Source organism: Acomys russatus, chromosome 29, assembly GCF_903995435.1.
Source record: "Acomys russatus chromosome 29, mAcoRus1.1, whole genome shotgun sequence".
In the NCBI taxonomy this organism is placed as follows: Eukaryota; Metazoa; Chordata; class Mammalia; order Rodentia; family Muridae; genus Acomys; species Acomys russatus.
In genome coordinates this window covers 33,537,846-33,602,823 of record NC_067165.1, presented here as the reverse complement: position 1 = coordinate 33,602,823, position 64,978 = coordinate 33,537,846, and the positions used below count along the sequence as shown (strand labels likewise).

Sequence of the window (64,978 nt, the reverse complement as noted above, 5' to 3'; positions counted from 1 at the left end):
CCACCACCATACCACCACCACCACCACACCACCCCACCACCACCACTCGCACCTCCCTTTCTACTCCTGCTGTGAAAAGTCACACAGCCAAGTACCCAATCCTGTTCTAAAAAATCTCAGGGCCAAAATGCCCCAGCTCATTGAATGTTTTTGGCTTCTGTTAACCTGCTTGCTTGCTTTACTTCCCCTTGCAACTGCCAATCAAGACGTAGTTTTTCTGTGTACACTGCCTTTAAAAGCTCCCTGTGCCAGGTGTGGTGGCCCATGCCTTTAATCCCAGCACTCGGGAAGCAGAGGCAGGAGGATCTCAGTGAGTTCGAGGCCAGCCTGGTCTAGGACAACCAAGGCTACACAGAGAAACCCTGTCTTGAAAAAACAAAACAAAACAAACAAAACAAAACAAAAAAGAAAAAAAGAAAGAAAGAAAAGAAAAAAAAGCTCCCTATATAATGCATTTGAGGCTCCTCTGTGAGAAGTGTTTCTCTCTGGGACAGGGCAGCTAGCTTAAGGCAGGTTCTCAGTTTGGATGTTGGTTGTGCTGAGTGGTCTTTGGTGCTCTACCCTGCAACAGTGTCCCCCCTCCACACACACACACAGTTGGAGTTACAGGTAGTTCTGAACCACCTGACATGGGTGCTGGGGATCTAATTTAGGTCTCCGAGTTAGAAATAAGCTCAAGCCGGGCGTGGTGGCACACGCCTATAATCCCAGCACTCGGGAGGCAGAGGCAGGCAGATCGCTGTGAGTTCGAGGCCAGCCTGGTCTACAAAGTGAGTCCAGGATGGTCAAGGCTACACAGAGAAACCCTGTCTCGAAAAACCAAAAAAAAAAAAAAAAAGAAAGAAAAAGAAAGAAGCTCAGGGCCAGGCATGCTAGTCCATGCCTTTTATGCTAGTGCTGGAGGTGGCCAGCAGAGGCAGGTGGATTTCTGAGTCCAGGGCCATCCAAGGCTACATAGTGAGGATTTATCTCAACAACAAAAACGTTTTGGTTCATAAAGACATCAACACTCCAACTGAAGTGTCTCCAAAAAGCGAAAATTTTCTCTTGATCAAGAGTGAGCATTTTAAGCTGGGTGGTGGTTGTGGTGATGGCGGTGGCAGCAGCGGTGGCGGTGCATGCCTTTAATGCCAGGATTTGGGAGGCAGAGGCAGGTGGATCTCTGTGAGTTCGAGGCCAGCCTGGTCTACAAAGCGAGTTCCAGAACAGCCAAGGCTACACAGAGAAATTCTGCCTTGAAAAACCAAACAAAATCAAACAACAACAAAAAGATTTGAATTCCTTGTTGCAAACACCAGTTTTATGATTCTGGATAGAGAAGACTCATATTTATTACTTCTTTTGCTCTGGGAGAAGAGAGTGTGCTCCTAGATGCTGACCTGTTTCTCCAGGCCCTATGAACTTTTTTTTTTTTTTTTTTAATAAATGAAGATGCTCTTTTCCCTCTTCCTCTCTCTTCTTCTCATTCTTCCTGTCTCTGTCTCTGTCTCTCCCTGGGGTACCTCTCCCCACTTTCCTTCTCTCCTCATGTTCATTTAATAAACCTCATATAACATTAAAAAGAAAAGAAAAAAAAAAAGAAAATGAAGATAGCCTTGAATTTCTGATCCTTCTGCCTCCACTCTCCATACACCCAGTTTATGCACTGTTGGGAATCAAACCCAAGGCATGGTGCATACTAGGCAAACACTGTACCAACTGAACTCCACTCCTGACCTCAGCCTCACTTTTGAGAGAGGCTGTGGAGGAGCTGTCAGGTTGCCAGTCCACGGACATCTCTTTAAATGGCGGGGAGTGGCCTATCGAGCCTGGGCCAGGCTGTGATTCAAAGTCAAGCACTCACCCACTGTTTGTTTCTGGAACCTTTCCTGACCACCTCCTTGTTTTTCCACCCTGCTGCTCCTTGTGAAGAGATTTCTTGGTTCTCAACTCTCTTTGTTTTGGCTGCAGACACAGTCTCACTCCTCCGCCCATCCCTTTGCTGGACTGTTGGGCGTGACTCACTTTTTTGGATCTCAGCAGCCATGGAGTTCCAAGCCATTTGGGTCTCTGTCCTTGAATTTACCTCCATATACACACTGTTCCCCTGGAGAGTAGCCTATCTGTGGGATCCACTGATGCAACTTACTTCTTACAGGGCCATAAGGGTGATTGTGCTGGCCTGTAGCTTTATGATGGTAGAGTAAAGCTGTTGTTGCTTCCTTAAAAAACAACACAAAAACAAAAACTCAGTTCCAAAGGGTTAGGATTAGAACTGTACAATTTTGAGCACTTTTCTATTGGGTGGAACCTGGGTTCAAAATATAGAAACACAAAAAATATCATCCCAAGATAAACAGGACAGGAAATGAAAACAAAAGCCATAACTGGTGGCATATGCCCATAAGCCCAGGATTTATGAGGCAGACAGAGGCAGGAAGATTAAGAGTTCAAGCTGGGTGTGGTGGCGCATGCCTTTAATCCTAGCACGTGGGAGGCAGAGGCAGGTGGAATTGCTGTGAGTTCAAGGCCAGCCTGGTCTACAACATGAGTCCAGGACAGTCAAGGCTACACAGAGAAACCTAGTCTCAAAAAACCAAAACAAAAAAACAAAAAACAAACAAACAAAAAAACCCCAAAAACCAAAAACCAAGAGTTCAAGGTCATCTGCTCCTAGTGGTTCATGCCTTTAATTCTAGCACTCTGGAAGGCAGAGGGTAGTGGATCCTTGTGAATTCAAGGCCACCCTACAAAACAAGTCCAGGACAGCCAAGGCTACATTACGCAGAGAAACCATGTCATTAAAAACAACAAAGAGTTCAAGGTCAAGGTTGCCTAGGATACACAGCAGCTGAGTCTGAGGTTAGCCTGGGTTACTTGAGACTTCGTTTTCAAAAGGCCACAGCAAGCAACAGCAGCACAGCCCTGTAATTCCTGCATGCAGAGGCTGACGTAGGAAACACACGTGAATTTTAGGCTAGCCTGTGATACTGGGCTATATAGAGAGATCCTAGCTCCACAACAAAAACAAAACACAGAATGGGAGAAGGCAGAGAAACAGAATAGAAATAAGGGTGCTGTCTAGGGGACTAGGAGAGAGTAACCCCTACCCAGTGCACAGGGAAAACAGGTAGAACCGTGGCAAAGTTCCCAGGTTCTCCTTTTGGTGACATGGGGTGTGTTTATCACAAACATGCAGGTCAAGTCCTCTGTCACTGAGTTACAACCCTAGCTGTGCACAAGGCTATTTGTGCAGAGGCAGTCACTTGGATGCTCTCAAGAAACATCACGCTAAACCAGGTGTGCGGCGCATGCCTTTAATCCCAGCACTCCGGAGGCAGAGGCAGGCAGATTGCTGTGAGTTCATGGCCAGTTTGAAAAACCAAGAAATGGGGCTGGAGAGATGACTCAGTGGTTAAGACCACTGTCTGTTCTTCCAGAGGTCCTGAGTTCAACTCCCAGCAACCACATGGTGGCTCACCAACCATCTATAATGAGATCTGCTGCTCTCGTCTGGTGTGCAGGCAGAACATTGTATATGTAATAGATAAATAAATAAATAATAAATAAATAAAAGAAAAACTAAGAAAGAAAGAAAGATCAGGCTAGACTTTAACCTAGGTCTTGAAGACAGAGTTCATTGTATACGGGTCTTTGTTTTTACTTTATTTTTTCATATTTTACAGTCTCTAAGTGTCTATTCCCAGGATTTAGCATGGAACTTGCTCTTACAGAGGGCCCAAGTCTTACTCCCAGCACCCACATGGTTGGTCACAACCAACTATAAATTCAGGTCCATGGAATCTGATGCCCTCTTCTGGCGTCAGTGGGCACTGCACACAGGTAGTGCACATATGAGCAGGTAAACACTCATATACATAAAATAAAAATAAACCATCGGGTGTGGTGGCACACGCCTTTAATCCCAGCACTTGGGAGGCAGAGGCAGGCGGATCTCTGTGAGTTCGAGGACAGCCTGGTCTACAAAGTGAGTCTAGGACAGCCAAGGCTACACAGAGAAACCCTGTCTCGAAAAACCAAAAACCAAACCAAAACAAAAAATAAACAAACAAACCAAACACCACATTTATTGCCTTTCTGAGTAGGGCTTCCATTCTGTGTGTGTGTGTGGTGGGGAGAGGCTTTGTAGACCCAGAGGCTGAGAAAGAGAACACCCAGAAACCTCTGCCCTGCTATTTAGCATTTCATAGCTTCAAATAGGTACATTGGCTTATATGTGTGGAGGCAGTGTTTGTTATTGCTGTTTTGCAGAGGTGGGGATGGAGCCTTGGCCCCGTGCATAGCTAGGTAACTGCTTCGCCACTGATCTATATACCCCTATCCCAAGGCACATTTTTACATTCACAAAGCTCACCCTTCATTAGCCCCTTTGTGGGTTTTCGTTATTTTAACAAGAATTTGGTTCCCATGAGGTCAAGACATGATAATTACATTCAGCCTTTTGCAATTATTGGTGAGGAACCAGGTAACAGCACTGACATTTAATATTTAATTGGTTTTGATCAGCATTAATTAGTCACAGATGTGTACCAGATTCCCATTTAATTAAATACTCTTGGGAACATATTGCGGGCTCCGGGGTTGTAACCACATCAAAAAGTAGGGGTCCAACTTTAAAAGTTGGGTCCCAGAGATGCAGGCAACCATGGAGGGGAGAGTCCAGATGTCTAGAATTCCCTTTGCCTCAAAAGCAGACCTCCTGCCTCCAGGTCCCCGGACTGCAAATCTCAGTGTTTCTTCTGGGAGTTTCCAGACGCCCCTCCCCCCTTTTCCCTGTCTCCTTCCTTCCCTCCCTCCCTTTCTCTCTCTCAGTCTCACTCATCATCACCATCATCATCTGTTACCGCTTCTACCATCTCCGCTGAAGCTCACCCTGTAGACCAGGCTGGCCTCGAACTCCAAGATCCGCCTGTGTTTTCTGCTGAAGCATTCTCCAGCTGAAGCAAACACAGGTGATTATTTCTCCCATGCAAAGCAAACCCACTATGGACCCTCCTCCTTCTCCCAAGGTGCTCTCACTTCTCTTTGTGACCTGTTAGAGAAAAACTCACAATGACGTCATGTGGGGCTGGGCAGATTTAAGCGTGGTGTCTGTGATCCTCAAGTTCAATCCCCAGAACTATTAACAGGGTGTGGCGGTGCAAGCATACAAGCCCACCAGTATGGATGAGGCACAAACAGAAGGGTTCAAGGTCATCCTCAGCCACAATAGCAAGTTTGAAACCAGCCTGATCTACAGGAGACTGCTTCAAAAATAATAAGGGCTGGAGAGACGGCTCAGAGGTTAAGAGCACTGGCTGCTCTTCCAAAGGTCCTCAGTTCAATTCCCAGCAACCACATGGTGGCTCACAACCATCTGTAATGAGATCTGGTGCCCTCTTCTGGTGTGCAGCCAGGATACTGTATACAAAATAAATAAGTAAAACTTTAAAAAATAATACTAAGTGAAAGAGATGGTCTGCACCAGCTATCCAGATCAGGTTTCCTGCATCCCAGTCTGCCTTAAGCTCACTCCCTTCAGCATTTGGTTCTTGTTGCTCTGCATGGCGTCCTTACCAGTGTCACCTCCTTGATACTAATCCCAGTGATCAATCTACTATGCTTTTACTAACCTGGCTCATTATATCTGCTTTTTCCCCCCATTTTGTAGAGATAGCAGCACACTATGCACTCCACGCTGTCCTTAAACTCCTGAACCTTCTGCCTTAGTCTCCTCAGAATGCTAAGATCAAAGCATGTCCTCCTTTAATAGATGTGGAGTCTGCATTGTGCTGTCGCAAACGCTATTCATTTTATATGAGGGACTTGAATATTCCTGCGTGTTGGTACCTTGGAGGGTACTTTACCCACTGAACATTTCCCAACCCCTATTCCTTTTCTTTCTCTCTCTTCTTTCTTCTTCCTTCCTTCCTTCTTCCCTCCCCTCCTTTCTTTTTTTTCTTTCTTATTTGTACTCCATCTGTGTGAGGAAGTCAAAGGACAACCTTGGATGTCCGTCCTCCCCTGTCTCTCCATTCACATCATTTTAAGAGAGCATCCTTTATTGTCTACTGCTGGGTACACTAGGCCAGCTGCCCTGTGAGCATCTGGGGATTCTCCTGTCTCCATCTCCCACGTCCCATGCCGCAAAAGGACCAGGATTATAAAAGCGGGGTGCCACACCTGGCTTTACATGGGGTCTGGGGTTCTTCATGTTTGAGCAACAAGCACTTACACACTAAGCCGGCCCCCCAGCCCTGGACCTCCTCTTTCTTAGGAGGCAGAGGTTCTGTGGTCCCGCCCTGTGTCTCTGGAGCCCCTCTTGTGAGAATGAGAGCCCAGCTATGGTTTCCTGCCCATGTGTGGCTGGCTGTAGGGCCACCTTGTGTTTGCTTTCCCCGGGTGCCTGCCTCGTTTCCTTTCCCCCTCCCTCTTCTCTAATGGAGCGTGGGTTGGAGCTTTGCCTCAGGCTGTGATTTCTATGGAGCCCAGGCTAAGTCAACATTCCAGTGGTTGCATAGAGCAAGCAGGGAGAGGTCACCGCTGGAGATCAAAATGGAGAGCTTAGAAAGCATAGTCACCCCTTAGGATCCTTGGGAATGAGTCCCAGAACCCCTCAGCTGGGAGACTCATAGAAATGTAAAGTCCCTAATATAAACTGCTTTAGGGGAGCATGTTCATTCACAGCCTCTTGTTATTTAATATAATAAAAAAAAAGTATGTGAATTTTTAAATTTTTATTATTTATTTTTTTATTTATTCACTTTATTTATTTTTGGCTTTTTTTTTTTTTTTTTTTTTTTTTTTTTGGTTTTTCGAGACAGGGTTTCTCTATGTAGCCTTGGCTGTCCTGGACTCGCTTTGTAGACCAGGCTGGCCTCGAACTCACAGTGATCCGCCTGCCTCTGCCTCCCGAGTGCTGGGATTAAAGGCGTGCACCACCACCTGGCCCTATTTTTTTTATTGTATGTGTGCATACACAGATGCCACAGCACTTATGTGGAGAACAAAGGACAACTTTTGGGAATCAGGGTTTGTGCTTTACCATTAGGGTCCTAGGAATTGAGCTCTGGTCATCAGGCTTGGTGCCAAGCACCTTTATCCCCTTAGCCGTCTTGTTGGCCCATACAATGTAAACATTTATGCTGTGTTATGTATAAGTTATTAAAACTGTGTTAGAAAAGTAAGGTATACATGTTGAGTCTAAGCACAGATTTTTTTTGATAAATTTGGTGCTGGGCATCAAACCCAGGGCCTTATTCTGTGTGTGTGTGTGTCTGCAATGGAATGTTTATTTAGGTCCAAAGAGACAACTTTTGGGATCTACTTCTCTCCTCCTACCATGGGGTCACAGGATCAAACTCATGTTGTTAGCATTGGCAGCAAGTTATTTTTTTGTTTTGTTTTTGTTTTTCTTGAGACAGGGTTTCCTCTGTGTAGTGTCTGTGTAATCCCTGCACTCAAGGAAGCAGAGGCAGATGAGTCTCTGTGGGTTCAAGGTCAGCCTGGTCTACAAAGTAAGTCCAGGACAGCCAAGGCTACACAGAGAAATCCTGTCTCCGAAAAAATAAAATAAAATAAAATAAAAAAGAGCTCCAAGGCAGGTGGTGGCGCACACCTTTAATCCCAGCACTCGGGAGGCAGAGGCAGGCGAATCTCTGAATTCGAGGCCAGCCTGGTCTACAGAGTTGCAGAGTGATTCCAAGGCAGCCAAGGTTACACACAGAGAAACCCTGTCTTGAAAAACTAAAAAAACAAAACAAAACAAACAACAACAACAACAAAACCACCACCACCACCACCAAAAAACAAAATAAAATAAAAAAGAGCTCAGAAGGCTACTCCCCCAGGATCTTTGAGTTTACCTCCTCTCTCCGATGTTCTGTGTTGCTTGCTTCCTCTGCCCTTCTGAAACTTAACTTGTGGCTCCCGGCTCGTCAGCCTGAGAAGGCGCTGTGGAGGAAGAAGGGACTCAGGATGGGAAAGTGAGTATTGCTAAGGTTCCTCCCCAGGGTATGATGGCTAGTTTTGTTTTGTTTTTTGTTTGTTTTGTTTTTCGAGACAGGGTTTCTCTGTGTAGCCTTGCCTGTCCTGGACTTGCTTTGTAGACCAAGCTGGCCTCGAACTCACAGTGATCTGCCTGCCTCAGTCTCCCAAGTGCTGGGATTAAAAGTGTGCGCCATCACATGCGGCTTCCTATTTAAAGGACATAGAAGGAAGCTCACTCTGTCTGCTTTGCTTTCTTTTTCTCTCTGGCAGGTCCATTCCCTCACTGGCATTAGAGCCTAATTCTTTAGGATTCTGGCACATACTGGAGACCAGCTGAGACATCCAGCTTTGTGGACTGACCCACCACAGGATTCTTGGACCTTCTGTTGGTAGGCAGCCATTTTAGGACTACCATTCTAATGAATCCTCTTTCTCTCTCTGTCTAGATTCATCCTGTGAGTTCTGTTCCTAGAGAACCCTGGCTAATATACACGGGGAGACACAGCAACCCTCCCTTCCCCCTCTCCTTAAGGTCCCAACAACAAAACAAGGCACTTTTTGGCCAAAGCTCGCTCTGGGAAACCAATGCGTTCACTAGCTTTTGACTTTAATGTGGCTCTGAGGGTCAGAAATGGAATTTTAAAGGCAATCCCAGAGAGAGAAGCAAAGGAAGGCTAGAGTTGTTTTTTTGGAGCTGTTGGATTAGGCCAGACTCCCTCAACCTGAGGTCTTCAGAACCAAGGTCAAGGTCAAAGTGAGTACAGGCACCACTGCCCTCTGCTGGAGAGATTGGCATCCTGCCCAAGGCCTGTATTTGGCTCAGGACCAAGATGTTTTTAACTTTCCTGGGACTTTTGGTTCCTTTGAGAATGTGAAGGAAGCTGGCTATGGCAATAGCACCTGGAAAGCGCCTGATCTCGGCTGATCTCAGAAGCTAAGCAGGATGGGAGAATGTGAAGAAAGCGAGGACTTAAAGAAAACTTGGATATGCAAACCCAAATGTTAAGTTGGTTTTGTTTTTTGATTTTCAAGACAGGGTTTTTCTGTGCAGCCCTGGCTGTCCTGGACTCACTTTGGAAAGCAGGCTGGCCTCGAACTCATATCGATCTGCCTGCCTCTGCTGAGATTAAAGGTGCTAAGTTTTGTACAAGGGCTGGCCTCCATGGTTGAGTGCTTCCTAGATTCTTTTTTCTTTTAATAATTTATTTATGTACATTGGTGTTCTGCTTGCATATATGTCTGTGAGGGTGTCAGATTCCTGGAACAAGAGCTATAGACAGTTCTGAGCTGCCATGTGGGTGCTAGGAACCGAACCTGGGTCCTCTGCAAGAGAAGTCAGTGCTCCCAACCACTGAGCCATCTCTCCAGCCCCAACTACCTAGATTCCTGAGGCTTTAGGTTCTGCCCCAAGAACGCAAGAGGTGGGGAGTGATTTGCCTAGAGTTTCAGTGATTGACAGACAGACCCTCTAGCACCCATTAATGTCCCAACTGACCATGTGACTTCACTTCAGAAGCTTACAGTCTGGTGGCCTAATACCAGCACTCAGGAGTCAGAGGGAGGAGAATCAAGAGTTCAAAAGTCATTCTCTGTCATATAGTCTAGGTTACAGGAGATTCTGCCTGGAAAAAAACAAAACTAACCGACCAACCAAGACTTGGGTGCCAGGAGAAATTAAGAAACAGTCACCCAAGCCGGGCAGTGGTGGCACACACTCTTAATCTCAGCACTTGGGAGGCAGAGGCAGGTGGATCGCTTTGAGATGGAGGCCAGCCTGGTCTACAAAGTCTAGGACAGCCAAGGCTGTCTTGAACCCTGTCTTGAAAAGCAAACCAAAAAAGAAAAAGAAAAAAACAAAACAAAACAAAACAAAACAAACAAATCCCCAGCACTTGGGAGGCAGAGGCAGGTGGATATCTGTGAGTTCGAGGCCAGCCTGGACTACAGAATGAGTTCCAGGATAACTAGAACTGTTACACAGAGAAACCCTGTCTTGAAAAACAAACAAACAAAAAAATCAAAACAAAACAAAAAACCCAAGGAAACAAAAAGGTTTGTGTTTAACAAATACATGTTGTATATTATATGTTGATTCTCTTGCCCCTCCTTTGAAATGTTTTTGGAGGGTAGTCTCATGGTCTCTAACTCACTATGTAATGAGGCTGAACTTGAATTTGATCCTTTTGGCCTTTCCTCCCACAAGCTAAGATTAAGATGCACCATCATAACACTTTAAAAAAAAGATTAATTTATTTATTATGTATACAGTGCTCTGCCTCCTTGTACCCCTGAAAGCCAGAAGAGGGCAGATCACATTATAGATGGTTGTGAGCCACTATGTGGTTGCTGGGAATTGAACTCAGGACCTCTGGAAGAGCAGCCAGTGCTCTTAACTGCTGAGCCATCTTTCCAGCTCCAGCTTAAATTTTCTTTTTAATTAACTAGCTTTTGGCAATGCTGAAGGTGGAACGCAGGATCTCCTACATGCTAAATAAGCACTTTATCAATTTAACTACAACTTCAGCCCTCCACATTGCTGTTTTGCTAAATTAGACTCACGTGTGTGTGCCACGACACACTCTTGGAGATCAGAGGACAACGTGCTGGGGCCAGCTCTCTCTGAGGTCCTGGGGATCATGCCCAGGTTGTCAGGCACGGTGACCTTTAGCTGCTGAGCTGTCTTTTAAGCCTTCCAGGGTGCACGTGTAGAGATCAGGAAACAACTTTCAGGAGTCCAATTCTTGAATGAAATGATGGCATGACTGCTCCAAGGTATGGTTGAGAGGAAAGGCTTTAACTGCAGATTGAGGGGGAGTACAGCCAAAGGCATCTGGATGTCCAGCACAGAGAGAGAAAGAGAGAGAGAGAGAGAGAGAGAGAGAGAGAGAGAGAGAGAGAGAGAGAGAGAGAGAGAGAGACAGAGAGAGACAGAGAGAGAGACAGAGAGAGAGAGAGAGAGAGAGAGAGACAGAGACAGAGAGAGAGAGAGAGAGAGAACTGAACTGAACATGGCCAGTAGACTTAACCAGGCCATGTGAGAAGAGAGGGGTGAGAGAGAAGGGCAAGAGAGACCAGAGACCAGAGAGAGAGAGAGAGAGAGAGAGACAGACAGACAGACAGACAAGAGAGGAGCCAAGAGAGTGTATGCTGAAATGGCAGGGTTATATAGGAATATGAAGCTGGGAAAGGCAAGGCAAGCCCGCGGGCTGGAGAGGTTCAGGGTAGGGGATAGATGAGAAGAGCTGCGAGGAGCCACCTGTACTGAGAGAGCCTGAAGGCTTGCAGCTGCTCTGCTATGCTAGGAGGCATCACGGCCGTTTGTCCTTTCTTTTGGACCTGACAACTCTTTCACTCTTTCCACTGTGGATCTTTTTGAGGGGGGGGGGGTTCTTTTTTTTTTTTTTTCCGAGACAGGGTTTCTCTGTGTAACAGCCCTGGCTGTCCTGGACTCGCTTTGTAGACCAGGCTGGCCTTGAACTCAGAGATCTCCCTGCCTCAGCCTCCTGAGTGCTGGGATTAAAGGCATGTGCCACCACACCTGGCTTTTTTTTTTTTTTTTTTTTTTTTTTTTTTTTTGGTTTTTCAAGACAGGGTTTCCCTGTATAGCCTTGGCTGTCCTGGACTCGCTTTGTAGACCAGGCTGGCCTTGAACTCACGGCAATCCACCTGCCTCTGCCTCCTAAGTGCTGGGATTAGAGGTGTGTGCCACCACCACCGACCTCCACTGTGGATCTTGTGTTAAACTCTTGTCAGTATGTCTGCCTGTGTGGCAGCCCTTCTTTAAAAAAAAAAATATTAAACTTCTTATGGGGGCTGGAGATATGGCTCCACAGTTAAGAGCGCTGGCTGTTCTTCCAGATGACCCAGGTTCAATTCCCAGCACCCACATGGCAGCTCACAACTGTAACTCCAAGGGATCCAACACCATCACACAGACATACATGCAGGCAAAACACAGATGCACATAAAATAAATCTTTAAAAAAAATTTATTGTGTGTATATGTGTGTGTGGGGGGGTGCAGGGTGCCATGGTGTGTGGATGTAGGTCAGAGGACAATTTTCTGGAGTTCTCTAGTCCTGCCATGTGAGTCCCAGTGACCTGCTTCACGTAGTCAGGCTTGGTGGCCAGTGACTTGACCCACTGAACCATCATGCTGATTCTTGTTAGTTTTTGGTTTTTGAGACAAGATTTTTTTTTTTTTTTTTGAGACAGGGTTTCTTTTGTGTAGCCCTGGCTGTCCTGGAACTTGCTGTGTAGGCCAGGCTGGCCTCGAACTCACAGAGACCCACCTGACTCTGACTCCCAGTGCTGTGATTAAAGGCGGGCACCACCAACACCTGGTGAGACAAGATCTTTATTTATTTTTGGTTCTTTGAGGGAGGGTTTCTCTGTGTGGACTCACTTTATAGACCAGGCTGGCCTCAAACTCACAGAGATCAGCCTGCCTCTGTCTCCCGAGTCCTGTGATTAAAGGTGTGTGCCACCTGGCCTGACTGAGACAAGATTTTTCTATGTAGCCCTGGCTGGCCTGGCATTCACTATGTAGACCAGGCTGGCCTCGAACTCAGAGAGATCAACCACACTTTCCCTTTTTAAAGACTATTTCTCAGTGTGTGGAGTCACCTTCCTTTAATCCCAGCACTCTCAGGTCAGAGGCTGGTGAATCTCTTGAGTGTTCAGGACCAGCCTGTCTAGAGAGCTAGTTCTAGGCCCGCCAGGGCTACCCTGTGAAAGCCTGTATGGAAAGAAACAAAACAGAACAGAAACTTAAAACGCTTCTCCATTTGTACTGGATTTTGCTCTCTAGGAACTTTCAAATTTCAGGTTTTTCTTTTTCTTCATCCTACCAAGAAATATATATCAAGCTGACACTGTGGACCAGATCATGCTCTTGGGCTGTGTAGAGAACCTTGTACTGGGAAAGGAATGGTGGCCAGAGAAGAAAAGGTCCAGGTAGAAATGTGTAGGCTGGAATCTGAGACCAGACAGCCTGGCTCCAGAATCTTGGCTAGGCCATCTGCCTCCAAATGCTTTTGTCCTTTGCTCTCTACAACACACTCACACGGTTCTGGAATCCAGTAGAAAAAGACCTCTGGCCGGCGGTGGTGGCTGGTGGCGCACACCTTTAATCCCAGCACTCGGGAGGCAGAGGCAGGCAGATTGCTGTGAGTTCGAGGCCAGCCTGGTCTACAAAGCGAGTCCAGGGCAGCCAAGGCTAACACAGAGAAACCCTGTTTCGAAACAAAAACAACAACAACAACAACAAACAAACAAACAAAAATAAAAGAAAGAAAAGAAAAAGACCTGGACTCACTTTGTAGACCAGCTGGCCTTGAACTCACAGAGATTTGCCTGCCTCTGCCTCCCGAGTGCTGGGATTAAAGGCGTGCGCCACCACCACCCTGCGACGTCTGTTCTTTGCAAATCTCAACAGAGTTTTGTCAACATCACACACACACACACACACACACACACACACACACACACAAATTTGAAATGAAGGTTCTGGTCTCAACCAGCACTGAGGGTGCTACATGCAACTGTGTGAGGTGCATGGTGGCATATTTGACATATAGATTTCTGTGTATCCTTGGCTATCCTGGACTCACTTTGTAGACCAGGCTGGCCTCAAACTCACAGCGATCCGCCTGCCTCTGCCTCCCTGAGTGTTGAGATTAAACGAGTGTGCCACCACGCCAGGCTGATATATAGACTTCAGTGAAATTAATTTTCCTTCTTTCTACACAGACCTTATAGTTTCCCTAGGATAGGAACCTTTTTTTTCCTCTTTCTAACTAATGAAACCGTTCATTTAGAGATTCATTTCTCATCCATATAAATCACAAACATTTCAGAGAAGATTCTACTAAGAAGTGATGCTGGGAGAGCAAAGTGTGGGGATAAACAGCTTTTTCAAGCCTTTAAGGCCCTTTAAGTTCTACTGGCAAAAGACATGTATAGCTGGGTACCAGACAGCATTCTAAGTGTAGGCAAACTATAAGGAGACAGGGTTTCAGAGATCCACCTGCCTGAGTGCTGGCATCAAAGCCTGGCTCTGGCCTTTTTTTTTTTTTTTTTTTTAAAGATTTATTTATTATTTATACAGTATTCTGCCTGCATGTGTGTCTGCATGTCAGATCACATTATAGATGGTTGTGAGCCACCATGTGGTTGCTGGGAATAGAACTCAGGACCTTTGGAAGAGCAGTCGGTGCTCTTAACCTTCGAGCCATCTCTCCAGCCCTGTATTCTTGATCATATATCCAGGAGGGTGTTTGAAGCTTGCCAAGGCAGTTAGTGAACTTTTTTTTTTTCTGGTTTTTATTCTAACTCCCTTGGCTGGGGTCTGACCTCATAGCCTTTTGTGATTGGCTAGCTATAAATGACTGGGGAAGGGGCTGGCCCCTTTAGTGCTGAGAATGCGTAGGGATTAGTGTTAACAAGCTTTTATTAGGTTGTGGGTGGCAGTGGTTAAAACATTTGCTTCAAGGTTTTGGAAGTCAGGAGGGAATTTTCAAAATGGAATTCCTTGTGCAAATATACATCGTTTGATAGAAAAGACTAGTAGTTAACTTTTCTTAAACACTCATGTGAATGAGGAAGACATTTCATGGGAGAGATACCTAACACCAGTGGTTCTAGCTACCTAGAGTAAAAAGAGCTTAGATGGAGGTGCGAGGACCAATATTAATATTCTAAAGGGGGGGGGCTAAGGTGAGGCCTGAAGCAAACCCAGAAATAGGGAAGAGTGGGGTCACGCAGTTATGAATAGAGAACGAGACTGTCTGATGACTCAGCTAGTAAAAGCACTTGCTTCCAAGACTGGGGGTGGAGCCGGGCGTGGTGGCGCACGCCTTTAATCCCAGCACTCGGGAGGCAGGCAGGCAGATCGCTGTGAGTTCGAGGCCAGCCTGGTCTACAAAGTGAGTCCAAGACAGCCAAGGCTACACAGAGAAACCCTGTCTCGAAAAACCAAAAAAAAAAAAAAAAAAGAAGACTACCAAGACTGGGGGTGATGTGAGTTCAGTCGCTGGGTCCCACATGGTGGAGGAGAAGCCACTCTCACCAGCTGTCCTCTGACTGCTGCTATTATGGGACGCGGTCACATCTACAAGCGCTACAAAGTGAGTCTAGGACAGCCATGACTATACAGAGAAACCCTGTCTTGAAAACAAACAAAAAAAACCCAACCAACCTACCAAAAAAAATACCCAAATATGAAAAGTACAGGAGTGTAAGGGCCTTCTGGACTCTGGAAAGTGTCGCGTCCGTCTTCGCTACCCTTCTGTGTAGCTCCAAGGTCAGGGTCACCTACGGCTTCCAGGCAACCTGTCACCTTGACGACAGCGCGAAGGAAACCGGAACAGAAGGTAGAAGCAAGTGATCTCGCGATATCTGGAGCTCTGGCTCCAGCCGGAAGCCTACGGCGGCGGCCGGCTCTCGCGAGACTTGCCATCAGTCAGAGCGCGGGGGCCGGCCGTGAGGAAAGCTGGAGTTGCGGGTGGGGAACATGTCGGAGTCCGATCTAGGCAGAAAGTGGGACCGGTGCATGGCCGACGCGGTGGTGAAGCTAGGTGAGCGGTTCTCTCTCTGGTAGGCCCTGGCTGGAGCCGAACGGCCCGAGCGCGGACGGAAAGCCGCAGGGGTCAAGCCGCGGCCTGCTGCAGCCCGGCGGGGCGCACTGTGCGGCGAGGGCGCCGACAGGTGACTGTCAACCCGGGCGTTGGGGACAGGCGGCGGGGCGGGGGTGGGGGTCTCCGGGGTGGATGGAGCATGCAGGCCCAGGGGAGCAGCGGCGCTCTGGGAGACGCACGCCGGGCAACTCTGCCACTCCGTGCCACATGTCCCCCTGGTCGGGGCGAGCAGCCTGCCGGAGCCACACTGCTTCACAGCTGGGAGGAAGCTGCCTTCGAAAGAAGGTCACAGCAGCCGCGGTGGGAATTGCTGTCATGCTCAACCTCATTTATCTGAACCCGACTCGGGTCTGAAATTGGAGATGGTGGGGATACTCCAGAGGAAGAATTAATTGCCCGGGACAATAAGATCGTGGCCACTGCTGGCCTCCTTGTTACCCCAGGTTGTCTTTCAACGCGCTTTCTGTGACGACATACTTTATGAGGTCAAGGAGGATCGAGGGAATCCCATTTAGTGATCTTGATACAGACGGTAGGCGCGCGGCTCAACACACTGTCTCAGAAATGTTTTGGCACGTTGTTGAGTTGGAGTCGGATGAAGGGACTGATCTGTGGCATAGTTGAGAATTTCCCCCAGGATTTCTTTTCTTTCTATCTTTTTTCATCTTAAAAAAATTTTTTTTAAAGATTTATTCATTTGTTATGTATACAGATTTCATTATAGATGGTTGTGAGCCAACATGTGGTTGCTGGGAATTGAACTCATGACCTTTGGAAGAGTAGTCAGTGCTCTTACCCTCTGAGCCATCTCTCCAGCCCTCTTTTTTAAAATATTTTTATTTAATTTATGTGCATTGGTATGAGGGTGTCAGATCTTGGAGTTACAGACAGTTGTGAGCTGCCATGTGGTTGCTGGGAATTGAACCCTGGACCTTTGGAAGAGCAGACAGTGCTCTTAACCACTGAGCCATCTCTCCAGCCCTCCCCCAGGATTTCTTTACTTCAGGTCTCGCTCCGGCTCGCTGTTGATCTTCCTTTCTTCCTTCTCTCCATCTTTCTCCTGTTGTATATGTGCGTACATGGCACCTTTGTCCGGCAGGTATTGATGCCTTCCGCCAGAGGTCGATGCTGGATTGCCTCCTCAAATAGCTTTTCTCCGTATTCATTATTGATGAATGATTGATTGATTGAGACAGTGTTTCACGATGTAGCCCTGGCTGGCCTGGAAAACAGTTTTGACCGGATTAGCCTTGAATTCTAAAACCCTCTGCTACTGCCTTGGGAGTGGTGGGATTATTAAAGGTGTGCACCGATACACTGACTCCTCTTTTATGGTTTGAAAGGGACTTTCACAGAAGCTGGAGCCCATCAATTTGCCAGAACTGGCTGTCAGTTGAGCTTTTATTGCCCTTCTCCCCATCCTCAGCACTAGGATTTTTGCTCAGGTGCTGGGGATTTGAGCTCCAGTCCTGATGCTTTGAAGGTCGGGCTTTATCCACTAATCTATTTCCCGCCCCACCCCCACCCCACAATTCTATATTAACATTTATTGTTGTAAATTAGATTCTTTCTTTCCTTTCCTTTCTTTCGTCCTTTCTTTCTTCTTTCTTTCTCTGCCGGCTCCCCCAGACAGGGTTTCTCTTATAGTCCTGGCTGTCCTGAACTGGTTTTGTAGACCAGGCTGGCCTCCAACTCCCTGAGATCTGCCTGTCTCTGCCTCCTGAGTGCTGGGATTAAAGGCGTGCTCCATCATGCCTGCCTTTTTCATTTTTGAGACAGGGTCTTACTGTATAGCCCTGGCTGGCCTCGAACTAACAGATAATGCCTGTCTCTTCCTCCTGAGTTCTGGGAATAAAGGTGTGTGGCATCACACATAGGTTCATATTTTATACTTCTTGCATGGAAATCTATTTAAGAGAATTTAGCATTATATCCTTAGATAAAGATATCAAGAAAGAATAAAACAATAAGCTCAGGAAAGCGGATGTGTTTTATGTTTTCTTTTTCTTTTTTTTTTGTTTTGTTTTGTTTTTCGAGACAGGGTCTCTCTGTGTTAGCCTTGGATGTCCTGGACTCGCTTTGTAGACCAGACTGGCCTCGAACTCACAGCAATCTACCTGCCTCTTCCTCCCTAGTGCTGGGATTAAAGGCGTGCGCCACCACTGTCCGGCTGTTTTATGTTTTCACTGTGTTCCCTACTCCCAGAAAGTGTAGTGTAGAAATTATTCAGGATGAATCAATAAATGGTGACTTGACCACAGTTACTTTTTGACTCCTGGATTCAGCCTGGATAATTGTGCCACGAGGGGCAAATTAGCAAACATCCTTGTGCCTGTTTTCCTCCTTTTAAGTTGTAACTATTGCTGTCTTAGAGTGGTCCAGAGGGCCAAATGGTCTGGCTTACTATTAGAAATGAATTCTTTTGGAAGTGGCCAAAAATATTTATTATGTAAGATGTATGGATGACTTGCCTGCATAAATGTCTGTGCATCGTATACACACCAGGAGAGATCAGAAGAAGGTGTTGGATCTGCTGGAGCTGGAGCTACAGTTGTGGGAATTGAGACTTGAACCTGGGTCCTGTGCAGGAGCAGCAAGCACCCTTAACCACTTAGCCAACCACTCTAGTCCAAAAGACTGTTTTTAATGGTTTGTAGTTTGAGAGAGGACTTAACATTTATATGCCAAGGCAGTATGATAAGGGAGTTTAGAATGCTCTTTGGAGTCTGCAGAGATGTGATTCAGTCACTCATTTTCTTCCTCATCTTTTTTTTCTTCGAGACAGGGTTTCTCTGTGTAATAGCCCTGGCTATCCTGGAACGCTCTTTGTAGACCAGGTTGGCCTCCAACTCACAAAGATCTGCCTGCCTCTGCCTCCTGAGTGCTGGTGTGCACCACCTCGCCCAGCCATTTCTTCCTCATTTTTATTTTATTTTATTTTTGCATTGGTTAAAGACTCTTCGTCAACCTGAAATGCGACATATTTTTGATCCCAGCACAAGAGGCATGGGCAGGAGGTGGGTCTCTTCCAATATGAGGCCAGACTGGGCTACGTAGGTAGACCTTGTCTCAAAACAAACACCTGTCTCCACAGAACTAAAGCAGAAAGATACATAAAATCCTTAGCACTGTGCCTGCAGGTATATAAGCAAGAGCTGGTGGGATGCAATATGTCGGTGTTGACGGGCATCTGAGGTAGTAGCAGTATCTGCAGTGAGTCTCGTGCTGCTGGTGGGTGTGGGCAGACACAAGTGGAGTAATGAAGTGAGGCTAGACTGTCTGAGAGCAGTGAGAGGGCATTGAGTAGTTTCTGCTGAATTGACTAGAGAGTGGCAGAGCCCTTCCAGCGAAAGACCTTTGTACAATGGCTTGGATTTGGGTAGTTTTTAAATTAAAAACAAAACAACAAAAAACGAGTGCTTTCAAACAAACTTGAAGTATAATAGGGGTTGTCCTTGACTTCCTGATCTTTCTGACCCTCCTCTTAATCCTGCCTCAGCCTCCTCAGTACTACCAGGTTCTCTAGACTTGGGTACAACAAAAAATATTTATTTATTTGCATGTATGACAGAGGGCATCAAATCCCATTACAGACGGTCATGAACCACCATGTAGTTGCTGGGAATTGAACTCAGGACCTCTGGAAGAACAGACAGTGCTCTTAACTGCTGAATCATCTCTCCAGCCCATAGTAGCTATTTTTATGACACATGAAATGTTTAAGCTAGCCCATCTTCTGCGTAGTGCTTCCCCCCCTGACCCCCCAGACATGATTTCTCTGTGTTACTCTGGCTGTCCTGTGGACTCACTTTGTAGACCAGAACGTGAGCCACCATGCTCGGCTTTGTGTAGTGCTTAACTGTCTTCATTTCTTAGAAGGATAACACCAAGATTGGAATTTTCCTTCATGGTAAAACATTTGTAAACTGTATTTATTTTGTGTGTGTTTGTGCCAGGGTGTACATGTGGAGTTCAGTGGGACAGCTTGTACCAGTTATATCCCTCACAGTGTGGGTGCTGGGGATACTCAAGTCACCACGCTTGGCAGCAAAGATGTTTACTCTCTGAGCCATCGCCCTGGTCCAGTGGTAAAGTGTGGTCAGAGTTTGGAAGTAGCTGGGTGGTGGTGGTGTACATCCTTAATCCCAGTACTGAGGAGGCAGAGGCAGAGGCAAGCGGATCTCAGGGTTTGAGGTGAGCCTGATCTTCAGAGAGTGTTATAGGACAGCTAGGGCTACACAAGGAAACCCTGTTCTGAAAAACAAAACAAAAAAACCAACCAAAGAAATAATTTGAACCAGGTGTGGTGGCGTATATCTTTAATCTCAGTACCCTGGAGGCAGAGGCAGGTGGATCACTGTGAGTTCGAGGCCAGCCTGGTCTACAAAGCGAGTCTAGGACAGCCAAGGCAACACAGAGAAACCCTGTCTTGGAGGGGGAAAAAAAAAAAGAACTTGAAAATGAAACAGAAGAGGAGTACACATGCGCCTCCTCACACTGAGTAACACGATAGAACTGATCCTACATCTGAAATGTGGGGGAAGAAAGAATCACTGCAGTGCTCTGGCTTTGCAGACTGTAGAGAAGCCACTGTGACTGGACAGCATCCATTATGAGCTCCTCTCAGTGCTGGGGATGGAATCCAGGGCCTTGCATTCTACCTCTGAGCCATAACCTCAGCCCCAAGAGGACTCTTTCCTTCAAGTGTTGTACAACTGGGTACTTTAGTTTCTTGTTTTGTTTTTATTTATTTATTTATTTATTTATTTTTGTTTTTCGAGACGGGTTTCATTGTATAGCCTTGACTGTCCTGGACTCACTTTGTAGACCAGGTTGGCCTCGAACTCAGAGCATTCTGCCTGCCTCTGTCTCCCAAGTGCTGGGATTAAAGGCGTGTGCCACCACCGACGGCTTATTTTGCTTTTCAAGATAGGGTTTCTCTGTGTAGCCTTGCGGGGTGGTGGTGGCGGCATGCAGTAACCCCTCCCCCACGATTGTATTCTTGGGGACCGAGCTGAGGCCCTAGAGCATATGCTCTCTATGGCAGACTGCAGACCCCCCTCCTAGTCTTGCCCTTCTCTTTGTCACATTGAGTCATAGATTTGACATTGTCTGTGTTGGCAGCCCTGCTGATACTTAGCATGTTCTTCAGTGTCCCTTTTGCTGAGGTTGCACACTCATTTTCCCTAGGAGTGATTGTTTCCATCTGAAATTTGCAGTTTGTTTGTGAACTGGATTGCTCATCTCCTGGAACAACAGTTTCTTTAGAAACAGAGGCTGTCCTGCTCTGGATCCCTACCAACCCCTGGGCTGAGGGAAGGACACGGCAATTGTCAAGTGAATGGCATACATTGTTGAGAATTTTGGAGCCCGTATTATCTGCCCATACCTGAGACTCGGAGCATGTTTATTAACTGAATCAATTAGCACTTAAATGAAAAAGTCAAGTATATTTTGTGTCAATTTTTGCTAGCTGACATACTTAGTCATGTGTCTTTGAGCTCTTTGGGCTCCCCCCTCCCTGCAAGACAAGAGTTTCTCTGTATAGCTCTGGCTGTCCTAGAACTCACTCTGACTTCTAACTCAAAGATCTGCCTGCTTCTGTCATGTGCTGCCATCACTTCCTACCGGGGCTTTTTTTTTTTTAAGCCAACTTTTATTTTTTTGTTGGATATAAGTTATGGTCAAGAGATCTTAGCATTGAAGTAGTATTAAAGCCTTTAAGGCAAAGGCAAGAGGATTGCCACAAGTTCAAGTCCAGGCTGGTCTACATAGTGATTTCCTCAAGACTACATGGCAAGACCTTATCTCAAACAAACAAAAAATAAAAAGTGGTGTAAGAAATATTTGGGAGTGGTCGAGTGAGAGCAGAGAGAACTTTGGTGTTTAAACAAACAGAGGGTGTTATTGCTTTAAGAGTAGTGCCAAAGCCTTATTGCAGGAAATTAAAAAGGAGTGAAGAATATTACATTTTATGAATGGCATGTTCCATTAGTTTTATGTGAATGCGTCATTAATGGTTTTTGCTAATTTTATGGATTTATTTTAAATTTTATCAGATTTATGGGCTGCTCAGTTTTCTTTCTCCACTCAGTTCAAGGGCTGTGCTGCTTGTTTCTCTTATGTGTTTAGTGGTTCATGACGGTATGACAGCATGAAAAAGACACAAAGTTGTTTGGTTTCGGTTTTTGAGACAGGGTCTCTCTGTGTTGCTCTGGCTGGCCTGGGACTCACTGTGTAAACCAGGCTGGCCTCCTTACAGAGATGGTCTGGTCTGCCTCCCTGGGCCTGGGATTAAAGGCATTGCCACCATTCAGCTAAGGCACAAGTGTTTCTGTGTTAGTGGGCGTGGAAGGTAGAGTACCCAAGGACTGCAGGAGGCCTGGTTGTTCTGGTCTCTGCAGATCTGGTGCCCTCACTTCTCTGGGCTGCATGGAAGATTATTCATATCTTCCCTCCCTTCCTCTCCCCCTCCCCCCTACTTCTCTCTCTCTCCCTCTCTCTCTCTTGTCACATGTTCAAGTCTACATGGAGGCAGAGATGGAAGGATAGACATGCCTTCAAGGCCAGCCTGGTAGGCTATAGAATGAGACTCTGTCTCAAACATAAAATAGAATAAAATAGAGTATAGTTCCTCAAATATTTTACTACTAGTCATTGTTACAAGCCCTGGGAGGAAAGGGTTGCATACATAATGAGATTCTGGGAAAGAAAGGAATGACATCAAGTTCTTTCTTGAGAATATGTAGACTTTTAGAAGGTGTATTTGGAGAAGGGCTGAATTCCAGGCCCCAGAAACTGTCCTATGTCCTAGAGGGAAAATCTGAGCCAGGTGCCTGTAATCCCAGCACTTGGGAGGCAGAGGCAGTGAATCTCTATGAATTTGAGCCTGATCTATAGAATGAGTTTCAGGACAGTCAGGGCTCCACACAGAGAAACTCCGTGTTGAAAAAATTGTGTCTATGTATGGGTCTGTGCACGTGGATGCAGGTGTCCTGGAAGCCACACCTCATTGGCGTTGGATTTACAGGCCGTTGTGAAGATGCAGCATGGGTGCTAGGAGTGAAACTTGGGCCATCTGCAAGAATAGTGCAGTGCTGGGCCATCTGTCCAGGGGTGTGTGTGTGTGTGTGTGTGTGTGTTTATCATGTCTGTAGAGACTCTCTTGTGATGGGTTCGTGTAAACTTGAAATGTAGTAGATTCTGTTAACACTCTAAAACTAACTTCTAGAAAGTAGCGTGTCTGTATCTGCTGATCTTCAAAAAACTGCTTTGTTGGCCTAGAGAGATGGCTCAGCACAGAAGAGTACTGTCCAGAGGTTGTGAGTTCAATTCCCAGCAACCACATGGTGGCTCACAACATCTGTTATGGTATCTGACTGATTACCTACCTCTTCTGGTGTGCATGAAAACAGAGCACTCATATATAAAATAAATAAATAAATCTTAAAAACACAAAACAAAACAAAAAACTGCTTTGTTGCTGGATGGTGATGGCCCATGCTTTGGATGGCAGAGGCAGTTGGATCTCTGAGTTCAAGGCCAGCCTGATCTACAGAGTAAGTTCCAGGACAGGCAGCCAGGAATACATAGAGAAATCTTGTTTTGAAAACAAAACAAAACAGAAAACCCCCAAACCAACCAACCAAACCAAAACCTCCAAACCCTCCAAACCTTTGCTTTGTTGAGCTGTATTTCAGGCATTTTAATTTTCATTTGAAGTATTCACAAGCTCGTCCAATCAGCCCCAGTCTTATTTCAGGATACTTGTTCCTACAACAGAAACCCCAGACAGTTGTTCCCATTTGGATCTCCCAGCCCTGCTCCAGTAGCTACTCTGACAATGTCCAGTTTTTTGTTTTTTTGTTTTTGTTTTTTTTAAAGATTTATTATTTATTATTAGGTATACAGTGTTCTGCCTGCATGTATACTGTAGGCCAGAAGAGGGCATCAGATTATATTACAGATGATTGTGAACCACCATGTAGTTGCTGGGATTTGAACTCAGGACCTTTGGAAGAGCAGGCAGCACTCTTAACCACTGAGCCCTCTCTCCAGCCCACAATGTACGGTTTTTAACCTGGGTGTCAAGAATTGGAACTTGGGTCGCCATTCTTGAGCAGTAAGTGCTCTTACAGAACTGCCCCCATAATCCTGTTAATATTTTTGACTGTTCTGAATAATGTTGCTATGATTAAGTGACAAGGTTCATGTGGACAAAGTTTTCATCGCTCTTGAGTATGTATCTAAGAGCAAAACTGCTGGATTGTGTGGCAGCTTGGCTTCTCACTGAAGGAATTACTGGCTGTTGTCCCTTAAGGACATGGGAGAATTTCAGATTTCAGAAAAATCACTCAGGTACATGGGAATAAACTGGTGGGGGTGTTGGGCAAAAGGAAAGTGGGAAGTTGGTGAGTGTGCTACAGTAGAATCTGGCTGAGGCGAACAGCAGAACTTAGGAGCCCAAGGATGGCAAGCTGATCCAAGACAGTGGTACGCTGAACCTCTATGTTGCTGTTGATGACTTATGCCTTTGTGCTTGGCCAGAGGTGGGTCCCTGGTTATCTGCAGCTCAGTCAGTAGAGGGGGAAGTTGCCCAGTGTTTGCTCATGAAAACAGAGGGTTTGGCCTTGTCTTTTGGTTGCTAGGAAAGCAGAGAATGTGACTTAGCCTGACCTGCTTCCCGCTTAGCCCACAGAGCCAATAATCAAGTCTAGTTAGGTTGATTGTTTAAAGCTGTTTACTAAACATTTTACTGAAAGAAGCCGTTGAGTGAAGTCATAGAAAAAGAAAGCCGATTGATGGCTTTTCTTAAAGTACCGAGTTCGGGTTCCACAAGCATTGGTGGCTCACCAGGAAGTACCTATTGGTACCCCATGTTTGCAGGTTGATACCTGGCTCTTCATGGTGTGGTATCAGGCTAAACTAAATGCTTAACAGGCTTTGGTTCTGTATTGTTGGGGTTTCAAATTAGTCCATGCTTGTTGATGAATTGGCAGTCATGTTTTGTTGGCTCTGTTTTCCAAAACAATGGGAGCAAACTTTTTTTCTGTTTGTAGCAGCAGTGTAAAGAACGGACACTATGATGGTCCTGGAGGAGAATTCCGTGCAGGCACTGCAGGGTAATGTAATTAGGCCCTGTGTGCGACTTGAAAACATTGCAATTGTGTGCTGCTGTGGTTTTATGCTTTCCTGAAATGTGGCCTGAAACCGTTTATTAGTAAATATGTTGGATTGCTTTCTTTGGCAAGTGTATTTCAGGATTGAATCCAAGTAAAAATTTAAACATTTACTTATAGACGTTGTTTAGTGTGGTAATAATTTTACTGTGGCTATTGACCTCCTAGTGAAATGTTTGGGCACTGCTCCACTTGAGCTGGTTTGAGTCTGAGGGAGGGAGGAAAAAGCAGCTAACATTAACAGAATACTCAGTGCTGCCATGTTTGGTACATGGACAGTTTACCTGTTTTTGATATTTGTTTTGTTTTGCTTTTAAACTAGAAACAAACTCATGAGAGAAATTGATAGTTTCTTCTTTGAGAACTGATCCTCCTCTGTAGCCATGGTTAGCCTGTGTGTCCATTCTGGCCTCTAACTAACAGACATTTTCTGCCATGGTTTCCTCAAGTCCTGAGATCACAGGCATGTATCACCACACCCTGCTAGTGTTTTGTATTTTTAGCAAGAGAAATACTGCTCCAAGCTTGCATAGGAGGTATTAAGAAGCTGGCTTGTTGGTTTGGCTTTTGGTGCTGTGATCAGACCTGAGGCTGTGGTGCATGCTGCGTCAGACTCTATCACTAACCTCACCTGCTGATTTTAAAATCTGCACAAGGGCCTGGAGAGATGGCTCAGTGGTTTAGGGCACTGGCTACTCCTACGGAAGGTCTGGAGTCCATTCCCAGCACCCACATGGTGGCTCACAACCATCCATAGCTCCGGTCACAGGGGACCCAGTGCCTTCTTACCTCACTGGACATGCACATGGTACACATATTTGCATGCAGACAAAACAGTCATATGCATAAAACAAAATAAACCCCAAGTTAAAATGATAAAATTTATAAAATTAAAAAAGTAAAATCTATGTAAAATTATAAACAGTTGTAATTGACAAAAGGGATTTTTGTTATTGTTTTGTTTTTAGACAGAGTTTTACTGTTGTCCAGGTATTGAATTTGGAGTAATCTTCCTAGAACTGAGCCCAAGTCCTAGGATTATAGGTATTAGCAAAGGACTTTTCAACAAAAACAGCTGGGGACTTATATTACCTTCCGTACAAAGCAGGGTGGTACTGAGGAAGCATATGCACATAGACTAGTACAGAGTCCAACATAGGCCCAGGAATGTGTGGCCAGTTCATTTAATGGGGAGAGGAAAATCTGTTCAACACACTGCAGGCACAGCTGTGTCCACACAGAGACAGAATGGACCTGACCTGTGTAAAGCTGAAACCGCAAAACATTCAGAAGGAAACAGAGAGGAGTCTCTGTGACCAGGCTCGGAGAAAGGCTCCTAGGGCACAAAAAGCAGCATTTACAGAGAAAAGGTACACTGAGTCTGCTCACATTGTAAAACTGATTTTCCTTTTTTTTTTTTTTTAAAGATTTATTTATTTATTATGTATACAATGCACATCAGATCATATTATAGATGGTTGTGAGCCACCATGTGGTTGCTGGGAATTGAACTCATGACCTCTGGAAGAGCAGTCAATGCTCTTAACCGCTGAGCCATCTCTCCAGCCCCCTGATTTTCCTTTTTAAACATTTTTCGAGACAGGATTTCTCTGTGTTACCCTGGCTGTCCTGGACTCATTCTGTAGACCAGGCTGGCCTACTCACAGCAGTCCCCCTGCCTCTGCCTCCTAAGTGGTAAGATTAAAGGTGTGTGCCACTGTGCCCAGCATGCAGTTTCTTATGAAGTGGTGTAGCTAAGAGAAATGAGGGCAAGGCCAGCCACACAGGCACACATGAATGTCCCTAAGCCCCAGCCTAGAAACAACCAGATTGTCTACCTGCTATTGAGTAGATGGACTAGCTTTACACTGAGAAACTCAGTAATAAAAAGGATCTCACTGCTAGCATCTATGAGGATACAATTTCAGTTATGTATACAATTTTAGAAAATATACTCTTATATAATGAAAGGAAGTAGGTAAGTGATAAAGGAGAGGGAGGAACAGGTCATAGAGGGGTACCAGGGGTGGTGGTGTTTGTTGATTGTGGTGCTGGCTGCACAGGCATGTACGTATGTCGTGTGTGTGCACGCATGCCATGGCTTGTGAGTGGAGGTCAGAGGACAGCTTGTGGGAGTTGGTTCTTTCTACCATGTGTGTTCTGGTCCTTGGGCTTGGGGACAACTTGCCTTTATCTTGCTGGCCCAAAATGTGTATGGGGCGGGGGTGCTGAGTTGTTCGGGATGGAACCTCATGCATGCTAGGTTAAGTGTTCTGTCACTAACAGCTATATGCGTTCCCAATCCATGCTTGGGTAAGAGATTCTAATTGAACCTGTGGGTCACACACAAGAGATGTGAAAAGAGCAGGGGACTCCTGGGGAAAGAGTGTCAGTAAGAAGGGTAATAGAGGTCATATGAAACTGGTAAACAACGAACACGCAGACTATGAAGAAAAACAGAAATGAGAATAGTATTTTAAGTCTGTGTATGATTGTATGTATGTGTTCATGTATATGAATGTAAACACATATGTGTCACATGGTATGTGTGTGTAATAGAGAACAACCTGGTGTGTTAGCTGGCCCTTGTCTTCCATAGGGTCTCCTCTTCGCTGCTATGCAAAGCAGACTATCTGGACCAAAGGCTGGAGATTCTCTTTCCACCTTCAATCTCTCTACAGGATTGCTGGGATCACAGATATGTACTACCCTTTACTTGGGTGCTGGGGATCTGAACCGAGGTCTTCATGCTTGCTTGGCAAGTGTTTTGCCTATTGAGCTATCTCCCTATTCATAGACAATAACTGTTTTTCAAAAAAAAAAAAAAAGTGTGCTGAGCATGGTGGCGCACGACTTTAGTCCCAGCACTTGGGAGGCAGAGGCAGACAGATCACTGTGAGTTCGAGGCCAGCCTGGTCTACAAAGAGAATCCAGGACAGCCAAGGCCAGCACAGAGGGACCCTGTCACAAAAACCAAAAAACCAAAAACAAAAAAAGTTTGAGATTGTCACTATGTGACTCTGGCTGGCCCAGCACTTGTTATATAGTATAGATCAGGCTGGTGTCCAACTCAGAGATCTACCTGCATTCTAGTAGTTTCTTTAGCTTGTCATTTTTAAAACAACAACGCTAATTTGAAATATTGGGGCAGCAGAGAGGGAGCAAGAGCCTAGGTGTAGACTTGAGCACACAGGGGTGAGTGTTGATGACTAAGGGGGTCTTCCTGGAGGAGGCAGTCCTAGAGGCTAGTGGGCCACTAGTGATGTATGAGGGGGATGGTAGGACAGGGGAGAGCGAGAGGCATGGTGGCATGGTGAATTGTGTAAAGTTGGGTCATTTGTCCAAGTCTCTTTTGTGGTAGGATAGTGAAACTGGTTCATAGTTGACAGCTTGAGAGAAGCTGGGCCCCATGCCAGCTTTTTGTTGTCATTCAGACTATGATGTTGAAATCTGTTATTTGTAGAAATTTGTCTTCAAATCAGAATAAACGCCACCAACCTTAGCTTTTCACAAAGGCTATAGTTTAAGTACAATTTCAAATTTTATGTTTGTAGCTTCTGCTTTAGAGTCTTTTCTTCACTTAGTTTCTAAGAACTAAGTTCCTGAGTTCTTTGTTAGAGAGGTCTGTTCTGAGGCTTGCAGCACCCTGCAGTTAAGGGCGGCAGAGCTGTGCTGGAGGACAAGCTGCTGGTGCTGGTTCCTCACCTTACAGTCTGCTAGATGTGAACAGCAAGAAAAGGTGGCTCCTCACAGAAGCCCCGAAAATTCCAGCAGGTCTATCCAACACCTTTGCCGACACCTCTGTGTGGAAGCCAAAACCATCTGTTCTGGAGCTGGAGACATGGCTCAGTGGTTAAAAGCATGTACTGTTCTAACAAGGACCCAAATTCAGCTGGGTGGTGGTGGCCCATGTCTTGGTGGATCTCTGAGTTCAAGGCCAGCGTGGTCTACAGAGTAAGTCCGGGAAAGCCAGGGCAGCAGAAAGAAACCCTGTCTTGAAAAACCAACCCAACCAACCAACCCACCTCAGAGGACCCAGGTTCACTTCCCATATAGAGCCCAGGTCAGAACACTTGTAACTAAAGCTCCAGGGGATCTGATGCCCTCTTCTGGCTTGGCAGGCATGTGATACACACACACACACACACACACACACACACACACACACACACACAGTAATTTTTTTTTCAGAGAAAGAGTTTCTGTAGCCTTGGCTGTGCTGGATTCACTTTGTAGACCAGGCTGGCCTCAAACTCCCAGTGATCCACCTACTGTGAGTTCGAGGCCAGCTTGGTCTACAAAGTGAGTCCAGGACAGCCAAGGCTACACAGAAACCCTGTCTTGAAAAACCAAAACCAAAACAAAACACAACAAAAAAGACAGTTTACCCATGTGTGACTGAGGGCAAGTATTTAACCCTGCTGTGACTTACTTTCTCTTCTCTGAAATGGGGCATATAGAAGTTTATTGTAGGTGTTGGAGAGATGGTGGCTCAGCTGTTAAGAGAACTGGCTGTTCTTCAGAGGTCCTGAGTTCAGTTCTCAGCAACCACATGGCGGCTCACAACCATCTATAATGTGATCTGATGCCCTCTTCTGGCCTGCAGTTGTACATGCAAACAGAGCACTCATATATATATAAAAGTAAGTAAATCTTTTTTTTTAAAAGAATTTTATTGTAAAGATTAAGTGAGGAAATTGAATCCAGGAATACAAGTGCCTACCTACTGAGGGCTTTTTTTGTTTTGTTTTTGTTTTTCGCGACAGGGTCTCTCTGTGTATCCTTGACTACCCTGAACTCACTTTGTAGACCAGGCTTGCCTCAAACTCATAGCAATCCACCTGCCTCTGCCTCCTGAGTGCTGGGATTAAAGGTGTGTGCCACCACTGCCCGTGCCCTACTGAGGGCTCTTCACTGTGCTGTTGTGAGTGTGGGTGTTCGGCCTGGTTATATGTCTACACCATGTGTGTGCAGTGCCTGAAGAGGCCAGAAGATGGGTTAGGTCCCCTGGGACTGGAGTTACAGATGCTTGTGAGTGCTGGGACTGTGACCCAGGTCTCTGGAAAAGCAATCAGTTACTCTCAACTGCTGAGCCCAGTGTAGATGGTGTGAAAATTGGTCAGATTTAAGGGAATTTGCTGTTAAAAAGAAATTACTGCGCCAGGCGGTGGCCGTGCATGCCTTTAATCCAAGCACTCAGGAGGCAGGTGGATCACTGTGAGTTCGAGAACAGCCTGGTCTACAAAGTGAGTCCAGGACAGCCAAGGCTACACAGAGAAACCCTGTTTCAGGGGAAGAAAAAAAAAAAAAAAGAAAAGAAAGAAAGAAAAGGAAAGAAAGAAAGAAATTACTGCCTATTATGAATAGAGTTCTCCCACACCCCACCCTACCCCACCCCACTCCTCTCTCTGTCTCTTTCTTTCTTTCTCTGTGTCTGTCTGTCTGTCTCTCTATCTCTCTCTCTCTCTCTACACACACACACACACACACACACACACCATCAGTTGTTAGGTAGTGTAATTCTGCTAGTGAAACATCTCTTGCACTTCAAGTTGTTCTGCACACCTGTTGGAGTGTAGCTTTCCCACCTCTTTAGGAATGTCGCTGCTTCTGTAGATGACCTGGCATTTCTCTCCAGCCCCACGCTCTCCTGGCTCTGTGCAGTCATACAGCCTAGGCCTTTGTTGTGCCTTTTCAGGTGTGTGTGCTTGAGTGAGTCACTTATCCCCTCTGAATTGTGTCTTCCAGTAAGATGGGTTCATAACAAAGCTTCCAAGGTGACGCAGCGTGCACCACTGCTAATCTTAGAGCACTTGATGTGTTTATCTAAACTTGATAATTCTGTGTTTTATTTTCCTCCTCTTTGAGCTGCTTCTCATTTTCCCATATAGTGTTTCCACATGGGAATAAATTAATTGCATGTCAGTAAAATGTCTACAGCCACGTTTCTTGCCTTATGCCTTCTTGAGGGTTGTGTGGCCATTAGTGAAGTGTGTTCTGTAGGTGCTGCTTTAAAAGACCTTCTGGGTTTCCTCCAGCAGAGCACTCCCATAATGACGTCCACACTCGCCCTCCGCGCCTCTGCTGCCTGCTCCTCCTACTCTCATCAGACATTTGCCCACACAACGTGCTCCAGTAAAATTACACAGACAGCCAACCTCTTAGTCTTCTTTCTACAGAACCCAAACAAGAGTGACTCCTGAGAGTGGGTCTGCACAGCCCCATCACCACTACCTGGTCTTTCGTCTGTCCCCAGAATCTTTTTTTTGCCTAATCATAGGACTTAGCATTTTCCTGTGGACCCTTGGGACAGCCTGCCTTTGCCTCGGAGGATTAAGTAGCACAACTTATAGCTGACTTATAACTGTACTTTTTCTCTTGTAAATCGGGCGTAGAGCATCTTTCATAAATCAGGAATGCTTCTTGGAAATGTGTTTCTCATTGAAGTCGTCCCAAGTGTTCTTTTCTATAAAAGCACACTCTTTTTTTTTTTTAATTTTATTTTTAAATTTATTTTATTTTTTAATTATTAATTTATTCTTGTTACATCTCAATGGTTATCCCATCCCTTGTATCCTCCCATTTTTCCCTCCCTCCCATTTTCCCCTTATTAAAAGCACACTCTTGTTTGTTCTGTGGTAACAAATGCTTTTGACTGTAATAGCATTGATAGAAACATGTTTGACAGGAAAACGTGCCCATTATAAATAGGTCAATGTGGTTTAGTCCATTTTAGTGTGTAAACACAGCTTTATTATTATTTACCTATTTTATTCTTTTTTGGGGGGGGGTTTCGAGACAGGGTTTCTCTGTGTAGTCTTGGTTGTCCTGGACTCACTTTATAGACTAGGCTGGCCTTGAATTCACAGAGCTCCACATGCCTCTGCTAGAGTGCTGTGATTACAGGCTTGTGCCACCAATACAGCTTTATTAAACAAGATAATTCTTGGGAAATCATTACATTTTAAAGCAGAATGATCTAGTTGTAACAAAGCTGAAGAGATCATCTGTTAAAGAGTTGGTGTGGTGGTACTCATCTTATAATCCTAGAGATTGAGGTTCAAGGTCAGCCTAAGTGACACAACAAAGCTGTGTACACACACACACACACACACACACACACCCCTTGTGTGTTCATATAAGCAGATGCTAATAATGCCAATGAAATATAGACAATTGTTCTGACCATGTCCCCCGGATGGGGAGACCTGGTGGCACTCAGAGGAAGGATAGCTAGTTACCAAGAAGAGACTTGATATTCTGAGAGCATGTATAGGGGGAGGAGGTCTCCCTCAGTCACAGACATAGGGGAGGGGAGAAGGGGAGAAATGGGAGGGAGGGAAGAATGGGAGGAAACAGGGGAAGGGCTAACAATCGAGATGTAATATGAATAAATTAATAAAAAAAAAGAAATATAGACAATTGTTCTGAGTAGGAAATAACAGATTTTAAGCTATACCTCCTTGCCTGATGAACGTGATCCTGTGTGAGTCAGCGGACTGTACTCTAAGAGGATTAACTGTTATGCTTTTGACATCTTTGAGTTCTATGATGACAATGACAGAGCTTAAGACTACTTATGGAACTCTTGAGCAGGCAGCACTAGAGACTACAGAGCTGTAATACAGCAACCCTTGGAGGCAGATGAGCAGGTTGGGGCTGTGCTTGGTAAAGTGACTCAAAGTTGAGGATTGCCTTGGGGCCACCATGCCACTGTCAGGAGAGTAGCTCTCCAGGGTTAATTCTTGTCTATTTTGTCAGACATTGTTGGGCACACAGTGGTTAAGACATTAAAGACTGGGGGATTTCTGGAGCTTCTAACATTTGTAAACCACTAGTTGAGTGGTACATGAGTTTTTATTTTCTTCATAATACTGATACGAGCTCTACAAGTCAAGTGGAGTTGCCTTCTAGTTTTAATTTATAGATAACTATGCTGGTTTCAGACTTATTGTTGTTTAAAATGTTAAATGTACACTAAGGTGAGGTCTTAGTAATGGTCATTTAGGAAGTTTTTGTGAGGCTGTACAGTGGTGGCACACACTTTTAATCCCAGCACTCAGGATGCAGAGGCAGGTGGACCTCTGTGAGTTCAAGGCCAGCCTGGTCTACAGAGTGAGTTACAGGGTAGCCAGGGCTACACAGAGAAACCATGTCTCAAAAACCAAAACAAAAATTTTGTTGTTGGTAAATAAAAAGAATCTGTAATATCCCCTCTTCTGCATGTGACCTCCAAGATGGTCTTGCTGTGTTGTACAGCATGGCCTTAAACACCTGTGTTCCCTCTTCCCTCAGCCTCAGAGGTAGCTGGGACTACAGGCTTGCAGCCTTTAACCTCCAGTGATTTTTAAAAAAATGTTTACTTCCAAATTGTTTATTGGATTTATTCACCTTGTTTTATGTGAATTATGTTTGTGTACCACATGCATGCTTGGTGCCTGTAGAGGTCAGAAGAGGGCACTAGACACCCTGGAACTAGAGGGTTTGTTTGGTTGGGTTTTTTTGTTTGTTTGTTTTTGTTTTTTGTTTTTTGAGTCAGGGTTTCTCTGTGTAGCCTTGGCTGTCCTGGACTCACTTTGTAGACCATGTGGCCTCGAACTCATAGCGATCCACCTGCCTCTGTCTCGCGAGTGCTGGAATTAAAGGCGTGTGCCACCACGCCTGGCTGGGAACTAGAGTTATAAATGCTTGTGAGCCACTGTATGGGTGCTGGGAAAACAAACCTTGGTCCTCTGCAAGAGCAGCCAGTGCTCAGCCTCTTAGCCACCTCTCCAGGCTTTCCCCCAACCAGTGTTTTTTAGAAATGCCCTACAGTGAATTTCTGTGTGACTTTTTGTTCGTTCTGGGCCTGATCCTCCCTAGTTGGAAGCCTGACACAGTTGCAGCCTCTGCAGAGTGGGCTCCTGCCCTGCTCCAGCTTGTGCTGTGCAAAGGCTGATACTGAAAGCAGCTCAGCAGTTCATGGCGCTTGTTTGGAGATTCCTGTAGGCTGCGTTTCCTGCCCATCTGCAGTGACTTGAACTTTGTACCTGGTCTGTAGCCTGCAGACCAGATACTGCACTCACCTGAAATTGCCTTTAACTAGAAATGCTCATAATAACTTCCGACATACGTTTCACTCCATGTTTACCTAGTGATGGCCTACAATGCGCACTTGACAAGGCTTGCTTCAAGGTGCATTTAGGCATAAGATAAATCTGCACTGCATGTGTTAGTTGTTAGACATCGCATTCTGTATTCTTTCTGTTAATCCGTGTCAGGGGCTGGAGAGATGGCTCAGGGGTCAAGAACACTTACTGCTCTTGCAGGGGACCTGGGTTTGGTTGTCAGCACCTGCATGTCTGATGCCCTCCTCTGACCTCCACAGACACCAGGCACATACTTGGCGCAAAACATAAACAAAGGCAAGACATCTGTACACATAAATAAGTAATAAAGTCCTTAATATTAAAAACAAACAAACAAGCAACCAGTGTCATGGGCCAATAATTGCTAGGCTAGTGAAGGTGTTTGAGCTCCATCCCCAGGACTCAACCAGTTAGTAGGGAGAGCAACTCCTGCAAGTCATTCTTACACACACACACACACACACACACACACACACACACACACACACACAGACACGAATGTAATAATAGTAACTTAAAACCCAGTACCAGATGAACAGTTACGGAACTGCTTCATCCCCCAAAAATGTTTCTTTGCCGATAACTGACACCTTCTCTACGCGCCCATAAGCTTGCATGGTTAGAATGACTTGAAACACTATCTTTGAAAGGATTTGTGCCAATGCTTTTTCCTCTTGAAAAAAAAATGGCTGCAGAAAACATGGGCTCGGGACCTAATGTCAATTCCATAATGCTTCTCTGTTGTTTTTCCCCTTGGCCCTCTCTCTCTCTGACAACTGGACTTTGCCATGTGGAGATGTGTGCTGATAAGCTGTGCTCTGTACCTGAGGGTTCTTTGTCATTTTAGACAGTGTGAGCTTTTGAGAGCTCTGAGCCGAGGAGGCAGAGTTATATAAACTGCATTCATAGTTAAATATTTGCTTCCAGGGGGAGGTGAAAAATGCTTTGTACTTTTTTCCCTTTGGCTTTTTCCTCCGAAAGAGCTTGTCATGCAACAACAAGAAAAAGTGGCCAACGGCAGAGAAGGCTCTTCTCTTTCTGTGTTGGTTTGTTTTTATTGTAAGGCAAACCTTTCCTGTTTTATTGTTCTAAAGCTTAAACCTGGCCTAGAGGTGCCAGTCTTGAGTGGAAGCAGCTGCAGAGGCGTCTCCAGGCCAGGTGGGACTGTCTTTGAAGCAGCACACTGCCTTTTCAAAGAAAACTGAGGGAGGGAGGGAGCCAACTAGCGAGGGCTTGATTCCTTAGAGCTCATCAGCATTCCACTGTTGTCATCTCTGACTGCAAGTGTGATATTAAGGTGAAAAAGACATGAAATCCTTTTTCTTGTTAGTTTGTCTTAAACGGAAATGGCAGGTGGACTTGCTGTTAAGAATTTAAAATGTAGCAGCCCCTCTAATTAAGTCAACAAAGACAGTTCCTTGAGAACTGGTTTTGGCTGATCTGTCTGGGGTTTTGAGCTCAGTTATACTGTCAGATAAGTCCAGTTGGCAGGAGCTGGCTAGCTGGGTGCATATTTGGATTCTTGAGATGGAGGTTCATGGTTGGTGTGGGCACGTCTCATCTTTTGATTGAGTGATGCTGGTAGGAGTTGGCTGAGCATCGTTTGTGGTCTGTTGCTAGGAAGCCTTGAGCATCAGAGAGCTTGCTTTCTTTGGGAAAAATGGAAGAGCAGGCAAGGAGTCAAAGGGACAAAAAAAATGCCTCAGTAGTTTCCTTTGCCAAAAAGTCGGCCTTGGTTGTAGGCTGACCTGCTCTCACTGACTTGCTTCTGTGAGCCAGTCGAAAGCCTTTACCTCATTCTCCTCTACTGACCCTACACTGCAGCTGCCAGGGGTGAGGCAGGCTGCCTGAAACCAAACCTCCTGCCATTCTGTAAGCCAAGCAAGCAGATTCCAGGCCTTGCTGTAGCCAGGTAGTGGCACCCATCCTCTGAAGCTCTTCAGTCCTGCCAGGTAGACTAGTCTGTGATCTCTATGGTAGGATTAGTCTGGGAAGGAATCTGAACAAGCCCTTGGCTTTGTGTGGGCTTGTTACCAGCCTGGTTGCCTAGCACTCTGGGCTGTGTTTTAACTGTTTCGTACTTCATTCTTTTAGAAATCAGGACACTCCATTCATTTCCTGTGGAAGGCAGTGTTGGTGGCCTGAAAACCGAGGAGAATACTGTGTCTGGATGTCCTAGGCACAGTGGCAGAGTCAGGCCCACTTGGCTGCTTTATAAGCAATAGGTTGTTTGGGAGAAGTTATTTTCTACATCTGGAAAACAGAGGTATACTACGCAGAGGTTTTAGTTTTGAGGCAGGGTCTCATGTAGCACAGGCTTGTCTTGAGCTTGTTATGTAGCTAAGGATGGATGGCCTTGCACTCCTTCTTAGCCTCTTGCCTCCATTCTCACGTTGAGATTATAGGATTGCACTAGCACGCCGGAAACGGTCTTTTTTATTTAAAAAGAATTTTCTTAGGCTGGAGATGGCTCAGTGGTTAAAAGCACTGATTGTTCTTCTTGGCAGAGTGGGTGTAGGTTGCCCAGGTTCAGTTCCCAGCACTTACATGGCATCTCGCAACCATCTGTAACTCCAGTTCCAGAGGATCCAATTCCCTTCAAGAGTGTCTAGGCATGTACATGGTGCTCAAGACATACATGCAGGTAAAACACTCATTCCATAAAATAAAATGAAGAGACTTTTCTTAGAAAGGAGGTGCTGGCTACTCATGAGTAGCATTCAATGCTAATTCTCTTTCCTTTCATTATGCCAACCTCAGTTGGCTACTTACCAGAACAACCTTGGCAAACTATTTTCCCAAGATTTTTTAAAATGGAAATTTGAGGTGGCATTACTGATTTTTCAGATACTAAATTTTAAATTTGGAAGCCATTCCTTTAATGCCAGCACTCGGAGGCAGAGGTAGTCAATCACTGTGAGTTTGAGACCAGTCTCATGTACAAAGGGAGTTCCAGGACAGCCAAGGTTATTAACACAGAGAAACCCTATCTTGGGGAAAAATAAAAAGTTTTGTCTTTTGCTACAATTTGACATTCTCCCCCTCCCCCCAAAATATACAGTCCTAGTCCTACACTCATTCCTTGGTTAGAATCATTCATAACACCATCTCCCAGCAATCCACCTGTCTCTGCCTCCTGAGTGCTGAGATTAAAGGCATGCGCCACCACTCCCTGGCTGACCTCAATTTTAAGAACCCACATTACAAAGAAATAAAAGCCCAGCTTTGGAGATGTGCTTGTAAGAGAGGTGGGGTTAGGTGGACCTGTTGGGCTCCCTGGACACTTGCCTAACTTACTTGGTGGGTGAACTCTAGGCCAACGAGAGACCCTTTTCTAAAAAACAAGTTGATGGTTCTTTTTTGGTTTTTCAAGACAGGGTCTCTCTGTTAGCCTTGGCTGTCCTGGACTTGCTTTGTAGACCAGGCTGGCCTTGAACTCACAGAGATCCACCTGCCTCTGCCTCCCGAGTACTGGGATTAAAGACGTGAGCCACCATGCCCGGCAAGTTCTTGAAGAACAACAGCTGGGGTAGTTCTCTGGCCTCCACACATGAATGTGAGCATATACACACTAAGCAAATAAGTAAATTAATAAAAAGAAACCATTTTATGTGAGTAATCCCATATAAATTGTGCATGAGTGACAAAAAGAGTTGCTGGATCAAAAATACACTATGAAAACATACCTTGCTTGCTCATATTGAGGTTTCCTGTCTTCAGAGCAGAAAATTTTGCTTGAGGAATTCTCTGAGGCTTTGTATTGTACTACCTGGAGAATATTCTCTCTTACACACACACACACACACACACACACACACACACACACACACACACACACACACACACACACACACACCTCTGCCCGTGAAGTCTCTATGTCTGTGATATTCTGGAAACTGAACATAGGACCTTGTGCCTATGAGGTAGGTGCTGTACCACTGAGCCACACACCAGCACAAGACTGGTTTGTGCCAATGCTTTTTCCTCTCTAAAAGTGTGGGTGCACACTAATAATCCTAGCTGAGGCTACGCTGGACTCCAAAATAAGTACCATGCCAGCCAGGGCTGCTCAGCAAGATGCTGCTTCAGAAAGCAAAACAGCAGCAAAAGCTTAACAGATTTCAGCAGCACAAGCCTGGAGACATTTGTAGCACATATGCAGTTTACTCATAAAGATGTTGATCCAAGGCTCTGCTGGGTCATGGAGCAGACACAGAATATCAGAACAATCTGGGCATGTAATCCCAGTAGGGCTAAGGTAGGAGGATTTGGAATTGGAGGATATCCTGGGCTACAGAGCCAGACTCTGTCTCAAAACCAAAACAGCATCAGAGTTCATGAAGTGAACATGCTGGTCTATAGGTCTGCAAAGAAAACCATCCAGAGCTTGGCACTCATGGAGAAGTGAATTCATGTATGTTTATGTGCATGTAAGAATCATGTGTCAGTAGATAGGGTGGGGTGGTTCCTTGTCAAATGGTTCTGTAGACACTTTTCATTCACTTGAGAACATACAGCTAGGTCCCATGCTGATTGCCCTCAACATTGTTAACTTAAGGTGGGCTTCAGTTTCTGCGCAGGTCTGTTGCCTTGCCCTCTCTGTTTTTTAAGACTTCGTTTCTCTGTGTAGCCTTAGCTGTCCTGGACTTGCTTTGTAGACTAGGCTGGCCTTGAACTCACAGAGATCCGCCTGTCTCTGCCTCCTGAGTGCTGGGATTAAAGGCGTGCGCCTCCATGCAGAGGTTCTGAGGTTGGCCATCAGAACAAGGTTTTGACAAAGTCTGACTCAGAGCCTTTTCCAAGCTGAGATTCCGAGTGAGGGAATAACATGGCTTGGGGTGCAGCACCATGTTAGAGCCCTTGCTTGCCATGTGTGGGAGCTTGGCGTAGGGTCTCAGCTCTAAGGGAGGAAGCGCTTCTCCCTGTCTCGACATTGACTTATGTGATAGTACAACCTTTGGGAATTGTTTGAGACCATTCCTTCCTCCTCAAAAAATGGTAAGTGTCACCCCAAGAACCAAAGTGACTCCCATATGAAGTAGGAGGCTGAGCGTCAGAAGTGCAGAAAGAGTCTAGAGCGACCTCTTAGGCTCCCACCCTGTAACACTCCAAGACAAAATGGCAGGAACAAAGCATCTCATTTCCTGCACCTGCAGTAACCCTGACAGTAAGAAAGGGCAGCAACCAGACAGCAAACCTCCCAGTTATCCACCTGGTCTGGAGTGTTGGTTTGTTGAGGGTCACTGGATCACTACAGTGTGATCCTGTTTTCCATTTCTTGCAGGTACTGGCTTTGGATTAGGAGTTGTTTTCTCACTCACCTTCTTTAAAAGTAAGTGACGCTCACTGGCTCCTCACTGCAGTGTCTGTGTGTACTAACCCTGCTAACCCATCCATTGTACAATGAGCTAGGTGGAGAATGTGGACTCAGTCTGCATGGGTTGGCCATCTCCAGTGTTCCCTGGGGGTGGTGAGTCAGGGTTGTCTGGTGTTTAAGCATGACATCCTTTTAAAAGCCTGTGTTTCATGCTGGCCAGTCTGCATGCCCACATATTTCTAAAGTGACCTGGAGATGAAGTTTGCTGGCAGTGAAGGCAAGTGGGCCAGAGGTGCTCTTACCTCCTCCTCAGAGTCTGAGCAACAGGCTAGCAGGATCTCCTTCTTGGGAAAACTTAAGTTTGACTGTTGACTAGACTCCAAACAGGTCACTTTGACCTCTTTCCGTGGAGAACTGACAAGGACTGAAGTAGAGAATTGTAGAGATATGTGAGTGAACTCCATGGCTTGCTGTATAGAACCAAAGCTTGTGGATGCTGGTGAAATTAACAGTTAAGCAGTTCTAACACCTTACCAACAGATGTTCCTCTGACAAGATTAAGAAACTAGTTTAGGTGCACAAATGACAGCAGGCTGGGCTATTTGCACTTAGTAGCCCTGGCTCTTAATGAGCGTGCTGGATTACAGTGCTGTGCTGTCACCAGTCAGTCTGCAGTAGGGTGAATGCTAAGCGTTTGGGAATATACTAAGCACGCATGTTGGGCTGGGGCCCTTTCTGCTCTTAACAGTTCCCTGTTGGGATTTCTTTTCTGCTCAATAGGAAGAATGTGGCCATTAGCCTTTGGTTCTGGCGTGGGATTGGGGATGGCCTACTCCAACTGTCAGCATGACTTGCAAGCTCCATATCTTCTACATGGAAAATATGTCAAAGTAAGTGCAAGATTGATATCTCTCCCTTGCAGAATTCTTCAAAAATTTGCTAATTTTGTTGTTTTATTTTTATTTTATGAATATGGGTGTTCAGTTTGCATGTATGTCTGTGTACCATGTGCATGCTGGTACCCATGGAGGCCAGAAAAAGGGCATCAGATCCCTTGGGACTGGAGTTACATACATGGTTGTGAGCCACTGTGTAGGTGTTGGACTGGGGTCCTCTGTAAGAGCATTCATTCTGTCAGTTCAGGAGGAGGCTGGGTGGCACACCGACCTGGGGGCAGGGCCTTCCACTGCTCCCAGTTCTTCACCTTCCTGGCAGCAGAACCTGGCTGAGGCTGGACAGCAAGGAGCAGGTGGAGTGTTGGGTCCGTGCATTGTTGTGTTTCCATTCTTCCAAGCTGACTTGTGCTGGATGATAGACAGGAGGTGATTATGCATATTAGGCATTTAAAGGCTGGGAGGTACTGTGGAAAATATTACATTTTCTACAGTCTTGCACACACTGCTCTAAAATGGCCTCGTAACTTCATTTGGACTTGAGTCTGTGCCTGGATGTTGTCATCCTCCTCTCTGCCATGTGGCATGGCTGGCTGGATTGTGACAACTGCTGGGTAAGCACTGGCTGGGTTCTGTGCAGCAGCCTGGGGCCTTTCTTCATAGTCTTTGTTTCCCCTTCCCAGTGGATTGTCCGGGAGGTGCTACACCACTACCACCCCCAGCAGAGGGGAAGAGTTACAGAGGTGAGGAGGGGGCTAGACAGACCAGCCTTAGCAGCTGCTGGCCCAGCTGTGCCTGGTACTCACCTCCTGGTCAGGACTAACTGTCCATGCCTGTACCTTCTGCTCTTCTCCCTCTCAGCTGGGGAGCCTCTGCTTGTGGAACTGATGAGTTAGCAGTGATTGGAGGCATTGGTCCTGAGGTCTATATGGTCTCCTGCTGGTTCTAACTGCATGTCCTTGCTTCATAGGAGCAGTGACTTATGCCGAGAACATCCCAGTGGGAGGAAAGAGAAACCATGTTTATTCCTCAGGAATACTGAAGTGCCCTGGAGTGTGCTGACGTCCTGTGACAGTGCCATCAGCAGTGCTTTCAACTCCAGCCACTGTTTATGTGTTTGAAACCAAGTCTGTTTCTTTTGTATTTTCTCTTTGGAAATTGTAAGGAGGTGGTCTTAAATAAATTAAAAATGGGAAGCCCAGTGCAAGACCTTCATTCCTTTCTATGGCAGGAGGAGTCTCTTTGAATGGCCTATAGCTGTGGCCTCTCTGACCTCCTAAAGCCACAGTAGGCATGTCCTCCCCACTCCCCGTAGTGCATGGCCTACCTGGAGAGCAGTGGTACCCCTGTGCAGTGATGGGCATGGCCAAGTCTTCTGGGGCGCTCCCCAGATGCTGCTTTAGGCCTGGGCACTAGCTCCCCAGTGGACCGTGGCTGGTCTCCACCATACGTGCTGTGCTGGCGTCTGTTCCATTGATGTCAATTCCAATGCTGCATGGGACTTGGTGCAGTCTCAGCTCTGGCCACAACCTGAATGGAAGGACATGCTGAGGTTTGAGGTCAAATGACCACTGCAGTGGCCCTGACTTTGTTCTTGTGGGTTCGTGAGGCATGACATAGAGTATTCCGCTGTGTACAGCACACTCGGGCTCGGGCTGTTGTGGCGTCCACTGTGAATGCTGTGGACGGTAGAAGCGCTTGCAGCTGGGGAAGGACAAGCAGGTCATGATCTAGAGTGCAGAGGGTCCAGCACCTGGCACGCTGATTAGACCTCAGCCTTTGGAGGAGCTTGGTGAGTACGTTCAGCGTGGCCTCTTCCCTCCCTCTGCTTTTCCCTCCCTTATTCTTTGTCCCACTTCCCTTTCCAGGCCGTGGACCTGAATAGGTGGCAGGGGCGCTCTGCCAAAGATGGGTTGTACCCAGGACAGCAAGTCATGTCCATGGCATGCTTCAGCCACTCCGGTGTTTTTCATGTGGCTCTCTTAGCCCCTGCAGAGCAGTCCATGCCATTAGGAGAATGTCACACAGTTACCCTCTTCCCTTCCAGCTCTCCTCCATATTTGCTTTATGTAGTAGCAACCCTCTAATTCCCCCTATTTTCTGCCTCCAGAGTCAAGAGTGACAGCCCATCCCCATTCCAAAAAGACAAAGGGAAAGCTGTGCTCTCAAATCTCTAGACTTGAGACAGGAACACGGAGTGGACGGAGACACAGAATTGAACTCCTGTCTCTAAGTAGGTGTTAGGCCTCTGTTTGCACAGTTCTGGTCCCCCCCCAGCACCTTTAGAGTTCTGCAGAAGTGCCCAAGGAACCAGTGCCCTGTGGGAGGAAATGGTTCTGGACAGAAGCCAGGCAAAGGAAGGCTGATGTTTGTCTTAGTCCCAGAGTTCTCTGTAGTCCCACCTTGTAGCTCTTACAGAGAGCGTTGGAAGCACAAAGCCTGATCTTGTCCCCGAGGCCCTGCCCCCACCTCAGATGAGCCTTCAGAAGGTTCCAGCTTGTTGGCAAATGAAAGCATTCTGTTTTACTTGAAGTTTCATTCGAAATTCAAGTCCTCTGGGGGCCCTGGTCTCTTGTGGGTTTGCAAAGCTTTGACTTCACCTCTCCTCTGCCCTTCTGGAACCAGACACAAGGAAATTCATGGGTTTGAGGAGCCAGTGATGGGCACCCAGCTGGGCATGGGATACTAGGGCAAAGCTGTGGCGCCCCAGAAGTGGCCTGTGCTGCCAACATATATAAATACATATAGTCTGAACTTGACACTGTATAATTTGGCCCAGAACAATATGTATTTTGAACTCATTTAGATGGATGACTTTTGCATTCTGAGTGGCTGGGAACCTTTATTGGGGCACATTTGCTGTCTACAGAAGCGTGCCTTTGTTCTGGGATGTGGCCTCGGAACACTTTGCTGAGCTGTCCCTTTGAGTGAATGTCACCCTCTCACCACTTTCAAAGGGCCCAAGAATGCAGTCCCACAATTCTGCCGCAGGAAACAGACACTGGGGTGAAGGAGATGGCTCTTGTTTTTGCTGTTGGTTCTCAAACTTCTATTTACATTTTAAAAAATGTAACCAACCCATAATTGCATTTTACTTGTCATGGTTCAATCTGATTGCATTGTTGGGAGGACTATTTTTGAGCCTGTCCAAATAAACTCTGCAGAGTATTTCCACAAGGATGTAGTGCATGGAGCTGGGCCTGCCTTCCTCCGGACTGGTCTGAGACTCAAATGGTTTCCTGTTGCATGCTTTCTAATTGCTTAAATGCAAAGGGGTGGAAGGGAGAAAGTGGAAATTCTAAGTGCTGAAAAAAATGTTAAATTTAGGATAATAAGCTCATCTGGAAGCCATCACCATTTCCTTCAAGTGTGCAGAGCGCACCACCTCAACTCCCAACACCCGTGGATGGCGTCAGGGCACAAGGTGGTCCTGGGCAGGCACAGGGGCGGTGCTCTGTGTCCAGCAAGCATCTCTGTGTGAAAGGGTAACAGGGAAGGAGGAGAAGGAAGAGGGCGGATGGGCAGGAGGGAGAAGCAGGGCCGCACAGTAGGAAACTGCAGACCTACAGGCTGCACAGTCAAGCCCTGGACCCAAGAGCCTGCCTCATCCCTCGCCTGCCAGGCACAAGCAGGAGGGTCCTAGGCTTCAAACTTCAGTTTCTTCATCTGTAAATGAGATCAGGAGAAATCCCCGCCCATAGGCTTTGAGGCTCACATGGGTGTGCCTTTAGTACAAGCACTTACAAACTGTCTCAGGCAGAGCTGGGGGGACGCACTCAGTAATGGGCGCTTGGGAAGCATGGATGAGGCCCTAGGTTCTGTCCTCGGGACACAGTGTATGTGTGGTATTAGGGGAGGTGGTTCAGCTCCCAAGCCTGCCCTCATCTATGAAATGAGGATCACACTGTTCTCTCATGGGATTGCAACGGCAAGTAAGTGTGGAGTACATGTGAACAGTAGGTTGGTTCAGAGAACTCTTAAGACTTGAAATCCAGGGTCAGGTGTGGCACCACGGCACACTCCTGTAATCCCAGCACCTGGGAGACAGGCAGACAGATCTCTGGGCTTTTTTTTTTTAAGTTTTTCGAGACAGGGTTTCTCTGTGTAGCCTTGGCTGTCCTAGACTCACTTTGTAGACCAGGCTGGCCTCGAACTCACAGCGATTGCCTGCCTCTGCCTCCCGAGTGTCAGAATTAAAGGCACACGTGACGTGCGTGCGTGCGTGCGTGCGTGCGTGCGTGCGTGCGTGCGTGCCTGTTTAATGTGGCTTTTGAGGATCCAACTCAGGTCCTCATGCTTGTGTGGCAGATTCTTTTCAGGCTGAGCTATCTCCACAGCTTCATGGTGACACCTTTAAAACTCTAAATATCAAGCCAGCGCACACCTTTAATCCCAGCACTCGGGAGGCAGGGGCTGGTGTAAAACCAAAAACCAAAAAAGAAAAACAAAACAAAACAAAACCCCCTAAATATCCTGTCTCTAAAACCATCGCTTTAGCATCCATGTATGACTTTTTCTTTCTTTTTAAAAAAAAATTTAATTAATTTATTTATTCACTTTACACCCCATCATAGCTCCCTCCCCCTAACCCTTTTTTTATATTTCTTTTTTTAAAGATTTATTTATTTATTATGTATACAATGTTCTGCATGCATGCATACCTCCACAACAGAAGAGGGCACCAGATCTCATTACAGATGGTTGTGAGCTACCATGTGGTTGCTGGGAATTGAACTCAGGACCTTTGGAAGAGCAGCTGGTGCTCTTAACCTCTGAGCCATCTCTCCAGCTCTAATATTTTTTTAATTTAAATAATTTATTCAGATTACATCCCAATTGTTATCCACTCACTTGTATCTTCCTCCCCCCTCCCTCTTTCACCCTATTCCCCTCCCCTAGGCCTGTGACAATAGGGACCTCCTCCCCCACCATATGATCACAGCCTATCAGGTCTTATCTGGATAGCCTGCTTCCCCTTCCTCTGAGTGCCACCAGGCCTCCCCACCAAGGGGAAGTGGTCAAATATGGGACACCAGAGTTCATGTCAGAGTCAGTCCCCGCTCTCCACACAACTGTGGAGAATTCACTGTCCGTTGGCTAGATCTGAATAGGGGGTCTGGGTTTACTGCATGCATTGTCTTTGGTCTGTCTGTCTGCCTGCCTGCCTTCCTTCCTTCCTTTTTGTTTTTGTTTTTTTGAGACCGAGTTTGAGGGTGGCCTAGATCTGCCTGCCTCTGCCTCCTGAGTGCTGAGATTAAAGCTGTGTGTCGTGGCGCCCTGGCTCAAATGTGGCTTTCTTTTTCTTTTCTTTTTTCTTTTTTTATCAAATGTGACTTTCTAAATCCATTATTCCTTATTCTGTGAGACGACTGCCCCCAGCCCCCCCCCCCCCCCCCCTGCCCCCAAAACAGAGTTTCATAAATAAGTATTCTTGGCGATCCTAGAAGACCAAGCTGGCTTCTAACTCACAGAGATCTGACTGCCTCTGTCTCACAAGTGCTAAGATTAAAGATGTGTACTACTGGGGCTGGAGAGATGGCTCAGTGGTTAAAGGCACTCTTTTTTTTTTTTTTTTTTGGTTTTTCGAGACAGGGTTTCTCTGTGTAGCCTTGGCCATCCTGGACTCATTTTGTAGACCAGGCTGGCCTCGAACTCACAGCGATCCGCCTGCCTCTGCCTCCTGAGTGCTGGGATTAAAGGTGTGCGCCACCACGCCCGGCTCTAAAGGCACTCTGAACTACTCTCACAGAGAGGACCCAGGTTCAAATCACAGCACCCACATGGCAGCCCACAACTGTCTGTAACTCCAAGATCTGACACTCTCACATAGACAAACATGCAAGCAAAATACCAATGTACATAAAATGAAGGTAAATAAAAAATTTTAAAATATTAAAAATAAAAGACATGTACTACTATGCCCTCTCCCTTTTAAATACTGTTTTCAAGCCCCTAGAAGTAACTTGCTCTTTCTGTGAGTGGTTTTGATTGGTCACTACTGGTCAGTGACTTTCATTCTGAAGAAAGGCTTCTCCGTCACATAGAGTAGTGGTTCTCAACCTTCCTAATGCTGGGACCCTTTAACACAGTTCCTCATGTTGTGATGACCGCAAAATTATTTTCGTCACTACTTCATAACTGTGATTTTGCTACTGTTATGAATTGTAAATATCTTGAGTTTTCTGACTCTTAGGTAACAGGATTATTCAACCACTAAATGGGTCCAGACCCACAGGTTGAGAACCACTGCTATAGAGCCTCTTCTACTTTCAGCCCAGCACCGGCTCACTGTGTAATCAATCATCCAACCTCCTGGGACTGCTGTGAGCCCTGTCTCTTCCAGCAGTGCAGATGGGAGGCCGAGCACTTTGTTATGTTACTGTGCAAGAATAACAAGGTCACATACGTCACCATCCAAAGAATTGCTTTCCATATAGACTGGAGATGGGCTGGCTTTGTCCTCACACAGTTGACGTGCCTGAAAAGTAGAAAGCTTACCGCCCTCTAGACCTTGTGGACCCCTCACTTTATTACAGATGAAACTGGGTTCTACTTGCCTTACCAAGAAAGCTTACCGTGTTGAATATAGAAACGATTGTAGTGAGTAGATCTTTGCTTTGTTTACTGAGACCGCCCCTCCTGAGGGCTGGAAGGCAGTCACAGAATATAAAGCAGAGTACATCACCCAGCAGCCATGTCTACAAAGGCTTTGTTTCTGCCGCACTGGGACCAAGCCTGGAATATCAAGAGTGCTAGGCCATATTCCGCCAGTCAGGGTGGGGTTTGTTGTTATTCTCCCCCCCCAGAAGAATTTGTCCAGAGCACAAAAATGTTAAGGAAACCGCTGCCCTATGGGATATTAGGCTGCCTTCTGAAGAGGGAGAAAAATTCTTCCCCCTACTCATTCTGGGTACTGTGGGCCACAGGGAACTCAAAAATGGAAGAAACAAAGGGATGGGCTGAGCGATATAAGAGAGAACTCAGTGCTGGCTGCTTCAGGGTGGGGATGTAGCAGGAGCGTGAGGGTGTGGGACACAGCAGCCCCTCCCTGCCTTGGCATCTTGGCCGTTTGGCATATACAAGCGGATTGCTGGTGGTGAGGCTAATCTAGGAGGCAGAGAACAGATAGTTGTGGGGGTTTGTGTTTCCATCTCAGAATCCCTCAGTTTCCCTTCTCTAACCCTCTTCTTTCCACTCTCCTCTCTCGGTACTGGGGTCCTCGCCTCACTTCTTGGTCTCCCACCCTGAAAGACCATCCAAATCTCTTCCATGAGCTGGAGAGATGGCTTAGCAGGTCAAAGTGCTTTGCTACCCAGTCTGGCAACCTGAGTTCTATCCCCAGAACCCACACTGTGGAAGGAGTGAGCTACTCGTGTCTATACACACACACACACACACACACACACACACACACACTCTGCTTCGCTCCAGCTCTCCAGTGCTGTCTAAAGCGCTACTTCCCATACTGCTGGAGGACAGAGCTGTACTCCATGATCCCTGTCCTCTGGCCTATGCCAAGAGGCCACAGTCAAAATAGATGGGTGGGCTCAAAGTCAGAACATCTGGTTCTGGGCCCACATCTTTCTGCTACTGATTTGCTAAGAGAATGTGGGCTAGTCTTTTTCCTCTGTGGGAAAGGACATGCAAAAAGCCGCTCCTATTTTCTGGGGGCAGAACTCTGTTTCATGTGTATGTTCCTCAGCGGAACCTTTAAAATGTTATTTATTCGCTGGCCGAGGTGGCATACATCTTTTAAATCCAGTACCTTTGAGGCGGAGGCAGGTGGATCTCTGATTTTTGATGCCAGCCTGGTCTACCGTGAGTTCCAGGTAAGCCAGGGCTGCACAGATCCTGTCTAAAAATTGAAAACAACATTCTTTGTTTATTCTCAGGGCTAGAAAAATGACACAGAAGTCCAGAGCACCTGCTGCTTTTGCAGAAGACCCTGAGTCAATTCCTAGCACCCACATGGTGGCTCGCCATCCGTTTCGCCAGTTCAACCAAATCCCATTGGCATAATAATGATGGATGTGCCACAAAACATATGTGGTATAAAGGAGGCTTATTGTGGGAAAGGGGGAAGGGGTGAGAGAGAGCAGGGTACCCATGACACAAAGAGAAAGAGACAGAGTGAGTGAAACAGAGAGAGAGCATAAGAGGCTGGTGGGGTCTTTTTTATCCAGCACACACCTGGTGTGCACCTGGCAGTGGCAGGTTGCTAGGCCCTTAAAAGGCAGCCTATTGGGAACGCCTGTATGCTAAACACCCATGGCCCCTTCCGGCTTCCACGAACACTGTGTATCTGTTGTACAAAGACATACTTGCATGCAAAACACCCATATACAATAAAATGAAAAAATTTCAATTTATGGCTGGGCATGGTGGCACATGCCTTTAATCTCAACACTCTGGAGGCAGAGGCAGGTGGATTGCTGTGAATTTACGGCCAGCCTGGCCTACAAAGCAAGTCCAGGGCAGCCAAGGCTAACACAGAGACACCCTGTCTTGAAAAAAACAAAAAGGAAAAAGGTTTTAATTCCTTCTCAATGTCATACATAGATATGCTATGCTTTGGTCATATTTCTCCCAGTTTTCTCCCTTCTTCCTGAATCCTCTTCTCAGTAGCTCCCCTTCCTGTGTCCATATCTTAGGTGTGTGCGTATGGGGTTTTTTGTTGGTTTGTTTGGTTTGGTTTTGGTTTTTTGAGACATGGGTTCTCTCTGTGTAGCCTTGGCTGTCCTGGACTCACTTTGGAAACCAGGCTGGCCTCGAATTCACAGGGATCCACCTGCCTCTGCTTCCCGAGTGCTGGGATTAAAGGCGTGCGCCACCACTGCCCAACATGTGTATGTATTTTTGTGAACTCCTGAATTAAAATTCTTTTTATTGCACCGGAAGAGAGGAAGCATCAAATTCCCTGGAGTTACAGGCGCTTGTGAGTCTCAGGACGTAGGTACTGGCAATCAAGTTCTGGTGCTGGGTCTTCAGGAGGAGCAGTTCATGCCCAGAATTGCTGAGCCACGCCTCCAGCTCTAACCCACTGAGCGTAAGTATGGTTGCTTACAGGGACATAGGTTGGGCTTCTTACTTGAGCAAGGACAACTTACCAGTGTCACCACCGAGGACCATTCCCCCAGCATCCTTTAACTGCCTGTACCTCTCAGTTACAGGAATTCACTGATGCACCTAGCTGCCAGATAAGGAAACTGAGGCTCAGCAAGCTCACCCCTGGAGTAAGGCGAGGAAGCTTTGTGCTGACACCTGGCCTCCGTCCAGAGAATCTGACTCCAGCGCCTTTGCTGCGCTGTATATACGAACCTCCCTAAAATAGTTTTCATTTTATGGAGCACGTGCTATTTTCCAGGAACGGTGCCCAGCATTTGCATCCCTTTATCTCCTTCAATCCTGGCTCCTTCTCAGACTCTCACCTTAAACATCACCTCTTTGCCTTGTTTTCTGGAAGCCTCTCAATACCTCTCCCCGCCCCCCAGCACCTTACTTGGCCAGCTTAGTTCACACACACACATAAGATCCTCCCATCTGTTGACTTTCTGTGATATCCTCTGCTCTGTTCTTGAGTTTCTGGAGGATTGGGTCCTTATTGGCCTAGTCCATTGTCAGATCCCCTGGCTGCCTGGCACGTAGTATACACAATAAATATTTGTTAAATGGATGAATGGATGCTAGCCCATGCCCCAACTATATGCTTTTCCTAACTGCAGTAGACAGACTGAGAAGCCAAGGCCAAGCATGGGATAGTTTGCACAGAGCCCCAGACTCCACAAATGATGAAGAAAATGCAGTCAGACCACGTAGGGAGACCCTGACTGTACACTCAGCGCTTAACCGAGCTGACCAGTCCTGTGGATGTGGGCCTTAGCAAGAAGGAAGGCTTTTGGCTGCTTTCACTCTTCATGAGACTGTGGAGGCTTGGACCCCCAAGGAGGCCAAGCTGACAGGATTAGAGGAAACAGCTGGCTCAAGCCCCATGCCCTGCAGGAGGGAGCTCATATTCCCCAGGGACTCTGGAGGGGGCAGCTCCTTGCAGCCCAGTCACATTCCAGGTCAGTCATTTTCCTGAGCCCAGATGTTTGCTAATGAGCTGGGGAGAGGGGCATTCAGCTCTCAGCTCTGGTCCCCACATTACCTTGGCCCCAAGAGACTGGCCCAGGGCCAGCAGGCTCTGGCCATGAGCCCATGCCCCGTGCCAGCCAGGCCTGCCTGGGCAGCTGGAGCTGTGCTGCCAACCAGGTGTATCTCCTGGAGGTTGGGAGACTCTGACTTGACAGGTTCTGCCTTTCCTGCTGGGGCCCCATTATCCTGGATCTCAGGGGTGCAGCATCTTATGGGAGGGGTTCTGAGGCAGCCAAGAGTCTTGTGTTGAACATAGGACCACTGTGTGGGTTATGCATTCAAATCTAGCCTTTGTCTGTCACTATCAATGTGATCTGGGGCGTGGGGGAAGGTAATGATGCTTTGTTCTCACTAGTACAATGGGAGCAATGGGGTTGTGCTAAAGAGTAGATGAGGTACAACAGTCTGCTTAGCTGGGTATAAAATGGTAGCTGCTAAAAGACTTAAGTCCCTTTCTAGGCAGGTCCCCTGCCCACACTGTAGCTTCTTGTAATCACTGGTCTTCACTAGACAGATGTAACTCAACTATAAACCCCATGTCCTTGATTAGGAGTCTGGGCCTGCTCTGGAAGCTTCCGGTGTTTGAGAGGGTGCTGCGTTGCACTGCCAAGTGCACTGCCTGGGATTCCAGCCTTCTCTGCTAGCTGTATGTATGGTCAGACCAGCACATTAAGCCACACGGTTAGCTTCCTGCAATGTGGGAACAGGTTCTTTTCTGTTTGCATGGTTTTAAAATTACATTTATTTCTTATTTTTTCTTTGTGTGAGTGTGAGTGTGTGCACGTGCGCGTGCATGCGCCACAGCACACACATAAAGGTCAAAGGACCTCTTGCAGGAGTCAGTTCTTCTATCAGAATGGGGCTTGGGGACTGAACCCAGGTAATTAGTTAGACTTGGCTGTCAGTGTCCTTATCCACTGAGCCACCTCACCCACCCCCTGTTTTGTTTGAGACAGAGTCTCACATAGCCCAGGTTAGCATGGAACTAGTTGAAGCTGGTCTTGAGATCCCGACCATTCAGTAGGGATTACATGTGGGGATGGGCTTTTACAGACCGTACACATCTACTTCCGCCCTGCCCAAGGTCTGCGTGGACACAGCTTTGGCTGTAAAATGGCCTACATGTGGTACAATGCAGCAAGGCTTGTTCCTGCAGCGTATGGTTCCCCCAAACCTTTTTGATGAGCTAAGTAAGCTGTCTCTGGGCTCTTACTTAGCATTTATTTATTAAATGGGGGATAACACTAAAACGAAATGAAATGCCCTCAAGGGGCTGATGGAGGAGCTAAAAGAGAGATTAACATGAAGAGATGTATTCCAGGCTGCTAGGTCACAGCTGGAGGAGGAAGAAGTGTACATCACCTGAGGGTGGTGGGAAGGCTGTCTGCCTGGTAGATGAAGGATGCATTGAACCGGAGATGGAGGAAGGGGAGAAACTCTGGCTGAAGAACAGCACAGCAGCCGTTGGTTTGAAGAGCAGATTGCCTGGGACAGCCAAGGTGTTATCACTAGGCCACTAGGAGACCACCTTGCCACCCTCAACCCCACCCGCACCCTCCCCTCCGTGCTTGGAGACATCAAATGAACAGGGCTGAGTGCATCCATACGGCTTAAATATGTGGTCATATATGACCGATGCAGATAGATCTCTAAGTCTCACCATTCTGTTTTATGGTGCCCTGGGAACCACCTCCAAGGAAAAAAAAAAAAAAGGGTACAACCTTCTTCTTCTTCTAAGTAGGATGGCCTGGACTTTCTATTTAGTTGACACTGGGCCTTGTGTGGGCCCCGTGGACCCAGTTTATGGGGTGCTGGGGTAGAGGCCGGGACTTCCTGCATGCTAGCTAAGCGCTCTGCTAACTGATCTACAGCCCCAGTCCAGAGCTCTCTTCTTACTCGGTTGGAATAGGCTAGACTAGTGCAATGCACCTTAGTGGTTTTAAGTAGCTAGCCCCTCCCTCAGGGAAGCCGCACTCTCCCTGCTTCAAGGAGCCCGAGAGAGAGAGAGAGAGAGAGAGAGGAGAGAGAGGTGAGGAGGGGAGGACGGGAGGAGGAGAGCGAGAGAGAGAGAGAGAGAGAGAGAGAGAGAGAGAGAGAGAGAGAGAGAGAGAGAGAACGAGAGAGAACGTTTTTGGCCTCTCAGACTTTTCTTTGGATGCTCCAGCTAAGTTATTTGGAGGCAACTGAAGGTCATACGGGAACACAACCTCCCGAGGGAAGATGGGGCACAGCTTCGGATGGGCTCCTGGTGCTGGAACACCAATAGGCTTGAGCGCCACACTCAGCAAGTGTCTAAGGCCGTGTTCCCCACTCCAAGGGTTCGTCCACTATTGTCCCTCCAAGGCCTGGCAAGACCTGACAGCCTAGAAAAGCCAGGCGGAGGGGAATCAAAGCCTGGGAAGCGTCCCGGAGGCTCGCCCGTGCCCTTTCATCTTTGTCCCGGCCGTCGGGGAAGCGGGGCCCGCGGCCTGGGCGCCCCTACTCGCGCGCGGAGGGAGCGGCTCTCGCTCGCCCGCCCTGCCCGCGCGTCCCTCCCCTCGCCGCCGCTGCCCCCGCCCTCGCTCCCTATTTGGAGCTGAGACACCCTGACGTCGGAGGCGCTCGGCCCGCCGCTCCCCCGCGCCTCGCGCCCGCCCGGGGCCGCAGACGGCCAGCAGCGCAGCCTAGCCGAGCCTCGCGGGGCCGCTCCAGCCCGAGGACCCCCGGGCCTGCGACCCCCGCGGCCCGCACCCCCCTCCTAGGACACTCAGGAGGACGCGCCGCGCTCCCCGCTGCTGCTGCGCGCGGTAAGTCTCGCCTGGGCCCGCATGCAGGAGCGGGACAGCCAGGGTCCCTTTGCTCCCGCGCCCCGCAGCGTCCTCCGAACCCGCAGTTCCTCTTCGCGCTCCGCCAGTCCAGGACCCCCGAGCCGCACAGCCCAGCGGCCGGCCCGGCTCCTGCTATCGCCCGCGCTGGAGACGTGGGCGCGGCTCCGGGGTGGCCAGGGGGCACCGGCTGCTTCCCGAACCGGTCGCCAGCCGCGCCCCAGGGCTCCGTTTCTTGTAGGAATTTCACCGCCAGGATTGAGAGGGAGAGGGAGAGCGTCGCCCGAAGGGCGCTGGGCAGCGCAGGGTCTCTGGACTCGCGTGTCCTCTGACTATATCCTGGTCCCTTCCTAGTTGCTGCCCATTCCGGTCCCTGTCTCCCGAGCATCCACAGGTCTCTGGCTCTCCATCGCTCCATTTCCGCTCCCATGCTCTCTCAGGAGTTCTGTCCCTCTCGCTGCCCCCCTCTTGTCTCGATTTTCACTTTCTGTGGGCTTGTGTCTCTGCTTTCGTGTTGTCTCTCTTTTTCTCCCGGTCTTTGAGAGCCTCCCTGATCTTCACTCTCCAAATAAAAGCATCCTGCCCCAGCTTCCTAGGCGCGGCTCCCCAGTTGGGCTCTGGCACTATAAAAGACCCCAAACTCTCCTCTTTTCTGCCCCAAAGTCTGGCTGGTGTCATGTGCCCCCTCCACGCGCACTCCATCCCCCCACCCCCGCGCCCGCACGGCAGGGGCAGAGGGGGAGAGGGAGAGCAAGCGTGAGCGCCTGCCCGAGCTAGCTAGCTTTTCCAGGGGCTAGAGCCTTGTAAGCATTCCACCCTAGTGAGGCAGTGTTCACCGCAGGGCTCTGCTGCCGGCCACCTGCCCTCCAGCCGGCTCTGGCTCCTGGGCCAGGCGATGATCTTTTACAAGCGTCACTAAAGGAGGCAGCTGCTAGCCTTGGTCTGGCTGGGGGTGGGGTGGGGTGGTGGGGTGGGCGGGCATCAAGGGAGAAGGCCACATTTCCAGGCTTTCCGAGGTCCTTGCCCAGCTGGAAGCCACCAACTTCCAACCCCAGGAAAACAGCCTGCTGGCACAGGCTGAAAGTGGGGAAGTAAGTTGTCAACGGGCAGCCCCCCAACTCTTTGTCACTGAGCAGCCAGCCTCCCGAGACTCCCACGGATGCTGGAACTGCTTGGGCGGGTTTACGTTGACTTAGAGCCAAAGAAGAGACAAGGCTGGGGCGTTTCCTTGGTGACCCCCACCTCTCTCCACCCTTCCCTGAAAGCCAGACCTCTCTCCGGGGCCTGTGTTTGGAGAGGTAGCCGGTGGAGTAGATGTTGTGCGTTAGCCAGGGGTCCAGCCTCCTTAAAGAGAAATTTCAGCTCCTTCCTCCTACTGCCAACTCCAGGGGTCGGAGGCTGTGGGGTGGGCAGGGTTGTTGGTGAGGTCTGAGGGGAACTTCTGTTGAGCAGATGTGTAGGCCCTGCCCCGCAGCAGCCCGTAGTTAGCATACATTTGTTTTGGAGACTGCGGGCAAAAGGTCTGGGCTTCCGCCTCCCCCCTTCCGCCCCCCTACCCCTGACTCCTGCGTAGAAATACCCAGAGCTGGAAGGTGAAGCTGCCTGGACCTAGGAGATAGGCCTGGGTGCATGGGACGGACGGACCCTGGGTATCAACCCACCGCACAGCACAGTTGGTTCGCGCTTTGCCCTGGAGCTGAAGAAAGGCAAGCCACCCTGCGGTGCTCCTGGGGTCATGGAATCCTCGTGGCCTCAAGCGGCACACTGGAGCCAGACTCTCCCCAAGGACTCTAGTAAGCCAGATGTTCCAGACTATGCCAACGAGGTCTATTTCACAGGTGGTAAGTGTGAGGCTTATGGAGGTGAAGTGCAGGTCACTGACACGGTCTTCAGGAACAGCCCTACCCCAAAGACACTCATTCTGGGACACCCCCTCTCCCTCAGCACCCAGGAATCCAGAGTCGGGCCTGGCTGATGTGAGCTGGCCGGCCCGCAGGCCTGACACTGCTTTGCCCCCTCCCCAGCAGCATTTTTCAGTTGCACCATTCAAGGAAGTCCCTGTACTCATTCCAAGACCTGGAGGATTGCCCCACCCTGCTGATCCCCAAGCCCAGGGCAGCGGCCGCAAGCAGCACCACACCCTCTCCACCAGCCGCATGCGCAGTGGGCACCAGACAGAGCCTGTTCTCTGCGTAGCTACGTCCAAGAACGGTGGCACTCTCAACACCCTTGTCTTCCAAACGGGTAGAGTTTGGTGAGGTCTTGCCTCAGCTTCTGTCCTGGCAACTGGACGTGTCAGTGACACTTGGCAGCTTGGGAAACCATTCCCAGCCTCATCTTGTTGCTTGCTTAGGTTTCAGTTCAAGGTATCCCCCTGAATCCCTATCACTTGGCAGATGCATCCCGGATTGAGAAACACTAAGGATTAAACTGGATCTGGAAGGAGGAACAAGGGCTAAGATGGCTCAGGGGCCCAGGGTGACTCCAAGCCTGTGTTCATGGTGGCTTCCTGAAGCTGCAACCCCACAGTGACAGCCTTCCACATACTCTTCAGTTTAACTCTCACAGATGCCTAGGGGCACGGCCTCAACTGTTCCCACATCGCAGCTGAGAAAACCGGGCCACACAAATCTTCAGGTGGCTGAGCTAGGATTTGAATCTAGGCCAGTTGTGGTTGTGGGGAGTGGAGGAGAGACTCTGTGTGTGTGTGTGTGTGTGTGTGTGTGTGTGTGTGTGTGTAAAAGACTGGGTGTGTGTGGGTACAACTTACCTTGAAAATCCTGGTGGGGATGGAATGATCGTGACTTTTTAGATTTAGCAAAAGAGGATACGGGGAACCAGGCATAGTGTTGCATGCTTCTAATTCCAGCACTTAGGAACAGAGGCAGATGGGCCTCTGTGAGTTCGAGGCCACTCTGATCTACATAGTGAGTTCCTGAACAGCCAGAGCTACATAGTAAGACCCTGTCTTGGGGGGTAGGGGGGAAGGAAGAAATGGGGGGACAGTTGTTCCTTCACATATCAAGTCACCTCTTTCCTGTATAAAGGGCTTTAGGCTTTAGTGGGCAGTGGTGGTGGTGGTAGCTAAGTCCTTGAGAGTTAAATCCCAAAATCCAGAATTTAGAACATCTGACACAGGTATTAAAAAGCAGTGATTCGACCAAGGGGACCCTGCCAGCCATGACATTAAGAGGGCTCAGGAGGCCAACCACCTAACCTGACTAGGCCTTAGAGTCAAGTGGGGAAGCAAAGATAGGCGCTTGTTAAGGCCACACCCCTAAGCAGCTTGACCGATTTGATTGGTCGTTGGCAGTTTGCTTTTGCAGGCTAGGCCTTGGGCTTCTCTTCTCCTGCTTTCCGGTGAGCTCTCAGGGCAGCTGCTGGAGGCTGGCAGGTGTGCTGTGAGCCAAGCCCTGTGTATTCACAACCCCACCCCCTGGCATTCCTGAAGGGCCTTGTGAGTCAAGGGAAGCTACTGTAGTGTTCCCTGTCCCCTTCCTGCCTGGGAGAGATGGGCAAGCCTCTTTCCTCTTGACCTGTGTGGGATGACGTGGGTCAGCCTGTGATTGTCACCCTGTGGGGACTTCCTTTCTGTATAAGCTGCAGTTCAGAAAAGGCAAGGCACAGGAGGCCTATGGGAAGCTGGAGAGATGGTCTACACCTGTCAGAATCTAGCAGTTGCCCTGGAGGGGCTCACCAGAAATATCCCACCCTACCCCACCCAGGTCTGAGACATGGCCAGGGTGGGCATCTGTAAATAATCCACCTGTGCTAAGGATGCCACTGAGCCAGTAGGACACTTCCCTTTTGTTCCCAGACCCCAGGAACCAGGTTCTGCCATGACCACATATATCTTTGGGGAGCGAGGAATGGGGCTCAAGTTCTTGCCTGTGGAGCCAGGTTCCAGGTAGGGCAGTGACTAAGCACCAGAGTTCTGACAGGGACAGGAGGGCAGCCCCCAGGGTACCCCAAATCCCACTCCAGCTCCCCCTTCCCTGGCCACCTCTCTCTCCATTGCTTTTGTGTGTGTTTGTGTGTGTGATTTTTTTTTTTTTCTCCAGACAGGGTTTCTAAGTGTAGCAACCCTGGATGCCCTGGAACTCTCTCTGTAGACCAGGCTGGCCTCGAACTCACAGAGATCCTCCTGCCTCTGCCTCTGTGCACCTTCATGCCTGACCATCTCTTTCGAGGGTAACTGCTTGATTATTCAGGCTCAAACCTTGGCTTTTCCTATTGTCAGGACATGTCAGCTCACACAAATTTCGGCTGCCTCCATGTTTCCATCCTTCGTGTAGAAAGTGGGGGAGACAGCCTGACCAGAGGCATCATTGTAAGTTGACATGGCAAAGCATTTTGAACAGTGGCTGCAGTTAGGGCCAGCATTTCCTTGCCAGGCTAGCGAGGCTATGGGGCCTCTGGCTGTGATTCCCCTCAGCTAGCCTTTGCTCCAGCTGTGACCCTCAGCCAGGAGCTCCCTCCCTCAACCTTCACCATTACCCATTTGCAACCCTCTATTCAACCCAGAATTATGATTTTTTCAGCCCTCTCACTAGAGCATGTCTGGGTTTCCCCTGTGGGATCTGAGCTTTGCAGGGCGTGAGTGTAGCCCTCCTGCTATACCCCTACTTCTGTCTCACTCTTCTCGAAGGCACCCAGAAAGGGGGGGCAGCCATGGGGAATGAAATGACCCACAGGGGCTGGGAAGATGGCTCAGTGGTTAAGAACACTGACTGGCTGGGCAGTGGTGGCGCACTCGGGAGGCAAAGGCAGGTGGATCCCTGTGAATTTGAGGCTAGCCTGGTCTACAATGTGAGTCCAGGACAGCCAAGGATACACAGACAAACCTTGTCTCAAAAATGCAAAAACAAACAAACAAACAAACAAAACAAAAACAAAACAAAACAAAAACACTGACTGCTCTTTCAGAGGTCCTGAGTTCAATTCCCAGCAACCACATGGTGGCTCACATGCTCACATGGTGCCCTCTTCTGGCCTGTGGGTGGACATGCAGATAGAGTACTATACATAAAATAAAAATGAATGAATAAATAAGAAAAAGAAAAAAAAAAGACATGACCCACGGGAGGGCATGACTCTTGCTGGAGGTGCCTCAGGACAACCTTGGCAGAGCCTGGGTGTTGTTCAGACAGATGACTGACTCCTGTCCTGCCCTGACACCCTGGCACCCATGTGACCTTTAGGGTGGAAGCTATGAGAAGCTGGGTGACGTGCTGAAGGCCCAGGAAGGAAAAGTTCAACTGCTGCTTAGACAGAGATGAGCTGAGTTGCTGGCCTGGGAACATAAAAAGGGCAATCGACAGAAGACTAGCCAGCAAGGGGGGCACCATGGCCTCTGGGTAGGGCATGAGGGCTTCCTGAGGGCACTTCTTCTGCCTCCTGACACTGGCCAGCTTTACTCATGATTCCTCTAGGAAAGAGAGCTGGTGCTGGTGGGTGCCTGCTGGATACTGGGACTGTGCTGGGTCTCGGATGCTGGGTGCTGGGTGCTGTCATAGGAACCTCTCAGTTCTAGGAGGGAGCTGCGTTCTTCCCTTACAAGGGAAGTGGGCTGTGAGAGGTAAACTCTTTCTTTTCTTTTCTTTCTTTCTTTCTTTCTTTTTCTTTTTCTTTTCTTTTCCTTTTTTTTTCTTTTTCTTTCTTTTTTTTTTTTTTTTTTTTTGAGACAGGGTTTCTCTGTAGGCTTGGTTGTCCTGGACTTGCTTTGTAGACCAGGCTGGCCTCGCACTCACAGAGATCTGCCTACCTCTGCCTCCCTAGTGCTGGGATTACAGGCCTGCACTACCACCACCCGGCTGGTAAACTCTTTCTTATCATCACACAGTTCCTAAGCTGCAGAATTCTAACACCAGGGACTCAAGGGCAGAGGGCCAGTCTATTTACTGGTGCTCCAGCTGCTGAAGTGGGGAGGTCGAGGGAGATTCCCGGGTTCTGCTCCCAGGTCTTTGACAGGGTGTGGTGGGTTGGGGTGTACCACTCTTCTGAGGGGCATGGCTAACCCTCGTTTTTAATTCCACAGTGGGCACCTGAGAAGGAAGATAACACTAACTCCATGTATCTCGCTTCTCCTCAACTTCTGTCAGGTCTGCCTAATAACAGAGCCTGATCTCTGGGCCTGTGACACTTTGCAAATGTTCTCTTATCCTGTCTTGAGGTAGCCTCGTGGTTAACCCCCTGGCTACTCCTTTACTTTAGCCGGTCCTGACTCTTGGCAGCCTCAGTTCCCATCTCTCCTAGTTCCTGATCCAAGTCAGACTCACGTACCCATCTCCAGACCGCTGCCACCACAGCTCAGATCTCAGTTCCTGTTTCACCTCCTTGCCTGTCACTGCCAAGAAAGCGTCAGAGGCAAGTGATACAGCAGGGACATCTCTGATGCAAGCTCGGGGGGGGGGGGGGGGGGGGGAGGGGGGGGCGAGAACACTGGCCTTCCATGGGCCTTGGACCTCTTTAGAAGGTCATGGCCATACCTTGGCTCAGGCTACTTCGCTTGTCAGGAGCAGGAGGCCTGCTGGGTGCTGAGGTTGTTGAATAGTACTTAGGGAATGTTCCAGGTTCCAGTAGGTTCCATTTGCGTGTGCTTGTTCTAAAAATGTGTTTTGTGCCGGGCGTGGTGGCGCACGCCTTTAATCCCAGCACTCGGGAGGCAGAGGCAGGCGGATCGCTGTGAGTTCCAGGCCAGCCTGGTCTACAAAGTGAGTCCAGGATGGCCAAGGCTACACAGAGAAACCCTGTCTCCAAAAACCAAAAACCAAAAAAAAAATGTTTTGTTGTAGATCTCATGGATGAGTCTAGAATGTGTGGATCAAAGCAAGAAATTATTGGGATGGGGCACACTGTCCAGCCTCCCCCTCCCCCCCCATTCCTAACTCTGTCAAGCTAGGGGCAGAGGTTATCTTCAGAGACCAAGACCTCTGCAGAGGGAAAGGCAATAGTTGGGGGGCGAGGGATGAGCTCAAAGGCTGTCTCTCCCTCCCTGTCATCTCACTCCCCAAGCCCACCTGGATTCTCAGGGCAGGAACTGCCACCCCATTATCACCTCCCTGGACATTTTGCAAAGCACCTGTCTCTGATACCCCCATCACTCTCTGGGGGAAGAAAGATCTAGGACACTACTGGTTGTACAGACGATCCAGCCTTACTCACTCCTGGTACCTGGCTTTCAGAAAATTAGTGGGATGTGTCCCTGCTCCCTCTGTCCCCCATTCAAGCTCATCCAAGGCCCTCTGGGAACTGAATAAGACACAGTTCCCAACTGTCTGAACCTATCAGAACCACTCTGGATAAGTGTGAATCCCATCCCAGCTGAGAGCTTTCGCACTATAAGTCCCTAGGGGAATCCTGATACACTGTGAGGTTTGATTGTTTGTTTGTTTTGTTTTTTGAGACAGGGTTTCTCTGTGTAGCCTTAGCTGTCCTAGAGCAGGCTGGCCTCAAACTCACAGCGATCCGCTTGCTTCGGCCTCTCAAGTGCTGGGATTAAAGGCGTGTGCCACCACGCCAGGCTCCACTGTAAAGTTTGAAATGTGGAGAAACAGAAGCTTAAAAGTCCAGAGTCACAAAGCAGTACATAAAGTTGGGGGAGGTGGCAGACTCTGCGCGGAGCCTTTAGACACAGACTTGGTCCTGCACCGCCATCTTGTGGCTGATTCTGGAATTTAGTATCTTATTCCTGAAGCAGAGAATTTGGTAAATGGTCCCCCCTGCTGGAATCGGGGTTAAGATTCTGCTGAAGGTAATAATGATATGTGGGCATCTCTGGTGCCTGAGCACCCTGGTGGGGAACCCTAAGAAGAAACATGTCTGTCTGAGTGGCCTATGGTTGAGTAGCAATGTCTTTTTAAGGAGGCGTGGGCAAGGGCCAGGCTCCTCTAAGGCAAAGGATCACTTTGGGTTTTATGATATGAGGGATCCACCCCAGAGCTCTTGCACAAGCTAGGAACACACCATACCACTGAGGCACACTCCCAGCCAGACACTAGTAACTATCCCATCAAAGACCATTCAGTCTCCCCAGTGAGGTCGGATGCAATGCTATGTATAGCTGCTTTTTATGGGTTAGAGAGAAATGGGCCATCCAAGATGTATTTGGAGCTAGGCATGGTGCTACCTGCCTGTCATCCCAGCAACAGCAAGGTGGGATCAGGAAGATCAAGAGCTCAACGTCATCCTCCAATTCAGACCGACCTTGAGGCTAGCCTGGGCTACATGAGACCCTATCTCAAAAAAAAAAAAAAAAAAAAAAAAAAGAAGAAGAAGAAGAAGAAAGAAAGAAAGAAAGAAAGAAAGAGATGTTATTGGTTTGTCTGAGGAGAGCTGGCCTTGAACCCTGGGGTCAGAGCCCATGCTTGGAACACACCCTGCTCCCCACCACCTAGCCTCCCAGGCTAGACTGTGCCTCACTTGCCACCTGTGCTCAGTTCCAGGGCTCTAGAGGTCACGGCACAATGCTTTGGGTCCTGGTGGGGGCTCTCCTCCCTGTCATGTTGCTGGCCGCCCCGCCACCCATCAACAAGCTGGCCCTGTTTCCGGATAAGAGTGCCTGGTGTGAGGCCAAGAACATCACGCAGATTGTGGGCCACAGCGGCTGTGAGGCCAAGTCCATACAGAACAGGTGGGACTCTGGGGGAGGCAGAGGGTGAGGGGCAGGGGCCTAGGGAGGGATCAAGAACATCAGGACTGCCCATCCCTGCCTCCCTTTTGGAGGCCTGTGCTCAGTGACCTCTTTTTCCACAGGGCGTGCCTAGGACAATGCTTCAGTTACAGCGTCCCCAACACCTTCCCGCAGTCCACAGAGTCCTTGGTGCACTGTGACTCCTGCATGCCGGCCCAGTCCATGTGGGAGATTGTGAGTACAGCCGCCAGCGCCTGCAGTGCAGCAGGAGGCCTTCGACATTTATCAAGGCCTCGTCATGTGTGTGTGTGGGCAGCAGGGTGTTCCATTGGGGTCGAAGCTCTGGGGCTGCCCAGTCTGATACCAACCTGTAGATGATTCCAGATAATCTTGAGGCTCCGTCCCTGTCACAGACACCATAGTCCTTCAGTCTTCTCTCACTATTAGAGGCTAACGCCAAAATCTCTGCCCTGCTTTGCCAGGCACATCCCTGCTGCTCTCACTCACCGGTCTCCCTGCACTACCTTAGACCCTCCCACCTTCTTCCGTAACTTGACACCACTAGCCTGCCTCACTTTACCCTTCCTTCCCTGCTCTGTTCCTTTCCACCCCAGGCTCTTTGCGTTGCTCTCAGCCCCGCCCCCCCCCCACATTTCCTCAGCTGGTTAATGTCTCCTAGTTTTTTTTTTAATTTTTATTTATTATTTATACAATATTCTACCTTCATGTGCCTGCACACCAGAAGAGGGCACCAGATCTCATTACAGATGGGTGTGAGGCACCATGTGGTTGCTGGGAATTGAACTCAGGACCTTTGGAAGAACAGTGCTCTTAACCTCTGAGCCATCTCTCCAGCCCAGTCTCCTAGTTCTTCAGCTCTTGCCTCAAGCATTGGTTCCTCCAGGGCATTCTTCCAGACCGCCCCCCCCCCCCCCGCACCTCCACCCTCCCACCCCCCACCCCCCACCCCGGCTCAGTCAAAGCCCCAAGCACCATGTATCTTCTGCTCTGGGCAGCTGTCACATCTACAGCTTTCCCGCCCAACATCCGAGTGATTAGAGCAAGTAGGTTAAGTTCTTTGAAGGACCTTGCCTGCACCTGTGCCCCAGAGCTGGCCTGAAGTAGGTGACCTGGAGAAGAAAGGGGGGGAGGGTAGAAGGGGACGGAGGGAGGGAGAGAGGGAGGGCAATTCGAGGCATGACTAGAAGAGTCAGGTGCTAAGGATGTCACTATGGAGTGAACCTTGCTGCGCTGGGGGCTTGGGATGGAGCTTCCCACCCCCGCCCCCCCAAAGGTTGCCCAGGAATTAATCATGCAGAATTTGAGGCCAGTGGGAGGATGGGTTGAACCAGAACCTTCCAGGCAGCAGGAAGGACTTTAGCCAAGTCTTGGGGGGTCAGGTCAGGCAGTTAGAGTTAATGATGGTACAGTAGAGTCTGGCATGGTGAGGTCAGCCGGGGGCCAGCCTGAAGGTCCTAAAGACCCAAGGAAGGGGTCGGGATTTGTCTCCAAGTTCACTGGGAACACAGGTGTGTGTGTTTCTAAACAGGGATTTACCCCCATTCCCTAAGGAATGGGTAGGAGGGGCAGGGCTGAGTGTGAGACAATGAGATTAGGACTTCCTGCAGGGGCCCAACCCCCTTCCCCTGGATGGGTCCCCAGAACACACTGGGCTGTCTCAGATAAACTCTCCCGAGTCCTGGTCCCCAGAGATGTGTTATTCTTGGGGTCTCTTCACCTGTCCAAGCCCCAGGAAACATGCCTTCCCTTCTTTCTACCCCACCCAGGTGACCTTGGAGTGCCCGGGCCATGAGGAGGTGCCCAGAGTGGATAAGCTGGTAGAGAAGATAGTTCACTGCAGCTGTCAGGCCTGTGGCAAGGAGCCCAGTCACGAGGGCCTGAATGTCTATGTGCCGGGTGAAGACGGGCCGGGCTCCCAGCCTGGAGCCCACCCCCACCCCCACCCTCACCCCCACTCCCACCCTGGTGGCCAGACCCCTGAACCTGAAGAACCTCCTGGAGCCCCTCAGGTTGAGGAAGAGCGGGCCGAGGACTGAGGGGCCCCCAGCTCTTCCTCCCCTCTTGGCCCCTGTGGAATGTCAGGTCCCGCCCTCCAGGGAAAAGGGAGGGGAGAGGCGGAAGCCCCACCCCTCCACCCCTTTGGCACTGGATGGACTTGGAATGCTGCCCAGTTGCCATGGAGATCTGAAGGGAGGGGCTGGAGCCAAGCTGCACAATTTAATATATGCAAGGTGGGGGGGGGGGAGGGAGTGCGGCAGGAGGAAGCAGATCTCCTCAGGACTTTGCTTTTGGAAGGTGAAGTGTGGCCTTTCCTTTCTGCCTTCTAGAGATGAGCCCTTGGCATGGAGAGGAAGTGGCCTGACACCCTCAAATAGGGCAGGCCCAGGGCAGGACCCATACAACTTGATGGGGCAAGATCCTTAGGGATGGGCAGGGGGTGTGGGTGGGATACCGTGACTGCATCCTTTTCGCAGGATGGTCTGGGCTAGGAAGAAGCTCCAGTCTTGAAGGTTTCCCTGAAGGCTGCCCTTGCTCCCCACCTCCAGAGAAGCAACTCCTTCAATGGAGTGGCTTAGGAGTCAGACTGGGGCAGGACCCTGCTGGCTATCACTGAAGAAGAAAGAACACCCCTCCCTCCCTCCCTCCCTCCCGCCTCTCCCACTGGAGGTCTTAGCTCTCTGCTCCCCTCATGTTCTGGACCCTTCGGGAAGCAGCTGCAGCCAGTCCCACTGTCTTTCTGAAGGAGGTGATGGTTTATTTCCATCACCTGGGACCATAGTGGACAGGAGGCCCCGTGTAGGGCCCCTGCTGACCTCAGCTTTCTCTAGCTCCCCGTTCTACCGCCTCCTTCCCAGCTGCACTTTAACCCTGGGGCGGGGCAAGTGGTGAGGAAGGGCCCTCTGTCCCCTGATACGTTGCGTCCAGGGGGCTGCCAGCTCACCCCCTGCCCAGAGGCGCCCCAGCCTGTGGCTGTCCGACAAGAGCCTTAGAGCTTGTAACCAGTAGCCCTCTCCCTGGAACCCGAGTGTTTTCATGAATAAATGCCTTCAATGCCTATACTCTCTTTCCTGTGGACTGGTTCTGTTGATCCAGGTGGGTTGTGGGCCCAGGGTTTGGTCTGGGTAGCGTGGGGCTGACCTTCAGTATCTCTGTAGTTCCTCCTCCAAGAGAAGTGACCCTCTCCCCTGCTTGGTGGTGGAAGGGGGTGGTGGTGGCAGAGGCAGCACAAACCTTTGATCCCAGCACTTGGGCGGCAGGGGCAGGTG

At 48.3% G+C, this 64,978-nt stretch overlaps 2 protein-coding genes across 5 annotated transcripts; both read left to right on the top strand.

Annotated features, from left to right (window-relative positions):
• Positions 1-15,403: 15,403 nt before the first annotated feature.
• Micos10 (mitochondrial contact site and cristae organizing system subunit 10) lies at positions 15,404-41,322 on the top strand. Its single transcript, XM_051172231.1, has 4 exons — positions 15,404-15,544; positions 39,196-39,243; positions 40,009-40,118; positions 41,092-41,322. The coding sequence occupies exons 1-4, from the start codon at positions 15,481-15,483 to the stop codon at positions 41,098-41,100; spliced, it is 231 nt and encodes a 76-aa protein (XP_051028188.1). The 5' UTR covers positions 15,404-15,480; the 3' UTR covers positions 41,101-41,322.
• On the top strand, positions 15,404-64,769 carry Nbl1 (NBL1, DAN family BMP antagonist). 4 transcript variants are annotated; one of them, XM_051172228.1, is made up of 5 exons: positions 52,884-53,041; positions 55,084-55,303; positions 61,498-61,691; positions 61,814-61,925; positions 63,479-64,769. In XM_051172228.1, exons 3-5 carry the CDS (start codon positions 61,525-61,527, stop codon positions 63,746-63,748), a joined length of 549 nt encoding a protein of 182 aa, XP_051028185.1. In that variant the 5' UTR covers positions 52,884-53,041; positions 55,084-55,303; positions 61,498-61,524; the 3' UTR covers positions 63,749-64,769. The 4 variants fall into 4 exon arrangements, with proteins under 4 accessions (XP_051028186.1, XP_051028185.1, XP_051028184.1 ...); XM_051172229.1 differs by lacking the exons at positions 52,884-53,041; positions 55,084-55,303 and adding an exon at positions 15,404-15,544; XM_051172227.1 differs by lacking the exon at positions 55,084-55,303.
• The last annotated feature ends 209 nt before the right edge of the window (positions 64,770-64,978 follow it).

Excerpts from the sequence above, each read along its gene's own strand:
- Nbl1 (XM_051172229.1), top strand. The coding sequence starts at position 61,525 with ATGCTTTGGGTCCTGGTGGGGGCTCTCCTCCCTGTCATGTTGCTGGCC. Across the intron at positions 61,692-61,813 it reads GCCAAGTCCATACAGAACAG|GGCGTGCCTAGGACAATGCT; the intron begins GTGGGACTCTGG and ends CTTTTTCCACAG. Across the intron at positions 61,926-63,478 it reads CCCAGTCCATGTGGGAGATT|GTGACCTTGGAGTGCCCGGG; the intron begins GTGAGTACAGCC and ends TACCCCACCCAG.
- Micos10 (XM_051172231.1), top strand. The coding sequence starts at position 15,481 with ATGTCGGAGTCCGATCTAGGCAGAAAGTGGGACCGGTGCATGGCCGAC. Across the intron at positions 15,545-39,195 it reads CGACGCGGTGGTGAAGCTAG|GTACTGGCTTTGGATTAGGA; the intron begins GTGAGCGGTTCT and ends CATTTCTTGCAG. Across the intron at positions 39,244-40,008 it reads CTCACTCACCTTCTTTAAAA|GAAGAATGTGGCCATTAGCC; the intron begins GTAAGTGACGCT and ends TCTGCTCAATAG.